General features: G+C 40.2%; 2 protein-coding genes across 2 annotated transcripts; both read right to left on the reverse strand.

The window, feature by feature from the left end:
• Positions 1-20,404: 20,404 nt before the first annotated feature.
• COX7A2 (cytochrome c oxidase subunit 7A2) lies at positions 20,405-26,317 on the reverse strand. Its single transcript, XM_075202639.1, has 4 exons — positions 26,199-26,317; positions 24,126-24,215; positions 21,755-21,839; positions 20,405-20,612 (listed from the first exon to the last, which is right to left on the reverse strand). Exons 1-4 carry the CDS (start codon positions 26,214-26,216, stop codon positions 20,554-20,556), a joined length of 252 nt encoding a protein of 83 aa, XP_075058740.1. The 5' UTR covers positions 26,217-26,317; the 3' UTR covers positions 20,405-20,553.
• A 5,656-nt stretch (positions 26,318-31,973) lies between these two features.
• Positions 31,974-51,291, reverse strand: TMEM30A (transmembrane protein 30A). The gene is made up of 7 exons (XM_075202645.1): positions 50,900-51,291; positions 45,134-45,244; positions 44,168-44,275; positions 41,630-41,717; positions 37,385-37,531; positions 36,187-36,393; positions 31,974-33,626 (listed from the first exon to the last, which is right to left on the reverse strand). The coding sequence occupies exons 1-7, from the start codon at positions 51,128-51,130 to the stop codon at positions 33,433-33,435; spliced, it is 1,086 nt and encodes a 361-aa protein (XP_075058746.1). The 5' UTR covers positions 51,131-51,291; the 3' UTR covers positions 31,974-33,432.
• Between the last annotated feature and the right edge of the window lie 20,798 nt (positions 51,292-72,089).

The raw sequence follows: 72,089 nt of genomic DNA on the forward strand, positions 1-72,089 counted from the left end.
CTGATGGGAGGGGAGGAAGGAATGGCGGGGCTAAGGAGTTTAGGGTTAGGGATTATCTGGAATCTGAAAGAGAAAAAGCGAAGGTCTCAAGGAGGACAGACAGAACAAAGAGAAAATGGGACAAGTGATAAGGTGGAATGGAACAGGAGGGATAAAGGGTGATGGTAGGAAAAAGTTAGTACTATTGGTTACCAGCGGTCAGGGAAATGTTGGGACTGAAAGGTAAAAGATGTAGGTAGAAGGCACATGTAGATAATGTCTGGAGTAGGGGAAAGGGAAAGGAAAGGAAAGACCACCTATGGGTGTAACTGTGGGGTATAGTGCTAGATGGAAGTAAGGCAGGAAGCAGTAAGGTACTCAGTGGAAGGCAACATTATTAGGTAGCAAGCTAAAGAGGAGTGAGAAGAAAGCATATTTTTATATATAATAACTGGAGGGTAGATAACTGACTGATATGAAACTGACTTATGTGTAACTGACTGATATCCCTTACTTATCACAGAAGTGGTATATACTGCTGAGCTGCAGAGACATGCAATAGCCGCTGCTTCCCATCCTGAACTACCAGATGCGGCCGCCCATCCTGAGCTGCCAGTCACTGCATCCTATCCAGAACTGCCTGCCATTGCCTACTGTCCTGAGCTGTCAGTTGTTGCCTCTTTGCCCAATGTTCCAGAGTTGACTGTCCAGTCTGATGTCCCAGAAATGCCTGCCCAGTCCAAGATCCCAGAGATGACTGGCCAGACTAAAGTCCCAGAGATGACTGCCGTGATAACAGCTTCCACTCTTCTTGGAAGGCTTTCCACAAGATGTTGGAACGTTTCTGTGGGAATTTGTGCCCATTCATTCTGTAGAGCATTTATGAGGTCAGACACTGATGTTGGGCAAGAAGACCTGGCTCACAATCTTCCTTCCAGTTCTACCCAAAGGTGTTCGATGGGGTTGAGGTCAGGGCTCTATGCGGGCCAGTCAAGTTCTTCTACACCAACCCCATCAAACCATGTCTTTGTAGTCCCTGCTTTGAGCACTGGGGCACAGTCATGTTGGAATGGAAAAGGGCCTTCTCCAAACTGTTGCTACAGAGTTGGAAGCATAGCATTGTCCACTATGACTAGGTATGCTAAAGCATTAAGAATGCCCTTCACTAGAGATAAGGTGCCAAGCCCAAACCATGAAAAACAGCCCCATACCATTATCCCTCCTCCACCAACCCGAGGAGTAATTGTCTAATCCTATCATATAGGGTCAACAACCGTCACAGCTGACATAATGCAGTCAAGCAGGTGATGTAATCCGCCAAACCCAGACTCACCCCCATCTGACTGCCAAACAGAGAAGTGTGATTTGTCACTTCACAGAACACGTTTCCACTGCTCCACAGTCCAGTGTCAGTATGCTTTACACCACTCCATCCAACATCGGCATTGGTCTTAGTGATGTGAGGCTTGCATGCAGCTGCTCGGCCATGGAAACCCATTCCATTACACTTTTTGGTTCTTACATTAATTGCAGTGGAAGTTTGGAACTCTTCATTTTTAAAATCAGCAGAGCATTGAAGACATTTACTTACGTGCAGGGATAGCCGGCTTCAGGAGAGAACAATGGAAAGTACTCTGCATCCTAAGTGACTGAGGAAGCTTTAGCCTGAAGGCGACAGGATTGACCTGTTTGGTGATTAGGAATGGGCCAATAAATCTAGGACCCAGTTTCTTGCAGGGCTGTTTGAGCTTGATGTTGCGGGTCGATAACCAAACTTTTTGCCCCACTTTAAAAGAACAGTCCTTCCGGCGACGGTCAAAAATTTTTTTAGACTGGAACGAGGACCGTACAAGTGCAGTGTGAATCTTTTTCCAAACGGTTTTGACGTATGAAGCTGTGTAACGGATCTCCGGAAGACCAGAATAATTGAGGGATGATAATGAATTGGATCTTGGATGGAAGCCAAAATTACAGAAAAATGGAGAGACTTGGGTGGAAGAGTGAGATGCGTAATTGTACGCAAACTCAGCCCACGGAAGCAATGATGACCAATTGTCTTGAAATTCTGTGATGTAGAAATGTAAATATTGCTCCAACAACTGGTTCACTCTCTCAGTCTGCCCATTAGACTGAGGATGATAGGCCGAAGAGAGACTTATGTTAATTCCCAGAAGACTGCAAAAAGACCTCCAGAAATGGGTGATAAATTGGGAACCCCGGTCGGAAACAATATCAATGGGTAAGCCATGAAGACGGAAAACATGTTGCACAAACAGCACAGCCAGATCCTGAGCACTAGGGAGTTTGGTTAGTGGAACAAAATGGAACATTTTACTAAAACGATCCACTATTACCCAAATTGTGTTGTTTCCTGAAGAACATGGCAGATCCACGATAAAATCCATGGACAGATGTGTCCAGGGTTTCATAGGCGGAGACAGAGGCATAAGTGGACCTGACGGAGAGATTCTGGAAGTTTTGTTTTTTGCGCAATCTTCACAGGTGCGGACAAAGCTCTCCACATCCGAGGACAAGGAAGGCCACCATACAGAACGTTCAAGAATTTCAAGGGTTCTGGAGATACCCGGATGCCCCGCTGATTTGTTCTCATGGGCATCAGCAAGAACCGCTCTGTGAAGATGCACTGGAACAAAAAGACGTCCTGAAGGTGTTTCGGAAGGGGCTATTTTCTGAAACTGACGTATGGTGTTTCCTAGATCCTGAGTCAACCCAGCGTGAATGATAGAAGCCGGAATGATAGGTGATGGTTCACCAGTGGGTAATTGATGAGGTAGAGAGCTCCTGGACAACGCATCCGCCTTGGTATTCTTAGAACTGGGTCTGTAGGTTAGGATAAAGTTGAAGCTGGTAAAGAATAAGGCCCACCGAGCTTGTCTAGAGTTTAACTGTTTGGCAGATTCAATGTACAATAGGTTTTTGTGATCAGTGAGGACTGAAATTGTATGAACTGACCCTCAAGCCAGTGGCGCCATTCCTCGAACGCCCACTTGATTGCCAGAAGTTCCCGATTAACCACATCATAGTTGACTTCAGCAGACGAAAACTTGCGTGAGAAGCACATGGATGCACCTTACGATCACCGGTGTCCCTCTGGGATAAGAGAACACCAGCGCCTACTTCCGAGGCATCCACTTCCAAAATACATGGCAACTGTGGGTTAGGGTGCTTGAGGACCGGAGCAGTAGTGAACACTGTTTTAAGAGCTTCAAATGATGCGATGGCCTCCGGTGACCAATTACCAGGATCCGCCCCTTTGCGGGTAAGAGCAGTGATGGGTGCCACGAGAACAGAAAAAGTAATTCGCGAAGCCCAAGAATCTTTGGATCGCTTTCAGATTCGTGGGACGTACCCACTCCAGGATAGCCTGGACTTTATTAGGATCAATAGAAAACCCATCGGGAGAAATTATGTAGCCTAGGAATGATACTTTCCTAGCATCAAACTCGCATTTTTCAAGCTTGGCGAAGAGATGATGTTCTTGGAGTTTAAGCAGGACCTGTTTGACATGATCACGGTGTTGAGAAAGAGACTTTGAATAAATCAGGATGTCGTCTAGCTACACCACTACAAACTGACCCAGGAACTCACGGAGTACTTCGTTAATGAGGTCCTGGAAGACTGCAGGCGCATTACACAGGCCGAAGGGCATGACCAAATATTCATAATGGCCAGATTGAGTGTTGAAGGCCGTCTTCCACTCATCGCCCTCCCGGATGCGTATAAGATCATAGGCGCCACGAAGAGCAATCTTGGTGTATATGGTAGCGTCTCTCAATTGGTCAAACAGGACAGAGATGAGCGGAAGCGGGTAAGTGTTTTTGATGGTGATCTTGTTCAGGCCACGATAATCAATGCACGGGCGTAGACTACCATCCTTTATGGAAACTAAAAAATACCCCACTCCTGCAGGAGACTGAAGAACCCTCTTTGCAAGTTTTCCTCCACATAGTCTTGCATAGCCTTAGTCTCAGGGCCAGAAAGAGAGTATAACCTTCCCTTGGGCAACTTGGATCCTGGAAGCAGATCAATGGCACAATCAAAGTCTCTATGTGGAGGTAGAGAATCAGCCGCTTTCTTGGAAAACACATCCTGGAATTCACCATACGCATAAGGCACTTGATCCGGGAGCGGCTGCAGGAGCCGCAGAGACATGGTCAAACTGCTTTGAGAACAGTGAGTACTCCAACGAGTAATTTCTCCAAGATTCCAGTCGATCACGGGATTATGGAGGTGAAGCCATGGATGACCGAGTATTAGCGGAACAGAAGGGCAATCAATGAGGAGAAGAGACAAGGTTTCAGAATGAAGAGACCCAACTGTAAGACATAGGGGCGGAGTCGTGAAGGATATCCTGCCACCCGGTAAGGGACCCCCGTCCAGACCGCAGACAGTAATAGCGGAATCCATTTTGATGAACGGAATTCCAATGGACTTGGCAAAACTTGTATCCATAAATTTGCCTGCGGCCCCGTTATCAATAAAGGCTGAGGTATCAGAAGAGTGTGATCCATAGGAAAGATTAGCGGGAACTATTAATGCATTTTTGGAAGAAATGAACTGCAGACCTAGATGAATCTCTTCCACCTTCTCTAGGCCTGATCTTTTCCAGACTTGTTGGGGCAGGAGCGCAGGAGGTGCAAAGGTGCGTCTCCTAGATCTCTCTTCCTGAGAGAGGCGATAGGCACCTAACTGCATCGGTTCTGCAGCTTCCATATTAGGAGGAGGCACAGAAAGGAACGTCCTGGGAATGGATGCTTCCCTCTCAGTTCTTCTTTCCTTGAGGCGTCTGTAAATTTTGATTGTAAGCTGCATGAGTCCCTCCAGGGAAGTAGGTGAAGGATACTGTACCAGGGAATCCTTTATTTGCTCCGATAACCCCAAACGGAATTGGCTGCGTAAATCTGTGTCATTCCACTCGCTATCAGTGGACCAGCGCCGGAATTCGGCAGCGTATTCCTCTGCAGAACGTCGGACTTGTTTTAGGGATCTGAGGTGGCCCTCAGCGGAAGCTACCCGATTCGGGTCATCATACAGAAGGCCTAGGGCTTCGAAAAAGGATTCCACGGACCTCAGAGAAGGACTGTCGGAAGGCAAGCTGAAGGCCCAGGACTGCGGGTCCCCCTGAAGCAAGGAAATCACAATACCCACTCTGCTGTTCAGAGCCGGAGGAACGGGGTCGGAGACGGAAGTACAATTTACAGCTCTCCTTGAAGTTACGGAAGAGATTCCTGTCCCCAGAAAATCGATCCGGCAAATTCAGCTTGGGTTCCACAGCAGGAACTGATGGGTCTTGCTGGGCTTGGGCTTGTGCGGCTCTGGTGGCCTCTTCCTGAGCAGACAGGCGTTGAACCAGGTTCTGGACCACTTGTGAGACGGACTGGATCTGTACTGCCAGAATTTGGGCTATAGAAAGGTTCGCCTCGTTATCTTCCATTGAAGCAAACTCTCCAATGATTTAGGGCCAGTTATAATGTCAGGAACCCCTCCAACCAATACAACACCACCCGGAGTCTACTCTGATAGTCAGGTGTTCGCTGGAGCCCCTAGTGGTGGGGACAGACTTGGCTGCAGATTACAGAGGGTCGTGTGGCGTGTACCAGCTGCGGGGAACCCAGGAGCAGAGGATAATGGCAGACAGCAATTCCAAAGGACAGGCCGAGGTCAGGGGTCACTTGCTAGGAAGAATCGTCAGGAAACAAGCCAAGGGTCGAGGTCACGGGCAAATCAGCAGAAATGGTGGTACAGGCCAGAAGGTCAAGGGCACAGGCAAAAGGCAAATCCAGTAAACAGGCAGGGGTCATACACGGTAGGCAACAATCCAAAGGTTAACACCAGGAGTACAGGAGTACAGCAGCAGGCAGCAACACAGGAATCTGGAAGCTATAACCGGCAGGGAGGCTAAGCCCTCCCTGCCTTAAATATACAGAGTGACCAATCAGAGCCTAGCTCTGAAACTGCCCCCAGACTGTGCCTACAACATTAATTAGCAAGATTAATTAGCCCACAGGCTATTGCAGAATAGTGCACGCGCCCGGCTGCCCACATTGCCGGGACGCGGCGCTAACTACTTAGTGTCTGGCCGTTGCTATGGCAACGGTCGGCCTGGCCCCGGAAGTGACGTCCCGGTCCCCATAGCAATGGCCGGGAAGGAGGTAGGAGAGTCGCGGCAGCTGGGCACCGCCGCGGCTCGTAACACTGAGCCAAATTCTTTGATTTTTATCATGAAGGGATCTTAGTTCTCAGTTGGAAATATATAGATCGATACTGATGTGGACAAGTCGGACGGAGAGAGTTCAGGTTGTAGTTATATCTACAACCCAAGATAAGTGGAATATCAACTGTATGTGCACATACCAGCCAAAATATTTTAAGACACACATGTGATGATAAAAACCGACGTTTTCTCTTAATTGGATAAGACATTAGGATACTATATATCCCTTTAAGTTTCCTGTTCTCATGTTTCTATTATAAGGACAATAGGACTGTTTTTACAAGTGGATCCGAATATATTAACAGGAATAACTTAAAGACATCAATTGCATCTACATACAGTCTTTTTCTGATTTTTCTTTACCACTGTATATGCTGAAAACTTCCATACACACTTTTTGAAAGGACAGAGCACCTTTTTCTCTTCCTTTTAAAATTTAGCTAAACTCACCTTTAATTATGATACTGAGCTAAATTCTTCAATTTTTTATCATCAAGGGATCTTAAAAAATTCTTAGTTGGAAACTTATAATAAAATATCATCCACAAAAGCGTTACTTTGAACTTTTATGTGGATGCCCCTAAGCGATACCCATTTTTGTAGAACCTGTAACATGGGTCCTAGTAACAAGTTAAATAATAAACAATGAGCACCCTTGATGAGTTCCCCTTGTCTTTTCCAAGAATGGTCCAAAGATATTATTAATTGTCAAGGATCTCAAGGGTTTATGTAAAAATATTTGATTAGGGCTATGAAATCTCCCTTTTGGAATAAAGTAGCCCTAAAGGACAAAGCTACCAAAAGCCATGGGAGCACTGAGGTTTAAACGCATATTGAGGGAGTTCAGTTTTCGAAGGAAGCTACTAATGATGATATTGCTGTTCATATGACTTTGACTGAGTAGTGGCCATGAACATAATCCAAATGATGCTAACATAGTAGTATGGGAAAGCATGGTGGCTAAGTGGTTAGCACTTCTGCCTTTCAGCACTGGGGTCATGAGTTTGATTCCTGACCATGGCCTTATCTGTGTGGAGTTTGTATGTTCTCCCTGTGTTTGCGTGGGTTTCCTCCGAGTGCTCCGGGTTCTTCCCACACTTTAAAAACATACTAATAGGTTAATTGGCTGCTCTCAAAATTGACCATAGTCTGTGTTTCTGTCTGTGTGTGTATATGTTAGTTAATTTACACTGTAAGCTCCAATGGGGCAGGGACTGATGTGAGTTCTCTGTACAGCGCTGCAGAATTAGTGGCACTATATAAATTGATGATGATGGGAAGAATATTTTGGAGTCTTCTCACCATTATCTTAAAAAGTATTTCATAATCTACATTTAGTAGAGTATTGTGTGATATGCAGACAGCAATAATGGCTATTTACCCAGCTTGGGGATTAGGGTAGTATATGCTTGATTAAAATTTGTGTTTTGGTAGCATAATCTATAGTGCGATAGCGTTCAAAAAATATGGCAGAGATTTCACATTTCAATTGTTTAAAGTAATCCCCTGAGTAGCGACCAGGAGATTTGTATAGTTTTGATTACAAAATTGTTTCAGTAGTGTCCTGGGCAGTAATGTCCATGTCAAGTAGTTCTTTTTGTGATGATATTAATCTAAGTAAATCAGGTTCTTGTAGTAGCTTAGCTAAAAGTATTTGATTAAGAGAAATAGCTGTGTATAAATCCTTATAGTAAGTATAGAAAACATCTACAATATCCATTGGTATATTCAAAGGAGAAGGAGAATATTTTTTTAATTGCAATTCTGTGATTTTTTTTTTTCCACTTGTAGGCCTTAGTCATGTTGGCTAGTTTTCCAGTTTTATTCCCCCAAACCCTATTTTTAGTGTGATCTAATTTCAGACTGTGCAAAAAGGAAATCCTCCAGCCTGTTTGTAAGTGAATAAGGAAGTCTCATTTGGGTCTGGGGCATATGCATTGTATTTATCTTGTAGCAATTTAGATAATGCTTGGGGGTATATTTACTAAACTGCGGTGCTGGCGAACTGACTATTTGGTTTGTCAGAACCGCAGTTTAGTAAATATACAACTTGGCATTTTTTATTAGCTTCTTCCTCAATACATAATTATTTGTATGCCCCTTCATTACAACCTAAGAGGTCTCCTTGAATAGAATTGGAACCTCTAAATGTTTTAGATTAGCATCTACAAAATCTATCCAGTTGTGTTTGAGATACTGATGGAGGTGTTCCGAATTGTATAACTATGATGGGAATTTCCTTGAGGTGTAATAGGGAATCCGAATAGAAAGATACACGGGGACATGATCAGATATAAACATTTTCCCTATGTCCAGCTTGATGAACTCTAAGGCTAAGGGATTCAGAGTGAAATGTAAATGATTTGTCCGTGGGATTCAAAAATGTCTATGGGTCAGTCAATCCATGCCTTACTTTGAGTTTGGCTATGTTTTGTGGTGGTGGATGCTTATCAAGCAAAGAGTTATCAACCACATTAAACCCCCCACCTAAAATTAAATTAGGTATGTCCTGAATAGCTATTGTGCGAGATAGGTTGGAAGAAGTATTGTGGGTGAACATTATGGGCATATATGCTCAAAAGTGTGTATTTGATTAATATCACAAATTTGAATATCTAATAAAATATATCAGCAATGAGGGTCAATTATCTTACCTGAATCTGTATAAGGCATTTGATTATTCAACAAAATGATCACTCCCCTAGATACATTTTTGTATGGAGCTGAGATACATTCATTAATCCATGTGTTTCTGGGCACAGAATTCTCCCTTAGTTTACAGTGAGATTTTTGAAAGAAGACGTTGTGCGGTTTGTGTCTTTGAAGATGTATTGTTGGTGTTAGTTTTTTTTTTTTACTCAATATTGGTATTTAAACCTCCAACATTCCAAGATTTCATTTTTGAGGGATGGAGGTTTGTGTGCTGTGTGAAGATGGGGAGGGGGGTTGTCTGCATTTGTGTAAATGGCATGGCTAGTCCAGCCCCCGCCTAGAGGCATGGTACCTACAATGGATGATTTCTTATGACATTCTCTGCAGGCCCAATGAGGAAGGATCATATCCAATACGGAGGGTTTAAAACCCAGTCTCTTCCATTTCTCCATGAATGAAACATGAACTATGACAACAAAAATAAAAACGATACAATACATTTCTATTTTGTCAACCATAGAAAAGCTTAAGTAGACCCCAGACTGTATATCAAGAAAGATGCACCGAATAAGTTGAACATTTAGAAAAATTAAGTGAAGTAATAAGCATGTCAAGTTTGAAACTAGAAGCATCTAACAACCTAAGTTTTTAAATATGAAAGAGAGGGAACTTAAAGTGGTGAATATAATTGAAAAAGTTTAACTCTCAGCAATGGGGATAAAAATTGCCTCCAACCGGAGATCCGTGTGAGGGCAACCTGTGAAGAAAATAATGTATAGCCTCAGCAGGGTCATCAAACGTTAATGTCTGACCACTGTCCATTACTCTGAGTTTGGCAGGGAGGAGTAAAACAAATCTTTCACGGTGGCTAAGTGGTTAGCATTTCTGCCTCACAGCGCTTGGCTCATGACTTCAATTCCCAACCATGGCCTTATCTGTGTGGAGTTTGTATGTTCTCCCATTATTTGCGTGGGTTTCCTCCGGGTGCTCCGGTTTCCTCCCACACTCCAAAAACATACTAGTAGGTTAATTGGCTGCTATCAAAATTGACACTAGTCTCTTTCTCTCTCTGTCTGTGTGTGTATGTTAAGGAATTTAGACTGTAAGCTCCAATGGGACAGGGACTGATGTGAATGAGTTCTCTGTACAGCGCTGCGGAATCAGTGGCGCTATATAAAGAGATGATGCTGATGATGATTGTTATATATCAAGTGCTTACAAACTGTTGGAAACTCTTTTCTTTTTTGTGACATTAAGCAAAATAGTTGTGAATAATAAGAACTTTATTACCCTCCATCAGTTGTGAGTTCAGAATAAAAGCAACTGTTTTTGACTGGAAGCAGCTTCTATCCCAACACCTTGTAATGATAAGATTCACAAAGATTCTCTGTTCAGTTCTCAGTTGTAGTTTTATTGTAGACCTCCAGATGGCAGTGCTGTCTCTCAAAAGAAAATACATCAGTATGAATTTCTTGGTGTTGTAGTTGAAACTGCTTTAGCAGTATATATTAAAGTAAAAGGATCTGTATCTCTGTCTCTTCCACAGGATGAGTAGTACAGTCTCATGTATGTATGCAATAAAAGTTGTTGAATTCTTTGTGATCTAATCAAAGGGAATCAATAATTTCTTTGTATTACTCAAAGGTGTAGTGGCAGCAACAAATAGTGTGCTGGAGTTTCAAATGATGTGAAGCAAGTTACATTAATATCCAACTGACCTGTAGTTGAACTACGGGGGATTAATGCTGTGCTTGGTCTTAGTAGTGACAGAATTGTGCTGAGGCTCTCAAAATGCTGGCAATAAAGACCAGGGAGATGTCCGACCACAAGATTCAGTGCCAGTAACCCCAAGAAGGCGCTTCAGCCCAATCTCGTTCCAGGAGATAAATGTATCAGTCTGTGTATTCTGCACGTTGCAGATATTCAGCGACTTTGCAGGACAGATTTTTTTATTTTTATTTTTTAAAAGTTTTATTTTGACATGGTCAAACAACAAAGTACAACCAATATTTAGAGCATGAAAATATAATCATAATAATCATACAGTAACTATGACCAGCGTAGTCACAAGATCACTCAATGCATATGTGACATCAATATTTAAGAAAAAAGGTCGGCCAAGGATTTTATAATAAGGAACAGAAAGATAGAAAGGAGAAAAAAACCTCGGGTTGGGTATGAAATGTTGACAATGAACATTATATATTCATAATGCTGACACCATAATATCGACAGTCAGAGTGTCGACATGTTCTTTAGGTCAACAGAGTTTTAAATGTAGACATTGTGAATGTCAACAGGTTGTAAAGTCAAGTCACAATATCGGCATAAAGTATTACAATTGAACGGGCAATACAGTAAAAAATAAAAATAAATACGGAATTAAATCCCCCCGATTTTACTATTACCAGCAATGGAGTCACTATAGCAGGGAAACCCGCAGCGTTTGATCCCCCTGCTATAATGCCAAACCAACCCCAGGCTGGTCAAAACGGGGCTGGGTTAATAATAAAGATTTAATAGTAAAAACCATTTTGTCCCTAGTCCCAGCATGGCCAGGCTGCCACTTAGTGTCTGGGAATGCTGGCGTTTATAGTACTACAAGCACCAGCATACTAATGGCTGCCAGGCCATGCTGGAACTTGGGGACCCACAATACTCCAAATTTAGGCATTAGACATAAGATTGGATGGGAAAATATATATTCAGTAGACTCCTGCATTGGCCCCGATAAAATCAAAGTGTGTTTCCTGTAGGTCAGCTCAGAAACAAACCATGAAATATAATGCCTACAGGCTCAGTGGAGCTGGCTCCTTATGTTCAAGCCCATATTAAGAGGCAGCCTTGCACCATCTTTCTAGCGGTGTGGGGATTGGGAGACCAGAGTTATAGTTACCTTGATTATTATATAACTGACTCCTTGAGGTTCTCCAGGATGGTGTCTTGTGTGGAATGTGATTTACCCTTAAAAGCTCTAATTGTGTCAATCTGCAGCAGGGTCTCAAGGTATCATTGGGATGAATGCCTGTATTTTTAGGATGCTCGCTCATTGTTGCTTGAAAGAGGGTGGAGAAGATTATTAGAACACACTACCCATTCACCCAATTTGTTTGAGGCTTACAAAAGAAAGGAAAGCAAGATGAAAGAAAAGAGAGCATTGCGGCCAAGAGTTTAGAGCATGGGTTCAAGGGGAGTGTCATTCCACTCTCTAAGCAGAAGCTGGTGATTAGCGAAATAATGAAGAGGGCTGATGTTCTTTCGGGGGCCTGGGGCCTTGGGTTGGTGTCTGAATGGATCACACTATACGCTTGACATATGAAATCCCATTGCAAGAGCATTCAGAGATGGGCCTCAGCAGACACAGAGGATGTTCAACAGCATTTATGAGGCCTCCTCGACTACAGAGATTTTATAGTGTCAGAAAGTCCATATGCTTCATCTATAGTGATGACAAGAAAAAAAGAATGGTGCCAATTGCATATGTGGATTACCACAGCTTAAACAAGAGGACCAACTGACCAGTACACTGTGCCCTATATAGATGAAGCTCTGGCTTGCTTCAAAATATGCAACATTTTCATGTGTAAGTAGACAAAGAAAAATACAACATTCATCTCCCCTCTAGGATTTTATCAATTCAAAAGAACACCTTAAGGTGTAACATGAGCCCAGGCAAATGGTTCATGGATGGAGTGGTTCAGTACTGGAATTTCCGAGAAGTGCTGGTATATCTGGACAATTTGATCACATTTGGGTGCCCTCTAAAAGAACACAACAGGAGATCATTTAAAGTGCTGGATTTGCTGGTGGAGCATGGTCTAAATCTTTCACTGGATAAGTGTCAGTCCTGCAGAAGTCTGTGAAGTTTTTGCATCACATTATCAGTAGAAGAGCGGCCACCAATTCAGCCACAATGGTCCATGATTAATTGGCCTAGAACCACGAAGTTGGAGAGCTACGATCACTCCTGGGGTTCGGTGGGTATGATAGGAAGTTTGCTTCTCACTGTTGTAAGATATTTAAGCCATTTACCAATTTGACTAAAGGGTATTCAGCCTTGTAGGAATGACTCTGTCAAAGAAATGTAGCCAGAAGCTATAAGTGAATGAAATAGTTGGTGAGAAGTGGAATACTAAGTGTGAACAAACATTCCATATTTTCAAGGACTTTTTGACAAGTGCACCAGTACTGGTTTGTGCGGATGCAGCCAAACCCCATGTGGATGCTTCTCTAGAGACATTTCAGAGCACTAGGGTAAACTCCAACCTATCAGCCAAGGACTGACTCCCAATGAGCAGTACTACCCAGTGCATAAGTTAGAATTTCGAGCGTTGAAGTGGGCCGTACTAGACAAACTTCATGTTTATTTCTATGGCGCCCATTTTAAGGTTCACATAGACCACATCCCCTGACTTACATAAAGACCCTTGCAAAGTTGGATGCAATCGGACACAGGTGGCTGGCGGCACTAGCTGTTTATAATTTCACCCAGTGGGGTGGACATCAATGCTGATGCCTTCTCAAGGTTGCTTGGACAACTGTGTGTGGAAGATGAATGTATAGAAGTCCCTACGCTGGATGCAAGAGTAAGGTGCTGGTAGAGTGAAATAGTTACCAGTCCTCAAAAGGGATGTTTTTGTGCTCTGGAAGCCATAGAAGTTGCTATATCATTATGGTACTGCTGGGTGACACATATGATCATGGAATATCTACCTCAACTGATTTGGGAACAGTTGGAAAAAGACCAACAGGAGGATCCCTCCATTGGTTCTGTGTAATTGTCAAACATCAATCCCATTGAGGATGAGGATACTATATTATTAAGGAGATCAAAATGTACTTTGTACATGAAAGTGACTTCATTGCTTTCAAAAATTTGGAAGAGCTAATGTACTTATTCATTCATTTAATGCTACATGACTTGATCAGAATGGTTGAAAAGTAAGACACTCTGAAACTTGGAAATTAGTGTGTGTGTGATAATCTGATGTACTTTAGCATTCTCTTCCAAACATTAATCAATAAGGGAGATAGCCAGTGATCTTGGTTTTACGGAGTTGTATACATGAACCAATTGACTGATGTGCTGCCTCTACTTCCCTTTTTTTCGTAGAGTCCAGAGTGTCTAACATATTGATAATTGTACGATTAAATCTTTATGGATGAAATGGGGTAGTCTGAGATATCCTTATAATACACATTCTGCAAAGTTCTTTGATCAACCAACACTCAAAGGGATATATTTACTGAACTGGGGGGTTGAAAAAGTGGAGATGTTGCCCATAGCAATCAATCCGATTCTAGCTATCATTTATTTAGTACATTCTACAAAAAGACAGCTACAATCTGGTTGGTTGCTATAGGCAACATCTCCACTTTTTCAAACCCGCAGTTTAGTAAATATACCCCAAAGTCTCTCCCTTGATCTGAGCTGATGCAGCCTGGAAATCCATAATGCACAAAAAATGTCTCCAACAGTACTGTGGCATCAGGGATAGCACTATGATCTCTAGTGGTATATAATTACGCATACCGGATGTAATGTTGTCTTACGGATGTAATATTAGTTTACCTTATACATGTTTCTAACAATGCTTTTACACTTCCTTCAACTGGTTCATCGGATAGAAAGTCTATGCATTTAAGAGGGCTGCTACTGTTGATATTGACCAGGATGCTAACTTGGATGGAAAGTCTTTCTTCGTACACAACAGCCATATGACTTGGAGTACTTTTTGATCTCAGTCTCCATATACAGCCAATAGCACCTTCTCTGTGATCAAACCTGTAGTTTTGTCTATTCCTAAATGCCTGTGTTCATCATGGAGGTCAGGTAAGACCAACCCTCTACAGACACTCCCATTCTTCTGCATGGACACTGTGTAATTAAACATGAAGATTGTCTACCATGTAGGGCAGCATGGTGGCTCAGTGGTTAGCACTTCTGCCTTACAGCACTAGGGTCATGAGTTCAATTCCCGACCATGGCATTATCTGTGTGGAGTTTGTATGTTCTCCCTGTGTTTGCGTGGGTTTCCTCCCACACTCCAAAAACATACTAGTAGGTTAATTGGCTGCTACAAATTGACCCTAGTCTGTGTGTGTGTGTTAGGGAATTTAGACTGTAAGCCCCAATGGGGCAGGGACTGATGTGAATCAGTTCTCTGTACAGCGCAGCGGAATTAGTGGCGCTATATAAATAAATGGTATTAATAATACATCCCATTTCTACTATAGAAGCTCCAACGTATGCACTGGGTAATTCTTCTCACTGAGAATCAGTCCGCAGCTGATGTAATAGACAGGCCAGAGTTTAACCTTGCGCTCTTGATACAAAACAGCTCCTAATCTTTATAGAAAATCAATCACATTAAGTAAAGATGATTTATTGAGACTCAACCCTGATAGTGAAAAACAATAGTCATAGTACTGTACTGGCAAGAGTGATATTCATTATAATAGCTGACGTCCAACAGTAACAGTGCTGAACAGGAAAATGCAGACAAATCTGGAGATAGAAAGTGTGTGGCTGAAAATCTCTGGCAGTTGAAAGTCATCTCTGACACTGATTAACAATAGCAAACAGTGTCTGATATAAATGGTATTCACTTAAGGCAGGTTGATGGTAATAAAGTCCAAAAATCACAACAGTTGTGCACTCAGAAAGAACAGCATCACTGAGAATGTACTCTAGTATGTAACTGTAGCAGAGATACCTGTAAGTAGTGTGCTGCAGAAGGAGGTGTCGAAAACAAAGCTGAATAGTCTATGCCAGAAACTACAATAATCCAGAAGCCAGGAACCTGTACCAATGGAAATGCAGAGCCAGGGATCAGGAACCAGAAGTCACCATATAGCAGAGCCAAGGATCACTTCTCCCCCGACCCTTCCTTCCCACTGGTTTCACAACTCCTGGGGGTAAATGTATCAAGCTGAGTGTTTTCCGGCGTGTTTGAAAAGTGGAGATGTTGCCTATAGCAACCAATCAGATTCTAGCTGTCATTTTGTAGAATGTACTAAATAAATGATAGCTAGAATCTCATTGGTTTTTTAAACCCGCCGAAAAACTCTCAGCTTGATACAGTTACCCCCGGATTGTTTATCATAACTATATTGTCATTGCATTATTCGTTTTGTTGTTGCTAGGGCCTGAGAGTACGGTGTTAGAGGATACTGGCCCCACCTGCTAAGATAAGAAATAGCAGGGATGAGGGGTGCAACAACACCCAAGATGCAAGGTGTCACTCCCATTGGATGGGGTGGTGGACATAGGAGCCCACAGGGCTTGCACCAGCCATGGTCTTTGCATTGTATTTTTTGCATTTGGTTGGCGATCATATTTGCCAACTCTTATGTTTCATGTCAACATTTGAAGTCCATTTGTCTAAGTCAGCAAATTGGATAAAGTCATTTCAATTAAAGTCTAGCAAACTTGGTTGTCTTTGTGTGAAAAGATGCGTACGGTACGCTACGGCGTACAAGGGCACGCTACGGCGTGAAAGGGCGTACGCATCCACTACACGTGGCAGCAACAGTAATTGGTCTTTTACCATACATTCGCATAAACACGCATACTTATAAAATAGTACACATTAATGGTAGTTGCAACACATAGTCAGTTATGTCGAAATATAGTAGTATTTATATGTTATATCAGAGTTACATGCATATTAGTGAAATACACAGAACGGGTTGAAGGAATAACATCATGAGTGGTATCATAATGAACCTTGTTACATATCCTACTGTTTGGTTCATTCTGCAAGGGAATCGCAGAGTGCATACACAAGTTATGAAGGATAGGGAATTATGAACTACTTAAGACTAAGGAATCTTGGCGGGAAGAGCAGAGCATACCCCCTGCAGAGAAGACCCCCACCTTTGGATTCCTTAGGTTGAATCAACCTATTACCTGTCTGGCCTGCACCCACCCAACATCTGGACCTATAGAATCAATCTACGTCATCTCTATTGTTCAAGTGTAACACTGTACTGTATATAATCATAGCTGCACACACCCTGGCCCTCAGTCAACTCTGACACAGTATTCTAACAGATATACTGTCCACCGGGTCCCGTGGGTGTGCAGCGTGCGTAAGCGATTGCATTGGTATGTACTTATCTTTTGGTATTGACTGTGCTGTACTTTATTAGAATATAATAATGTATTGAATTGTTGACTATTTACATCTGCTAAAAATAAATAACTTTGTGCTTTGGAAACACATACAATTAATTGGGCAATGCTTATTTTAAAACGATAGAATTACTTTAATACATTGGAAAGTCGGGCTGTAACCTAAGGCTTTGACCTGAAATAAATGAATGTCAGGGGTTTCGCTATAGGGCCAAATCATCTGCAGTACCTAAGAATTACAATACCAGTCTCACGGTCATGGTCCAGTTTTGTATTGGCTCTACATTGACTAGTTTTGACCTAATCCCCCCACACAAACACATAATGCCCCAACATCCCCATCTGGCACCTAATTGTCCGATCTGCCACCCTATCATTCCTAACACCAGCTCAAGGTCAGACCTGGACAAAACAAAGCATGCTTGGGCTTTTAGTTTAATAAAATCTGGAGATCCACCGGTTGTTAATGTCTGCTCTAGACGACCTTCCCAAATCTTACTGAAAATTGCAATATTGTTAAAGCCCAAGCAAAGCCTAGAAACCATTCCAGTGGGTCATCAAAGTCATGAACTTGAACTCGAAAAGGCTAATTGGGATGATGAATGCCAAGTGTTCTTGAGCCTCTGGGTTCAGCGTTACCTGCCACTATACCTTTAATCAAGGCAAGAGTGGAAATATACTTTGTTCATGCAAAGTCACAAATCCTTCCACACTGATCAGTACTTTTCCTCCAAACATTGGCTGCTGCAAAAATAAGAATAATCCTGGATTTTTCCAAATTCAAAGTATTATAAACACTAGTCCTAGACTAGTTGAAGAAAGGAGTTTAGTGATTGATAAGAGAATAAAGTTTCATTGTCGGATGTTGCCCTGATTATTTTTAACATCACTTTACAAGATGCTCTGCAGAAAGTATAAATAATCAGCTCATTCTATACAGCCAATATTTTGCTATAAAAATGTTAAAGCTGCAATTCAAATTTAGCAGCGTGTTTCTTACCAGTTTTCGTTTTCCGCCCTCCGGAGGGACTAACAATACTGGCACCATGAAATTCAAAATCTGATATGACTGCTGAATCATGGGTCTCTCAGTCGGCATGTCACAGAGATAATCTGGACTTAGCCCACTCATCTGCGGGAATGAGACAAGTGTATTCCCCGGTTTATAGATCTCTTGCGCTAGTCCGCGCTCGTCTGATGGTACTGATAAATCAAAAAGGGGTAAGATCTTTATTCCACCGCATCCATAGTGTCTTGAAGCCGCCGATAAAGAGTTTAGTGCCCACGAAATAATAAGATGCAGTCAAAGACCTCTTTTTCCGACGCGTTTCGTGCCTGTTCCTCGGCACTTTCTCAAAGTTATTAGAGGTCTAAATCTATTCCTTTACATGGGGAGCTGATTGAACAGGTGCATTAGATTCATTATGATTTCCTGATCGTTTCTGGTTCATTCATTAACTAGACGTATACCACATGGACATAGCTTTGACCATTAATTTACGGTTTTCCTTCCATTATGAATATATATATTGTAGGATCTATCGAAACCTCATTCTGGATCCAATATTTCAACAGTATACATTGTCCCTGTTAAAATAATTTCTTATATTCAGTATTAGTAGTTTTTATCCCATATACAATTTTCATTCTTTAGAGCAAACAGCCTGGTAAAAACCCCCAAACATAACAGTCAATAAAGACATGGAATTATACCCAGAGATAGAATTGATACATAACATTATAGTCTAATGATAACGCTGGATATTTGAGACATATAACAAAACCCCTCTTATTAATCAGAGACACAAAAGGTAATATTTCACAGTTCAAATAGACAGATAATGGTAATACCAATGTAAATTCACATAGCGACATGGAAAGTATTATATGCGTCAATCAATAAATAATAATAAATAAATAATAATAGATTGTAAAAACAAAATAACAATGATTAGATATATGATTAGATATATAATACACGTTCCTAATTCTAAAATCCAAAGGTAATAGAAATGGATCGTCTAATAAACAGACCAAAATCCCAAGAAAAAGGGGCAAATAATTCTTAATTAAGGCAGTTATGATCTAGGGCTTCATTCAAACCTGCTGGAGTCCAAGTAGAGAGTTTAAAGATCCACTCGGACTCGCACAGGCACAGTTTCATAAATCAATCACCTCTTCTTTCTGTTTTCTTCACTAGTTCGACCCCTACCAAAGTTAAACTTTTGGTATCACCAGCATGATGTTCAGAAAAGTGTCTAGACACACTGTGATTTGAAACTCTATTTAGAATATTTCTTCTATGTTCTCTAAATCTCATCTTCAGTGATCTTGTGGTTCTACCCACATATTGGAATTTGCATTCACATTCAAGTACATAAACGACATTATTATTATTATTATTATTATTATTATTATTATTATCGTTTATTTGTTAGGCGCCACAAGGTTTCCGCAGCGCCGTACATGGTACAAACAGTAGACTATACAGGGTAAAACAGTACAGGACAATAAACACAAAGTACCAGTACTTCAGAAACTCCAAGCAGGCAGATACAGTAGAGACGGAGCAGAAGAACAGGTATGGAGACAAGAGGGAAGAGGGCCCTGCTCATTCGAGCTTACATCCTAAGGGAGGGTAAACAAAGTCAGGCACAAAAGGGAGCCAGTGAAGCAACGGGGAGAGAGAAAGGGGGCAGGGGAGAAGCAGAAGAGGACATATGCACTGTCACAATTGATAAATCCCTTAATGGGAAAAGACATTACCGAATGGTTAGATGTTATATATTTTTTTATTAGTAATAAAGCAAAAAATATAACATCTAACCATAACTTTGGTAGGGGTCGAACTAGTGAAGAAAACAGAAAGAAGAGGTGATAGATACAAGTGTAAGTAAAGCAAGCAAGATGCCACAGACTGATGTTTAGATAGTAGAAGGATCTCCAAATGCACACAGTAGTGATTTGAGGTACCTGACTTAATAATGAAGGAGTGTGAGTGTGTGTGTGTTAAGAAATTTAGACTGTAAGCTCCAATGGGGCAGGGACTGATGTGAATGACTTCTCTGTACAGCGCTGCGGAATTAGTGGCGCTAAATAAATGATGATGATGAAGGGTGGAACTACATGTGTGAGCTGGAGAGACAGTTCATCTTTTCAAGAAGTGCAAATTAGAGGCACTCTTCATCTGCTCAGGACTAATACACTACCGTGACAGTCCCCAATAAGGTACTGTTTTTTACTTGAAGACTGGACACCAAAACAAAAAAGGTCAAATTTATTAAACACTGCTATGTAGTAAATGAGACTATTTTCGATTGCTTGGTAATGCAGACAAATCACATAACCACTTCAAAGTGAAAGATAACTGGATGATTAAAGAAAAACGTCACTAAGGAAAGCAATGTAAAACCGCTTTATTGCTAGCAGTTTATACAGTACATTTTAATAAATATTGTTCCCATCATTTAAACATGTCTTTATGACAAGGACGAAAGAATCCCTGATGTATCACATAGAACTGGACAAGGTTTTTGTTTGAGAGATTAAATCATTTCTGCTTTTGTGGAAATGAAGCCTTGACAATCTCAAATACGGAATACAAGGTCCCTGAAAAATAGAAAATTAAATTAATACATAATACCTTAAACATGTAACTAATCCCACAATAAAACTTCACACAGGCATAAGGCAGATTTCTGACTAAAGGGAAGAGATTTCAGATTTCTGCTCTACACTTATTAAGTCTTTTTACATGTGTGTATAAAACACAAGAGTGAACATATAAAAAATAGCTGTGTTAGGAATTGACTGGAAGAATGACATTGGTCTAGTAAGTCACAGACTAGCGCCACATTCACAAGAGAAGAAGATGCCACCATGCCCCCACTCCACACAAGGTAAGAAACAGGGGAAGGAGGGGGAGGCAGTTTCACGGTTCAGTGATCCATCAAGTCTACCAGACTATTGACGACTATTAGAACCATTATGCAGACCAGCAAATGTGACTATACCATAGCATCTACATCACTGCAAAAATATCAGATTTTCATTGCTAAACTGGAACTACCATGCGAACCACAAAAGCAACACACAGCATTTAGTCTGAACACAGTGTGCAGTGTTTGTGGGGCCATGAACCAAACAAAACCTTGTTCAGTCCAGCTAAAGTAACACATTTTGTTAGAATGTGGTACATTCTTACTGGGCATTTATAAACGGTCTCCAGGTCGGTCCTTTATAACAATCCGATAGTAAGATGGGCTTACAGAATTGATAACATTGTGTTTATTGTAAAAAAATAGCTTTTTGTTCATATTGTTTGCTATATTGTATATAGAGTGCTATATGTCAGCCCCTTTAATAATGTTAAGATTGCTCAATAGCAGGTATATTCAAGCTTCATTAAAATACAATTCAATTATATGTCACCCCATTCATAATAAAATGTTCCCAAATGGTGAAGTACTGTTTAATTTTTACTGTTCTGTAACACAGCAGACAACTATATTTCCCTAAAACAGATAATAAATGAATATACAGTTATATAAACTAATTATGTTACTGTCAGTATCTCTGCATTTGAAGCTCAATAACCTACAGGGGTAATTGAGCAAGAGATCTAAGCGAGTCATAAGCATTGTGCAAAGCTGTTTGCACATATACAGTGAACCTGTATGATACCCAGAAGTCTTAAGTAGTACTTTCATTGTGAAGGGGGCTAAAAACATAGTTAATGTCAGATCACTTACCAAAAAGGGTTAACCCCATGGTCAGTCTGTACAATAAAGCATCACCAAGCCCCGCCTTTAGATGTACTGGAAGGCCATTATCTGCCTGCAAGAAAACAATGATACCGTTAAACACTTAGTCACATTTTCTGGCTGTCTACCATGAAGTTCTCACTGAAATGTAGTTAAATAGGGATATTCACTGATTTATTAATCATAAAATACTTTACATTTACCTCTCCCACCAATACTTTGAATGTATAGCTTTGTTGACTACTGTCCCACTTCAATGCAAATAAGGGCTCATCCACAGAATCGGTGTCTTGACTTGCTTTCAGAGAATCACGACATGCAGTTTCATTGATCTCTATATCACATTACATCTGTAGTCCACAAGGACAGTAGGGACATAAGCATAACGAAAGACAAGAAATCGGAGACAATGTCTTTTTTTGCAGCAACCTCCAAGCTTTGTGTATTATTACTGCTATCTTTGTGAACAGCAGAGGCATAATAGCAAATATATCATCAATGAACCTCTAGGCCACACCATTTCTACTATGGTTTGGAGTGGATGAGCCCTAAACAAGTGTGCCAAGACCCCGCTTTTTATGTTTATGTTTACAGTGGTATTGGAGCCAATAAAGGCAGGCAATAGGAAACCTTGTTAATTCTAAATCACCCACATTTAAAATATTAACTTACTGTGTCTTGACAGACTAAACTTTATTTAAATGACAGCAGAAAGGTAAACAATGTATGTGGTCTACATACGACTACTCTGCTTTATTTCCTCCTGAAGCATGCACCGTTAGGCACAATGTGGTACGAGTGCTGTTAAAAGTTCATGCGCAGATCTGGTGCTTCTCCATGGCAATGCTGATTTTATTCTTTCCCATTATAAAAGTGGCATGTAAAATGCATGCTCCTTTTATGATGTCTTTAGGACAAAATCCCAGTCCTCTCATGGGCAGTTTATATGAGTGAACGCAAGTTTACAGAGAGCTGGGGAAAAGGTTTAGCTGTGCAGCAACACCAATGTTTATGAAGGGGGAGTAACGTACAACACTAAGCAACATAGAAGATAAAATTGCAGATATGTAGAAATACGCAAAGATTACTTATTTCCTTGTGGCCTTATGATTGAAGAAAAAAGCTTCAATTTCTCTTGCCAACCATATATGCTGCATACATGCAGCCTTCCAAAGAGCCCTGCTGCCCCATTCCACTTCCAGGTCGCTGTGGGTAATCAATTTTTTTTCTTTAAAATCACCAATAGGACATTGATCATTTCAAATTGGGTTATATATTGTGAAGATGTCTGCCAAATTTAGAAAAGTACACCACAATGGCCAACCAAATCGCACATATGGCGAGGATAAAGGTTACCAATTTTCAACAGTTCAGAAACAGGTTTTTACATTGTAGAAATAACAGATGTGGCTGTCTGCAAATTGGCACTGCAGCTAACAGGGAACACATGTCAAAGCACTAACTACTATCTTTTTAAACTCACTTAGCTGGATTGTTTGGCAGACAAGAAAATAAGTTAAAAATAACTTTAGTATATATGTTATATTTTCACCAACGTGGATTCATATTTTAACTCCTGAAACCTTGATGCACACCAGGTAGTGCCAGCCAGTTTGGACATTTTAGAAAATCTGTGTGTTATTAAAAAATTATAAAATCCAAACTGATGTTATACAGGCACACAAATCTGATCAGCTGATGAAAAAACAAGAGCGTTTGGGGTCAATGGCCAATCATACTACTCGGAACCCTGTGACCCAAATGGGGGGGGGGGGTGAATTATCAGTTCCATGCAAACTGGCATGTCAGGTGGAAACCATAAGCAGCAGTGTATTGCCAGCATAGTACATAAAATGTATTTAGCCAAGTCTACTTTATATATTGCTAATGCCTATTCACATTACTTTAAATATGTTTCTGAACAAATAAAATAACTAATTTTGAAAAAAAGTAGTAAACAGCTGTATCTAAGCTACTGATGAGACTATTTAAGGTCAAATACCCATTAGCGATTCATATCAATTTTAGTGCTAGTATAAACGCATATGAAGGGCAAATGTGTTTGCTTAGTTTGATATGCATTTTTACTTGTGTTTTCACTAGAAATTGTAGCCTTTTCTATATGTTTAAACATGGAAACTGATAGAAATGGATCATGTAGTCTTCTGAGAAATGCCACAGCAACAAAATGCAATGCAAGAAAAATGCTGATGGATAAGGAAGCACTAGGAAAAAATGGTTTCTGGTGTCAGAACAGTTTTACAAATGTTAAATATGCATGTAAACACATTTAATAGAACATCAGGGAGAACAAGGCCTAACTTGGCTAATCACTGTTAAGATGATATTCTCCAGATACCTGAAAGAGCTTCTGCTTCTCTGCCACCTTGTTTTGCAGCGACCTCCGGGAAGAAGTGCCTAGAGTCCGCTGAGAAACCGGACGGAGGGCCTGCAACACAATACAGTATGCCAGTAAAACACTGTTTTCCATCACCATTAAGGAAGAACCCCAGCCAGAATTTAAATCTAGTGCAATAACCTAGTTTGCACAACTAGCAACCCACTCCACCCGTGTGACAGGTGAGATACTTAACCATCCTGCAACTGATCAATTGTTAATTCTCCACCAGTGGCGTAAGGAGACATTTGAAATTAAAGCTTTCCAACAGCCTAGTGCTTTATGCTGAGAGCCTAGTAGATGGCTGGGTAGCTGTCCAATCAGCACTCTTCATGCAAAAGGTGTCAAAGTGAATGTCAAACTTCTTCTCAGGTAGGATAGTTGTTGTTCAGGTGCTGGATATCAGTATCTCACATAAAGTAGGGGTACTCACAGTTCTGCTAGTTAGATGTGTGTTGTCACACAACTAATTTAGATCTAGCTACAGTTCTTCAAAGTTGGTTTATATGGTCATGGTTTTGTTTTTCATATTTAATAAAAAAAGATCTACAGGGTCATTTTTAAATTGATCAACTCTCTAAAATCATTTCTTAAATACAATCTAGTAGTGGGCAAAAATACTATGTTTTTGCTCTTTCAGAGTGTAGGGATTGTATGAGAATGAACAGACAGCGCTCACCATTCCCCTATATCAGCACAACATTTGTAAATCTGAATTTTCGGGCTATAAAAAGTTTTAAGATAGTTACTTAAATTTGAAGAAATGATCATATGATTTCCTTACATTTAAATATTGAATTAATGCCCACACAAAAAGTATCTGATATTTAACTGTTTCAACAACTACATAAACTACAATATTTCTATTGATAATTCACACAAAACAAGTCTGAGTTCTGAATCCCATCTACTATGAGCTCAACTGGTAAGCATTACAACGGACAATGGCTATGGAAGTTATATATTCGCTCAGGCATTCATCTTTTTTGGCCTGGGATCAAAGTTTTAGCCTGAGTGTATGAAATGTTAGTTTATTTTTTGACTGAATGAGTTTGTTCTTTTAATTACTGTACAACTCTCTTGATTAATGAACAGCACTCTTAAAAGCATGCTCTAGCACAAAAGCAAATTTACTCCCCATCTGTACAATACAAAGAATACATTTGTGCAAAATAATAAAACATCACTTTTTAAAATAGGAAATAACAGAGAATTTTCATTGTAACAGAATTAGCATTGATCACATTGTATACCAACTCAGTGTTTCCAGCTTTAAATGAACATAGCAGCAACCAGGAAACAATAGTCAATATTGTAGAACTAATTTTGTTACCTATATCACCTTCACATCTAAGAATTATGTATTGCAATTGAATATTAAAGTAACTGCTTCCCTGCACTAACAGGCAGATGTACACCATGAGCTATTCAACTATGACACGTTACCACAGTAGGAAACAAAATAGTAGCTCAGTGTTACTAAGAAGAAGAATTGACACCACATTCACTAAATACTTTACAATAACTAAATATATCTTAATTGTCTGTGTATTAGCATATAAATAAAACAGAACATTTGCTTAGTTCACATGCAAAATACGCTGAAAATGATCTTGTACAGAACTGTTCAATAAACATAGTCCAACTGACAGAAGAATGGTGTTTATGACATGTACCGCAGACCAGGACTAAAGCAGGAAGTAACAGTGATCTGCACGTACACACTACACAGGAGTATTATTACAGTATAATATGCACTGCGCAAACATTAGACTTACAGGTCCATTCATATACAGCTATTTATATAACAGACTAGCAAAATCAAGAATAACTGTGCACTGCATCATAATGCATATTATAATCCTGGTTATTGGCTACTGACAGCTGCAGCTACACTACACACATCCACTAGACAGACACGCCGCTGCAGGGTACACATGCACCCAGGGTGTACTCCCTCACCCACGCTGCATAATAATACTATACATGAGCAGGATATCACCCTCACACAGGAAGGTATAAGAGAAAGATTACCAGAAGGTGACGAAACATCTTGCTACTCCTCTCCTTGCTCTCTGTTACAAGTCTCCGCTAAAAGGACAAGGACACCGGATAGCCGGAAGAGGAAATAGACTCCCCGCCGGAAGCACGATGGTAAAACATGACGTCACCGAGGAGGCGTGTCAGCAGCGGCCATGTTGTGTGTGGCATGTGTACACAACTAGTGCCATAGAATTGATCTCTCCTGGTCAGTGGAGTAAATACATGAGAGTGGATGAGGGTCCTTATCACAAGGTGTTGTTTACTATGAAACCACATGACTATGATATGTACACTGTGCCAGTGGTGAGCTGACAGCGTACTAGGCCTTCAGAGCAAGGACATCTAGAGGTCACCTAATTGTAACTGTTGAGAGGTCACCAATGTGCAACCAAATTGTGAGTTACGTTGCCCAAGACAACGAACTTTGAAAACACCAGGCACAAGTTTTAATAATACTCAAGGTTCCTTCACGTTAATTAGCATTTGTTATTTCAATGATAAATTATTTACCATGATTATTAATTATAGTTGGTCAGCCAGGACAGTGAATAAATAGTCTATAGCAGTGGTTCCCAAACTTTTGCAGTTCGCGGCACCCTTAGAGTCTCCATAATTTTTTCAAGGCACCCCTCCAAAAGAATTGCTGAGCAGTCCTGTTTTAAAAGTAGTTGTGTCAAAAAAATGTAATAAGTATTTAGGCCAGGACAGAAATACTTCTTTAGTTGTATGCAAAAATGCCCTCTCTGCATCCAGACACGCTGCCTTCCCTCTCTGCCCTCTCTCACGCTGTCCTCCTGTCACAATGTCCCCCTCCTCTGTCACGCTGTCCCCCCTCCTCTGCCCTCTCTCATGCTCCATCTCACTCTGCCCCGCAACAGCCATAGAAAAAACAACACATAAACTTACCAATCCGCGCGGCGCCAGGACCCAGCATCCTCCTCTCTCACGCAGCAACTTGTCACTGACAAGCCGCGGCACACACTTTGGGAACCGCGGGTCTATAGTAAAGTGATCACAATCATCTAATAATAAATAGGCTCTTTGCTTTAAAATGCTGTAATCCGGGGTTGAAATCGTTTTGAGGGTTAATAAATAGGCTCCCAGTAAACCACTGCTTGTTCACTGCAAACAGCGTGCAGCAGATATTGTTCTGTGGTTGTGGAACACCCTGGTCATTGATGCTGGTGCCTGCACACCAATGCTGTTTAGACTAGGGTTAGTGTAATCCTGATAAAGAGGCGGTACTAGTTAGCTGTGGGCCCCAATGCAGGAGAGGAGGAAACTGGGCCCCATTATCTCCATGGGCCCCAATGCACCACACCTGCCATACTAGTGGTAGTTCTGCCACTGTCCTGATGGTCAGCATCTAATTTTCGAAATGTTTTGCTTTTCATGTTTGCTACTGCTTGTTTTATAATTGAGCTGGGCATCTCACATTGTGGGCTGCTTCCCCAAATCAGGGTTTGCTGTGTAATGGGTATGAGTTTCTGTGCCCTTCTCTTTTACATAGGAGCCAACCATCCAAGTCATCACTAGAGGGGTGGCTCAGATGCTGTCTCATGGGGCTTCCACTTCTTTCCCTAGCTACGCTGCACCAGAGTAAGATAAGAGCAGTCCCTACAGGGTTTACTGCAGGGAATGGTTGCAACTAATGAGGTGGAGTCATTCTCTTCAGTTTGACACTAAAGGCAACCAACCCAGTGCTAAATAACCCAATGGCTGGTAACAGACTTGGAAATGTCTACCATGACTGTATGGGAATTTAGACTGTAAGCTCCAATGGGGTAGGTACTGATGTGAATGAGTTCTCTGTACAGCGCTGCAGAATTAGTGGCGCTATATAAATGGTGATGATACATTTGCCCACCCAGCAGACCACAGTTAAATATAAATTCATAATATATAAATATCAATTCACAAGTAACAATCAATGTAGAATATAATATAAAATATATTTCTATATTTGATAAGTAGTTATGTCAACTTACTTTGGAAATGTTCTTTGATGGGATGTTTTGTGATATTTAGCAAAGCACTCAGCCTGTGACTTCGTGCTTTTATATGGCCACAGATCTCGTTGGTGAGTCAGGGTATATTAATATATATATATATATATATATATATATATATATATATATATATATATATATATATATACATACACATACATACACATATACACACACACGTTAACCCGTGCATGATACTAATGCATTCTAGTCAAATCAAGCTACTTAAGGTGTTAAAAAGGTTCTTGTCATGCATTTGGGCCATAGCCCAGGCCTCCTCAGGGGAAGAGCGTTACTTCCCAACGCAAGCGCCTTTTTTAACGTGGGTTTGTCTACATGTCACCACCTCATCATTCTTCTCCATTACCTCATCCTTCATTTTCATCGCCACATCTATCCAGATGTCTATCCAGACACAGGGATCTCTCTCAGCGGTCCTGAGTATCACACTCCTCTCACTCTGTCACCCCCGGCAACCACCAACCACTCCCCACTGTCACCCCCGGCAACCACCAACCACTCCCAACTGTCACTTCTCCTTCAAGAAATATATATATTTTTTAAATCTTTATAAACACTTTTAACAATTAACAAATTAAAAACATCTTAGTATACCAAATTTCAGTCCTTTCTGAAATTTTTTTTCCACACGCACTAAGAATTTAGTAGGTCAGTGTATAACTCCGCCCAGCAGGTGGCACTGCAGCTTGGTTTTATTTTTTCCACACACAGATAGACTAACACATGCCACTAAGCATTTATATTATAGCTATGGAAGCACTTTCAATACAATAGATCTGTTATATAACAAACTTGGGTCAAGTGTTAGAACATATAAAAGAACACCTGTCCGAAGTTTACATTATAACACAAATGTATTGTACTGTGTACTCACTAAAATAAAATATTGTGTGGTTGGCAAATAATAAGTTGCTTGTTGGTCTCATATGGGAGAGTTTTGTTTTTATATGGAAGTTGTTGCACTTCCTGATGATCAAATAATTAACTGCACTTAATTAGCAAATCCTAGCGCTAAGATATCGTTATATTACTGGGGGTAGCACAATGGTTAGCATATTTGCTTCACATCACTGGGGTCGACAAAGGCCTTATCTGTGTGGAGTTTGTAGATTCTATCCTTGTTTACATGGGTTTCCACTGGGTGTTACGTTTCCTCCCACACTCCAAAACCATACCGAGTTTAATTGCCTGCTTAAAAAAAAAAAAAAAAGCTCAAATGGAACACAAATGGATTTATTGACTGATGTGAACAACAAATATTCTCTGGTGGTACTATATAAATAAAGGATTAGAAACCAATTGATTCAGGCTGTTGCTGGTAAAGGTGTTTCTACAACACATTGCATCATGGGCTTACTTTTCCCACACACGACTTCCTCATGTTGGAATATTTTATTGTTGAATAAAGATTGAAAAAGTAGAATCTGTTAATGCTATTTGTCATGAGATTAGCCAACTCTGCTTTTAAGACATTGTGAGGCCTAGATTGTTAATTATGTCCGGATATGTCAACCACAAATTTGAAAGACATGCTTTATTTTATATTTGCTGTACAACCTAATTTTATTATGTAGTACCTGTATTTTTACAATATAGCGGTGTCAATATTTATTTGTAAATTTATATAACCCCTGTATTGTAAGTATGTGAAGAGTAATCTTAAAAGAGCATGGGGATCTTTATGCCAGAATGCTCTAATGAATTAAGATGGAGAGTTAAGTTAAAGTTCATTTTAATACCCTAAACTTAATTGTCAGTAAAGTATATGTGCTCATGTTATCACTATGGGCCTGTTGAACATAAAAAGGCCCCGTTTGCATATGAGCAAAGATGTATCTAGACACTTGAATTTCCACGCTTGTATTTTGACTTGAATGCATCTTAAGATAGATGAAACCTTAAATCTAGCATAAATGTGTCCAGATCTGTAACAATCCTACTCATGTCTAAAAATTGCACCTAATTTATGTAGGCGCAAAATTTATGCCTCGTAGCTAAACTTATTTCATCTGTGTAACTCAAAATAAGACATTTCTCAAAGGGGCATGCTCAAAATAGACCTCACATGCTTACTCCCCTGATCCATGTCTCCCAGTGCATGAGGCTGCAAGTGTAAGATACGTGCAATTCGAATATAGGAACACAAAGATGTGTCTTTACATGCCGTGGATGCACTTCTGTGCAACTTCAAACAAATCAGGCAATATGTGCACATGAAAGTTGGAACACAACAACCAGATCTGAACTCACTTTTATGGTGCAATTTCAAAAATGAAATCAAATATGTGACTAATTATTATAGGTGACATCACATATGTCAACATAGCTCCAAGTTATTAAATAAGCCTATAGAACTAAAGCAACACATGCACATTATTTTATACAGTTCTGCATAGATGTAATAGGCCAGGAATAGGTGTCATTTGCCATATGACACACTGGGTTGGATTTATATGAATAACAAACTGAAAACAAGTCCAGCTTGTTGGTCTTCATATGAGAACAGCCATAGAGGTGTGGCAGTTATAATATTATAAATTTAGGTCCAAGTAAGCAATTAGCCCATAAGATCAATTTGCTACAGTGATATATTTTCATAATGGTTTTACAAAGATTTTCACTAATGAAAATAAAAAAGGGCATATTCTTTAAGATAATTTATTAACTGAAGAATATACAAGAGTAAACACATATACATGTTGCAAGAAAAACATAAGTATAGTATTTTTCACAATGGTAGCTAAACATGTATCATTTCAGTGGGAGACATTTAAGGTATTTCTGGTAGTTTGAACAGATTTCTCTGAAGATTTGTAAACTCCTCTCTGCATTAGATGATCATATCAACCCAAACCTTTAGGTGCATGATATCTGCTTGCATAAAATGTAATTATCTGTTTTTCTGACTAAAGCCATGTCTCTCTGGAATCTACCTCTTGTTTGCTTATCTGTAAAGCTGGTCGTCCATAACAAACCACAGAGTCCAAAATCATTGTCCAATTTGGCAGAGATCCATCGGTGGTTAGATGACCTCTTTGTGATTGATTTGCTAACATTTCTTGCAATATACAGTGAATCCTAAAGAATATTTAGATTTTTTCTGAAATAAATACGATAACACTAAAATAGACTATCTTAAAGCACACGCTCTGTATCTGAATGCAATGGGTAGATGCAATTTTGCCACAATAGAGGATGGGTTATGGAAAAAAAAAACAAAAAAAAACTTTTAGGGGCATATTCAATTGTGCGCGGGATTGCCGGAAATCCTGCGGTCTGCGCAGGATTACCGTTATTACGGTAATCCTGCGCAGAAAACCCATTAATACGGTAATCCTGCGCGGAAAACCCGTTAATACGGTAATTTTCTCGCTGGATTTCAGCTCGCAGCTCAGGGAGCTGCGAGCTGAATCCAGCGAGAGAGATTATCGTATTAACGGTATTAGTTTTTCCGTGCTCGAACCCGCGGACAATTGTATACCCCCCTTACAGTTGCTCCTGCATTTGACAGGTAATTTTGTTGCAGATTCAAGTTCAGACATAACATACATTGGAAATGGTTACAAGGTAAATGTAACAAACTACAAGAGCTACTTGTGGCTTGTTCCATGGGGAATAATAATATCCAACAAACTAGTTGTAACCAACATAAGATCCAAGGCCTGCAATAATGTAACAGAAATTAATGATGTTAAGTGAAACACGTCTTAAAAAGTACATATAATAATGATTGTACAATTTCAAAGCTGAGACATAAAAACCATTATGTTTATTTTTGGTACAATTAATTTTCCTATTGGCAGGTAACATTAAAAAGCAACACAGTGGCATTAAAGGAATGTTCAAATAACTTAAACACAGCAATAATCAGCATGAATATTTACATCGTTTATCAAACTATTAGAACCTTCACCATGTACACATAATATACAAATAAAGTAAAAATGTAGCAAAAGCACATGTTTCAAGCAAACGAAAACATTTTTTTCCTTCATTGCATGACTCCACTCATGAACAAACTGCTACTTTGTTAATGCCACTCTGCAGAAAATTACTAAACTGTTCTTGGTGAAGCAAAGATTACAGTCCACCTCCTCCTCCCCCAGCAAATTGCAAGATTGTAGAGCAGCAACAAAAATAAATCAAATTAAAACTGGGAGGACAAAAGACAACTTATTACAGCTTATTTGGGGATATTTTGCGAATAAAACTGTATTAAGCACATTGCCACAATACAGCTAGTAATATGTTAGATGCTTTGCATGCTTTCTAAAATACAGCCACTTTGCAAATTCATGTAAAGCTAGTTCTGTAATAGTGAAGTCCTTCTGGTTAGCCAAACCCTCTTAAATCAGTGACGCAGTAAATCTAAAATAAAAAAAAAGAGGACGCAAGTAGTATCATTAAGAGACAATAATACATAAATCCATGGCCCCTTAAACAGCTGTCAAAGCCAAAAGATGTAAATAGATGTTATAGTTATAAAGAGAAAAGAGGATGATTTTGCGATACAGATGGTGAAGCACACTGCGATTATGCACCATGTACTGACAGATAACAATGGAACAGATGTGTTGTGTAACAGCTTTCTTAAAATACTGTTGTGTACAGGAAAAAATAGACAACCTAAAAGAATTTTAAATAAGAAACATCTCTTTCATGATTAACTCAGGTGTGTAAGAGGGAGGAAATACTTTTTACAGTGTATGTGACAGCTCACTTACATTTCAGTTCAGTTAAACTATGCAAGTTATTTTCAGTTTTAAAAGAGTTACGCAGCATAAATGTGGAGTTGGTAGATTTCTCATAGACATGTGTATAATGCCAGAACAAAAGACTTGTTAATACTCGGCTGTACATCAATTTTATTTGATATCTCTGAAGAAGTCTTCCATGTAGGAAGAAAAAAGAAATAATATATTAAAATAGATTAACAAAAACATTTGAAAAACAATTTTTTTTAAAACTTTACATCCACTTGCAACTGTGCTACAGCACTGGGATAAAGTGACCATCAGAAACTGAGCTTCCATTTAATTCTGACTACCATTTGTACTATAACACTCTGGAATTATTCCTGGGAACAATAAATAAAATGGCCTTAATATGCGCCGATGACGTATACTATAGCAGGAAGCTAGCACACAAGCAGTGCAGGTTTTCTTAGATACACATGCAAGACATGATGCAAACCCTTAGTTCGGAATATCAGCACTGTTGTTCCGATTTCCATATTTATGATGTATAATAAGCAGCACAACACCCAAGAAAAAACATATGGAGCCCACAGTGATGTATGCAATTCCTAAAAATGGATTCTTTCCCCCCATCCAGGAGATGGTGCTTAGGATCATCCTCTTTCTTCCATCAAAGCTGAGAACAGGGTAATCTGAGAAATGTATAGGAAAACCAAAGTGAAAAAGGATAGAAAAAAAAAAAAATATATAAAAAAGTGTGACCAGAAAAATGATGGAACCCTTGGACTTCTATGGGTAGAGAAACTGCCCAGAGAAAAGTCCACAGCTTGTATATCCTACAGTGTTGTCAGCACACGCACTCGTGTTTTTTACTTGCGCTTGGGTGCATTGCTGTATTTCAAATCACTCTTGCACCATTAATTGTGTTTCAATTACCTCCCAAACACAAATAAAAAACAAAGCTTCATTGGGTACACAGCCTTAATATCTGAAAATAAGTTATGGTTACTGGAGGATTCAAGTGGAGAAACACTGCTGTATTGCCTCCTATAGACTTTCACACAACAGCTTTTCTTGGGGAACAGGGAGCTACCGAAGAATAAAAATGAACAAGGATAATATTTTTAGGGGAAAAAAAAAAAGTAATGAAGGCCAGGGGAAGCAGCAGAATTTTTTTTTGAAAAGAATTAAAAAAAAAAAAAAAAAAAATTAGGATTACTACAGGTCTATCACTCAGTGATCAGCTAAATGGCGACATGTTTAAATCTGTATCATTAACCTTTTCTGATCATAATATAATTTCCTGGTCAGTCATCCAAAATATACAATGTTTTGGATGTACCAAATTGCAGTGTTAACCTACCTTGTGTGGGGAACTATATGGTATTTTTGTGTAAACATAATCGTACAAAATGTGGAGCAGACATTAAATCATGTCAATGAATATATTTTGGGCCTAGGGACATTATAGTAAAACATTAGACTTTGAAGACTTAACGCTCAAGTAGTCCTGTATAAGACTACAGCAACTTAATGAGCTAAATCAGATGCTTTGTTTAAAGTTATTGTAAATCATCCAAGTACTCTACCAGGATAATTTCAACACTGCTTCATCAGACACTAAGGGGGGTATTCAATTGTTTCTTTTAACGCACTAAAACAAAAAAACGAGCGCTCCAAAAAAACTTCATATTATACGGTAATTTTGCGCGCGTAAACAGTTAATACGGTACTTACTCGCTGCCAGCGGGCTGAATTTCAGCTCGCTGCTCAGGGAGCTGCGAGATGAAATTTAGCAAGTAATTACCGTATTAACGGTAATATTTTTAGAGCGCTCGTTTTTTTGTTTTAGCGCGTTAAAAGAAACAATTGAATACCCCCCTATGGGTGATTCTCCAGGATAGCTCTCACCAACGCTGAAAAGAAATAAGTTATCCATGCACAAATTTTGCCACGTATCTCACTTTTACAGGAGAATAAAGTAAACCCTACTTATTATACTAGGTAACTAAATCCTCTGAATTTAGCTCACCATATAGATCATTCTGTGCAGAGCAGTTGTAGAACTATTTACCATATTTCCAATGTGTATTAAACAAAAAGGATACATACTGAAGCATACAGTAAGCTTGTGGAGCAGAGAGCTGACAATTTTCCATACAGAATCTCAGACATAAAACTACTGTGTTTGTAAAACAGTAATGGGACCTGTAGACTGGATCCAGGCACAAAAACAAAATACTACACTGCTGCATATCTGGTCTGAATGTTCATTTGTAATATTTTAAGATTGTTTTTTTTTATTAATGTTAAGAGACGTATATAAAGTGCCTATGTTTGATTAAGCAAGTGAAACGTTTCTGGTAAAAACAACTCATATCCTTAGACTAAAAATATTGCAGTGTGCTGGAGTGTCTACAATCAAATGGGTAAAAAGGAAATAAAAAATGACAAATAATGGAACGTTACTAGGACGTACTGACTTCTACGCCTCCTCTTTCAGTGACATTTCTGTGGTGTAGCAGAGCAATCATAGGACTGTAGCATCACTCTTCACAGCTCCACCCCCCCCCCCCCTTTCATATCAATGTCCAGGGAAGAGGAAATTAGTCCTTTGTAAACTAATTGTATTTATGCACTTAATACAAGCAACATTTATACATACATTTTCACTGTAACCATTTTAGTCTCCGTTAGTACTAAGCGCCCAAATATGCGATTTTCTGTATACTCTGTGATAAGTGCAACCAAATGCTTCTTGAATGGTCATTGCTATGAAGGGGAGGGGCGGCTGTTCCGAGTATTATTGAGGTCACATGAATGCTCCACTACAGAAAACTTACAAGTATGTATTGAATAACTGCAAGGAGTCCAATAACATCCAACACCATGGAATGGTCATATTTAAATGTTCCACTCATGTCAGGATTAATAATATATAGGGAACAAACAAAGGGGAGAAGATTTTTAGTTTTTAAAAATCTGTATCAGTCATTAGATGCTCACCAAGAATACATATAACTTCATCTTTGGAGGAAGGTTTTGTTTTAATTATTATGCAACAGATACCACCCACCCCCCTTCCAGTGAGCGTGGAGTGAGGCAGTAGAATGGAAATGTGAAATTAATGGCATTAGGAGGTACTATAGGAAACCCACCACATAAAAAAAAAGTGTTCTAAAATGAATCCTGTTTTCCCCCCTCCATTAGGCAATAAACATAGACTTTAGCTGTTATTTTATAAAAGGATACTGTACTCTACATGAAGAGAGTAATTGCCAGGTGCTAAGGCTGCATATGAACCATCATTCTTTTCTATCAGACCGTAAAGCTTCCTGAATGTAGGCAGTGCTGCAGTACGCATCCATACAATAAAATCTTCATTGATGAATCCATTGTTTTCTGGGTCCTTGTCCAATTCAAATACTGGATACTTCCAATTAATTGGCTGTGTGGTGTCTAAGAAACAGAGAAAAGTAAAAGCAAAGACCATCGCTAGCATGAAGCCATTACACTAAGTGAATGAATACTGCTAAAAACAGATCCAGCTAAGTAAAATACTGAATCCCATCATGTGAACACCAGGATCAACAGAACCATTTATACCCAATATTTATAAAATTATTTTCCCATATATAGGGCATTCATGAAACCGTATAAGGGAGATTTGATATTACATAAGGCAAAAGTTAATTACTCATTTGTGCTTTGTGAAATATGTGGGCAGATTATGGGACCTAAAGACAAATAAACAGGAACAAAGGCAAGATCACACATATGGGCAAACCACATTCATAAATATGTATATTTGCTCCATTGAGCAAAGACATCACTATAAAGATTGTAAACAATTTCACATGGAAGGCTTTGGAAAAACGTGGGTGAGGGGGGGGGGGGGGGGGGACTTGGAGGCCATCTTGAGCAGTTGCATCACTAAACAGCTCCTACAGTTTTGAATTGTTTATACAGACGCATCTGGGATGTTCCATCCTTAATAATTGGGGAATTACCCACAAACTCAGATTCAGGGGATGCCTAGGAGCACAAAGAGCCCTTTCCCTATGTTGGAGAACTAACTTTCACCGAGCTCCGAACTTGGGTGTAGTCCAATCAGCAGCTTCAACAAATCGTGATCACCTATTCTCCCCTTGATTATCCTCCTTTGATTTATTAACCTAAATCGCTAAACTATACAGACTTCCGTTGGGGACTACATATTGAGCCGAGCAATTAGCCAACCGCAAATGCAGGTCCTCAGTGCGGACCCCTGGGTGGTCAGCCTCTCGCAACGGTTCATAACCATGCGCAACGTGCCAAAAAAAAAGATAGAGTTTTCAATATGACTTGTAAATGAGTAACAACATAAAGTCACAGAAGCTCCCACAGACCCTCAATAAATAAAAATAATCCAGCTCATCATATCATTTCACCAATTATTGTTAGAAGTTACCTTTAAAAACTTCCGCAAGGTTAGTTGCATTGCTATTAGTTGGATTTCTGAACTTCACATTTTTATCTGTCCACCAAGCAATGCCTTTTTTTGTTAAGGAAATTAATTCTTCCGCTCCATCTTTGACTTGATATAAGCGAAGTGTGTCTTGAATAAAAAGGATATCAAGTTATAATGCAGCTTTTTGCTTCAAACCCTTTTTACCTTATATAATAAAGATACATAAAAAATAACACCTTGTGTACAATTAAGTTAATCATCATATGGGTTACTTACTAGCAAACAGCAAAAGTGTGTATGAGCAGATACCCATTGCAACCACATATTCGCTTCTATTGTCCCAAGTTCCACTAGATCAATGCTAATCACTGATCGGTTGCTATGGGCTACTCTACATTTACCCTTTATTTGGAAATAAACCATAAAAAAAAAAAGTTAATGGTGAGGTAAAAACAACACTACCTACTAATTAAATCTGATTTTAATCTCTCAGTTTGTTAAAAGTCATTGATGGACTGTATGCAAGTCCCAGGTTTCTGACTGGGCTTAAGAGCTGGATCCAGAGTTTCCTGGAGTGAATGGAAAGAACAGGAGGACGGGCCTCCATTCGTTAGATCCATGTCAGGTCTCTGAACTGCCAGACAGCAGACTACTTAAATAGTTGCACCGGCAAGATGTAGTTTAAAAGCCGTTTGTTTGCGCAGTCACTCTCTCATATTACCTGTGGAAAGAGGCTGAAATCCTCCATAGGGTGAAAAACTGCTATTTATTCGTAAGTGAACAAATCTGTTTGTATGCAAGTTAGATATTAGGTCCTTCCATACTTCTACCGTAACATTGGACTGCTGTGACATTTTATGTATACAGGGCACTTTTATATTTAAAGTGCCTTGTGTAACCCAGGAGACTACATCTGTGTCCTGATCTTGTGATTAATTATTATTAGAGATGGTCACTGACCCCCGTGTTTTGGTTTTGGATTCGGTTTTGGATCTGGATTAACGTCGTGTTTTGGTTTTGGTTTTGGTTTTGCAAAACTGCCATTGCGTGTTTTGGTTTTGGTTTTGGTTTTGTTTTGCTATTTTTTTGGAAAATCCATGTTTTTGGGCCTAAATTAACCCAATTTAGTGCTCCAACTGTTTTAGAGACAAGTAATCTAATTGTTGAGGTAATAAATCATCCAAAAAAACAGTTTAATTCTTCGTTGGTAGGCCTATTCTACACACAAAACAGATTGTCTTCCTCTCCATCTATGCATATTGGCAATGCAGCCATCGTCTTTGAATGTATATTACACCCTACACTTATAGTTAAATATGTAAAGAAATGGAAAAAGCCAGTTTGGTTTCTGTCTCTCAAGGCCCCCCTCCACTTGTATAAAATACCAAAAAATTCAGCCATTATAGACTGCACAATATTAATTGACATGGAGAAAGCCAGTTTGGTTTCTGTCTCTCTAGGCCCCCCTCCACTTGTATAAAATACTAAAAAATTCAGCCATTATAGACTGTACAATATTAATTGACATGGAGAAAGACAGTTTGGTTTCTGTCTCTCTAGGCCCCCCTCCACTTGTATAAAATACCAAAAAATCCAGCCGTTATAGACTGTACAATATTAATTGACATGGAGAAAGCCAGTTTGGTTTCCACCTCTCTAGGCCCCCCTCCACTTGTATAAAATACTAACAAATTCAGCCGTTATATACTGTACAATATAAATTGAAATGGACAAAGGCAGTTTGGTATCTGTCTGCATCAGATCCTCTCTCCACTAGGAGTAAAATAGAAAACTATTCAGCCGTTATATAATCTAGAATATAAATAGAAATTGAGAAAGGCAATTTGGTATCTGTCTGCATCATAATCATCAACATCATCATTAGCGCCCTCGTCGCCTACACAAATCTCCCCCTCATCCTCTTCTAATTCCAAAGTGGCATCCTCAATTTCTGTATCACCGGCTACACTCGGGCTATTAAGGCACACATCAGCAGAATGCTCACGATTAGACATCCCACTGTTGGATGGACTCTCCACAGGGATTGTTGTCATTTGTGAATCAGAGCAAATATTCTCCTGTAATGCCTCACTGGTATCTTGCAGCTCAGCTTTGACGCGTAACAGTAGTTGTGCACCAATTGTAGGCTGGGTAACTTTTTGGGATCTGCCACTAATAGCCAAAGGTGAAGGCCTCATTCTCTCTTTGCCACTGCGTGTGTAGAATGGCATGCTTGCAATTTTTTTTTTATCGTCACTTAACTTTTGCTCAGTTACACTTCGTTTTCGCTTCAATACAGTAAATTTTTTTTTGGTTTTTGTTTTTTGCACTAATTTGAAAACACTCTGTTGTTTGACATCGCCTTGGCCAGATGACGTACTGGGAACACTAACATCAGGACTGGTGACAGAACCTGGTTGCTCATTTAGATCATATGTGGACTGCTTTGAATCCATTGCGTAGATACTGCTGACAGATATGACTTTTGACAGCCAGAAATATTAATGCACAATTAGAGAGGACACCCCAAAAACACTGAGGAGTGCTTAAAATTATTGAGTAGATACTGCTGACAGATATGACTTTTGACAGCCAGAAATATTAATGCACAATTAGGGAGGACACCCCAAAAACACAGAGGAGTGCTAAAATTTATTGAGTAGATACTGCTGACAGATATGACTTTTGACAGCCAGAAATATTAATGCACAATTAGAGAGGACACCCCAAAAACACTGAGGAGTGCTTAAAATTATTGAGTAGATACTGCTGACAGATATGACTTTTGACAGCCAGAAATATTAATGCACAATTAGAGAGGACACCCCAAAAACACTGAGGAGTGCTTAAAATTATTGAGTAGATACTGCTGACAGATATGACTTTTGACAGCCAGAAATATTAATGCACAATTAGAGAGGACACCCCAAAAACACTGAGGAGTGCTTAAAATTATTGAGTAGATACTGCTGACAGATATGACTTTTGACAGCCAGAAATATTAATGCACAATTAGGGAGGACACCCCAAAAACACAGAGGAGTGCTAAAATTTATTGAGTAGATACTGCTGACAGATATGACTTTTGACAGCCAGAAATATTAATGCACAATTAGAGAGGACACCCCAAAAACACTGAGGAGTGCTTAAAATTATTGAGTAGATACTGCTGACAGATATGACTTTTGACAGCCAGAAATATTAATGCACAATTAGGGAGGACACCCCAAAAACACAGAGGAGTGCTAAAATTTATTGAGTAGATACTGCTGACAGATATGACTTTTGACAGCCAGAAATATTAATGCACAATTAGAGAGGACACCCCAAAAACACTGAGGAGTGCTTAAAATTATTGAGTAGATACTGCTGACAGATATGACTTTTGACAGCCAGAAATATTAATGCACAATTAGGGAGGACACCCCAAAAACACAGAGGAGTGCTAAAATTTATTGAGTAGATACTGCTGACAGATATGACTTTTGACAGCCAGAAATATTAATGCACAATTAGAGAGGACACCCCAAAAACACTGAGGAGTGCTTAAAATTATTGAGTAGATACTGCTGACAGATATGACTTTTGACAGCCAGAAATATTAATGCACAATTAGAGAGGACACCCCAAAAACACTGAGGAGTGCTAACATTTATTGAGTAGATACTGCTGACAGATATGACTTTTGACAGCCAGAAATATTAATGCACAATTATGGGGGACAACCCAAAAGCGCTGGGGAGTGCCAAATATGAAGAAAAAATAATAAACCTCTATCCTCCTCTCTGCACTAGCGATTTTGGTTAGAGCAATTGCAAGAACAATATTGTATTCTTTCTCTGTCCCTGCTCTAATTAGCCTATGACTACACCCTGCTCTCTCCCTCTGTCAAATGGCGATGGATTGCTGTGGAGGCGTGTATTTATAAAGTTGAAGTATCGCGAGAACCGAGTCCCGAGATCCGACGACGTCACAATGACGTTCGGCCTCGATTTGGATTCGGAATTGGCGGGAGAGTACCGAGCTGCTCAGCTCGGTACTCGGATACCCAAAGTTCGGGTGGGTTCGGTTCTCGGAGAACCGGACCCGCCCATCTCTAATTATTATACACATATGCACAGTATAACACACACACGTTATCACTAAACTCTATGCACCACAAAAGTACAATTGTTTTTTTCAGTTCATGTGTTTTTCCTAATTATCAAACATTTTCTAGAATCAAAAAATGATTAAACAACTTACCATTAAACATACTGTTAGCAATGGCACCACAAGGCGCAATGGGTTTGTTGTTATTGGTGCGATAGGGATCACATTCCTTGCTGGGATTCTAAGGGTGTATAATACATGTATTCAACAGAGTGTAAACATTTCAATGGAATATTTTCAGCCACATGCAGTGATAATTTAAAAACATAACACAGTTAAGCTGCATGAAATGTTAATGATCCAATTTCATTTGCACTGCAGTGTATAGAGTTAACCATGCAATTCATTTACAAAATTTACCAAATTGTCATATAGTTTTGGGCCTAAATTTGAAAATTCACACAGTGCTAAAACACGGATTATCTAGCAACGAATTAGACCTCATACTGTGTACATGAAATACAACCTAAATGTGGAAGTTATAGATCAGTTTGGTTTATACTGTGTAGATCAAAATAAAAAAAGCATCAAGGTCAGTTAAGTATATACTGTATACAGTGTATATATTATATATTTACAACAAACAAAAGCTGGGCTGCTTATTGATCACAAAATTACTGTAACATTTTAAGAACCTGTTTAATTATTTAACATCCTAAAGAAAAACCAGCCCACTGACGATGGGGTACTCTATATAATGGTTTTGTGGTCATATCATCAATGCCTACACTATATACAGATCTAACACGCATTAAATTGTGTTTTAACACTGGGCAATTCTGCTGCCGCTGCATAGGCCATGCAGTATGATTTTTCCAGGTATAATAATAATGATAAACAGCAAACTTTTACCATTACTTACTTGCAAAATCACTGTTAACAGCATTGTTTGCTTTTAAATCCTGGGGTCATCGAGTTTACACTGATTAACAGATGGCCAAAAAAAAATTAAATCCACAATTTTAGCTTCTTAAAATGGCAGCATCTGTTGTCTGAACAGAGGTAATGGTCAGTCCCAAAGAAAATAAAAAACCCACACATGGCTGAATAGCAGAGAACTGCACGTGACTGACTCCTATCTTAGCTCAGACCAAGATACTGTCATTTAAAAAAAAAAATATATAGGTCCCAATCAGTATGCCGATTCATGGGTGCACACTTTACACTGCTTACCTTCAGATCTGTGCTCTTCATCTGTCATAACCATCGGCTGAAAAAACTGTGAAACTCTAAACTCAATGGAGATCCTGGTCGTAAGCGCATACACACTGCAGAAATGGAACATCGTTCCATGGCTGAACGACATTTTTAGTCGTGTTTAAAAATCAAATGAAACAATACGATGTGCTTTGGAACGAAAATCGTTCATCGATGCAGCGTACACACGAAAGCGAAATTGGGCCAAACAGTTGTTGATCGTCTGATTGGCCCACTCTTTGGCTGAAAACACTGTAGTGTGTACACAGCCTAATGGAGTTAATTCCCCAGTCATCCAAAGATTAGACAGGAAGGAAAAGTGTTACCAGATGTTTAGCTCTTAGAAGTGTTTCTTTCCTGTCTAAGCTGCAGGTAGGTAGGTCCCTATGTTGTTAACTAACCCGGATCCCACAGCCCAGAGGGTGGAGTATGGATAAGCCCCAGAGGTTTTCAGAATGGGGAGCAGGCTATTTTGTGCAGCCAACCTTGGGATAATGGTATCAGATCTATGTTGAGCAGCCTGGGCTGGATTCACTATAGCATTAGGACCCCACATTTATTGTCTCTCCGTTCTAAAGGAAAGCAGCCCAGGTAGTTCAACACTGATATGAGGATTAGGTGGAGGGAGCATTCTGATTCGTTAATTATTTTTTTACTACAGAGTACATTTTTTGTGGTCTGAATGGAAGTGTCTGTTAAACACTTGGGGCATATTCAATTAGCTTGGCTGTCCGTGATTATGCGCTGGCAACAGTAATAAGGATTGCATAGGGCTGCAAAGGGAAATCCGTGATATTTTGCAGTACCTTATTACTTTGACTAAAGTGCAGCGGGCGCGTAATCACAGAACACAAAGCTAATTGAATAGTGGAGAACTGCAAGGGGCATATTCAGTCATGTGGTTTTCTTCCGCCAATAACTAACCATTACACCTCTGCTTAGGCCACAGATGCTGCTAATTCAGAAATGTACCTGTAGTAATTTGGTTCACAAAGTACCGTAATATATACAGTATAGACTTTTCACTCATCTGACATCCAGTGGCAGAAAATAGCATTGCAGGGAACATTGCAATTTCTATTTATAAAATAGATAATCTGCTAGACCAGTAGAACCCAAACTCTCTCAGTTTAAGGCACCCTTAAGGTCTGCATAATTTTTTTAAGGCACCCTCAAACCAAAATAATAACCAAATAGTCCCCTGCCTTGCTTATCACCAGCCCTGGCCACAGCACCCCTGTGAGATAGCAGTGACACCCCAGGGAGCCCCGGGCGCACAGTTTGAGAACCACTGTGCTAGACACAAAAATCCAACTTTGCTAAAATCATGGCACAATAAAAGCGGATTCTTTATGCTCAAATTAAGCAAATAGATTATTTTGTTATTTTAAACTTCAGATTAGGAACATTTTTGTCAAACAAAACAAGACTTACTGTAAGTGAGTTTTTGTCTCCATTCAGTTGGCTGTCATCTCTAGACTTTACATATCGACGATGGTTCTGATAAAAGTTGGATAGCCCGTAATACATAAACACAGTGCTCTACAATAAATCAACAGATAGGTAGAACAAAATTAGGTTTTTTAGTATAATCTCTATGAAATCTGTTATCTTTAAGAAACATCTTAGCACAACAGGTAACAAAAAAATCCTCCTTGTGCCTTATATATCGCTTTACATTTCCATGATGCACTGGTTGAATGGAGAATAACTACTTATAACAGTCAACTAGTTCCTAGACACCTTTATAGGCCCAAAGTATGAAATTAGCCCTTATGGTCCAAAGACTTTTGAAAAAGCCCGGAAATAAAACAGGTAGCTTGAGAATAAACAGATTAGTTGTATTTGGCATCCTAAATTTAGGAGAACTAAACTATTAAATGTTGTTGGGATGTTCTAACTGCAGCGGAAAGGTGACAGAGGTGTTTTGTTGCTTTTGCTTATTAACCAATTTTGTCCATTTCTTTTATACAATTCTCAAATTCCAAAATCTATTTGTTCTAAAATGCTATTAAAATAAATTATCTTCTATACCCCCAAATACAAAGTTAGCTTGAACTAGGGTAACAAAAAAAAAAAAAAATACATACATTTTATTCATGGAAAAACACACATTGCAAAGAGCAACAAACTGGCCAAGAATAAAATGTGTATCTGTCAATAAAGAAGGTTAAATAGGGCTTAGTGCATTCTTGCTATGACACCTTTAACTTTGTTACCGCTATCATATCACTGCCAGCAGAAAATTTTGTAAGTACAGAAAAAGCTGATTTTAAGGTATGTTTAACAAGTCGTCTATCAGTTTAAGAACTTATTGTGCATGAAAATCAAGATCCACAATTTTACAAGGCAAACCTAAAATAGCATATTGTAAAAAAAAAATAAAGAAGAATATATTACCTCAAATGCACTTTCCAAAGTGAAATTAATAATACAGTTACAAGATTCATTCCATGAAACATTAGAGCACTTGTAGCAAGCACTACTTGATTCTATCCCCGTGTAGTCAATCTGGAAAAAAAAATACATAGTTAGCGGAATACTTGATTGTTTATGCAACGAATATTTATGTGTATAAATACATACGCACACATAAAAGTACATTTTACACACTTCTGTACATTAAAATAAATATAAAAAAAACCCTGCTTGTGAGCTTAGAATCTAAAGGGTAAAAAACGAACAAGGAAGCCAGCTGACATGGAGTCCACCATTATCTCACCATTATGCTATTTTAACGGAGTAGCGCAACAGGTTATATGTAAAACTATGAGGCTTCAGTTCATATGAAAAGACTAAATGGGTCAATCCATATCAGTTCACCCAGTCATGACACCCACCAACTCAGATTTTCATGAAACTTGGTACATTTGATACTACCACATATCTACTAACCCATGTAAAATGTATCTTCTCTAGGCCTCAGTTTTTAAGATATACGGGGTCAAAGTTATGTAAAATTGCTCAGAAATGCCACTCCTGATTCTCCTGACCCAAATGGCACTTTTCTTCTGCAAGTCAATCACTTTCACATGGGATACCTTTCTATTTTGTAGACTACTCAACTGAATTTTAAGTGTAAGCACACTATTTTTTGCACAACATAACGGGGAGAATTTAATGAGCCGCAATGTTCCTCAGAACATCGCGGTTGTGCATTTTATACTATGGTAGAAATATCCACTCATTTTTCCCTCACACCTCTGTAGGGTGCAAGAAAATATGAGTGGAGATTTCTGTCAAACTCTCTGCCGTGAAGTGTCTCCGGATTGGTCACGAAACACTTTGCGGCTAATTGAATCCCCTCCGTCCCCAACGTGTTACGTCTTACTAGTGTTCACTCTGGTCCGTTTGTGAGCAAAATATCACATGCAAGAGATCATGTGATGTACCAATGAACTACGTGGCATGGACATGAATGCTACAAGTTATCAAGACAGGATTTGGACTGCAGCACCACTAACTTCTAAAATGCTTGTCTGGACAAGTCCTAACAAATAATTCAATATTTATTAATAGTACATTTTTGCAAAGTCTCAATTAATCTCTTAACAAAAATAACTTAATTTACATTCACACAGTACAGTAAGAGGGCACTGAATGAATCTTCTGCAGCAGCAAAAAAAGCAAGTAAACAATACGAACTGTAGAGAATCATGTGGAAAAGATAGAATAAATATTTGGGAGTATGGAGATCTAAAATTTACATGATTAGGGGGGGGGGGGGGCATAAAGCTAGAAAATATCAGTTGATTCAATATTAAACATTCACAAAGCTAAGTATATATATATATATTTTTTTAAAAAAAGTTTCCATTCCCTGAAGTGTTTAATTGGCCATAGCCTTGCATGCTAAGCACAAGCTACTGTCCCCATCTAATAACTTTAATGAAGCACATACCAAAATTTCTAATTTCCTAATGCATCGTAAGCTTTTTTTAAAATGCATTTTAATTAGCCTTAGCATCATTTTATATCTTTGCTGTTATTGATAAAGACTACAGCACCGTTCTGGTATTAGTTAGAATTACATTTTCGCAGCTTAACAGCGCTCAGTCTACTTGAAGCAGATAAAACTGTTACAGGATCTCTGCAACACTTTCCTTCACAGAATTCACACAAGATTCAAAGTCCTTTATTATTAGCACAGCAGCCACCATGTCCTTGTATTCACTGCTAACCTGCATTTGTGTGTATTGGAAAAGTGATCCCTATTTTGAGGTGTGTTTTTGCTATCCCTGCTATGAAAAGCATCCAGACTACTTTGGTTTAGTTTCCCTTTAAGAAACTTATTTTATTTCCTTACCTTGTTTACTTTAGGCCTACAAGTTTCAAATGTTATTATTGCCAAATCTCTACCTAAACAAATATTTCCTGATCTAAAATAAAATCTTCTTATCCTTTTGAACTGTTGGTCTCATGTGTTTATATATGTAGAAAAACAAGAAGGAAGCGGTCAAGAGGAGGGAAAGATTTGCACACAGCACACAATACCACAGCCTACTTCCACACAGTATAACTGCCATAGCTCACTTTTACTTATATCACCTATACCAGGGTTTCCCAAACCCAGTCCTCAGGGCTCCCCAACAGTGCAGGTTTTCCATATCTCCTTGCTGGAGCACAGGTGTATTCATTACTGACTGACACATTGTAACAGATCCACAGGTGGTCCTAATTATGTCACATGTGATCCAGAAAACCTGCACTGTTGGGGAGCCCTGAGGACTGGGTTTGGGAAACCCTGACCTATACCATCCTCCACACACAGTGCACCCATTACAGCAACTGCATTACCAATACATGTGTTCCTTCACTGACAACTTGCAAAGAATTGTTAAATAAAGTCAATTGTTGACTACATAGTTGATGAGGTTGAAAAAAAAAAAAAAAAAACCGACACCAGTCCATCAATTTTTGAAGCTCCTGCAATCCCTCACTTATATCTGAAAACTGAAGCAACCGCCAATCTGTTTCAATCGGGAAAAATCTCTCCAGACCCAATATCGCAATCCTATTTTTCCCCCTGTATCCATTATTATCCTTCATTTTAATTAACAGTCGTATCCCTGGATACACTTTTCCACTAAAAAATTTGTCTAACCATTTCTTAAATATATCAATTGAATCTGCCATCACAACCTTTCCTGGCAGTGAATTACATATCTTGACTGCCCTTACTGTAAAGAACCCCTTCCTTTGCTGAAACTTCCTCTCCCAAAAAGGCAAGAATCCGGAAAGCACAAAATGTATCAGTAAATTTCACACAACACGTCCATTTCAGCAGATTTTATAACTTAAACAAACAATATTAGCTGTGGTCACAATACGTATGTTTCTGTAGAGTAAAAATTACTCCTCACATTTGTAAAGGGTATTTCTATCTAAAGATAATGGTAAATTAGCTTAGGACTTGCAAAATGTTCGTCAAGTTGTTTTTTTTTTTATAGTCTATTTTACACATATAACCCGTGAGAAAAAACAATCTCCATGAAAATAGAGGTCTATTAGGATTTGGCATTGAAAGTAGTATATATTCAGTATCTCTGCGGTGTTCCAGGAAACACCTTTACACCCTCCTGGTTGAAGGGACTAAAGCTGAAGAGCAGCATGGTGAAGGCTGTACAAATAACCTGTGAAACTCTTCCTAATCTGATGTCTCCTGGACAACTTCCGAGTGTCCAGCACTGAAGCCTGACTCAAACCTCTACCACACACACCTCCCAGTACATATGAAAGCCATCGTCAAAGACACAAAATACTCATTCTTATTATGTGAGAAATAGATTTATACTTTTTGCTCACATCTTTACGCATTTACAAAGGCAGCCTAATTGGAGGTCTCATGTTCTGAAAGGAAGGAAACGTAGGTAGACTATAGTCAGGAATGAGATGCGTGCGACGTCATCGGCATGATTGAACAATAGGATATGGCACGCCAATGTGATTTGCTAATTCTTTTTCTCTGCCAAATGAACAGTTCATGCATATAGTGACATATGAGACTGATCCAAGGAATGCTAAGATGCCCAGTCTGCTAGGCAACAAGGATATCTGTATAGGTGTTAACGTGATCTCTGCTTCCAATGTCCTTATATTCTATAGTACAATACATATTCAAAATGTATCTAATCTGTAGAGATAAAAAAAAAAAAAGCCTCCACTAATTTCACTAGCCCAGTAAATTACCTTCTTGTAGTACTGGATGAGTTCATAGAAACAAAATAACTGGTAAAGGTAATCACTGAACTGAAGCTTGGAGGAAAGGCTATAAACACCTTATACAGATTCAGGGGAAGAATAAAGGACACAGGGGCACATTTATCATTATTCACATAAAGTGAAAAGTAGTTTTCAATCCTTATCGCAATGATAAGGATTGAACTACTTCTCACATTTATGTACAGCCGTGCAGAGAAACAGCAGTTCCGAAAAACTGCTGTTTCAGTGATAAAAAAAAACATACTTACCCCCCTCTTCAGGTCTTCTCCTCACTCTTCAAGTGCGCATGTCCAGTACACAGATCCCCTCTCTGTCTCTGCAACTATCGTTGCAGAGAGAGAGCTGTGAGTGACAGGGAGGGATCATGTGATCCCTCCACAAATGCGCTGTCCAGCTCTGCTCTCCGGAGCAGAGCTGACAGCATTAGATTTCCTCATGTACGCCAGCTTCAGCTGGCGTACATTAACATGACAAGTTCCCGAAAAAAATGTTTTTTCGGGACTTGTTAGATTGCGGCCAGGAGCAGTCACCATTCTGTTGAATGGTGACTGTTAGAAAAAACGAACTGCAGCGAAAATTAGTGGTTTTGAAGATTGAACAGTCGAACGGAGCTGTCATAAATATCAATTGCAGACTTCCTTCACCTATTTTCACGGTAAGTGCACGATAGTGCAATACCGTCATTTGTTAAATGTGCCCCACAGTGTCAGATGAATAACACAGGTTTTCTGGAGCCATTATGAAGCAATTCAGGTTTCTCACCCCCACTCTCCCATCTGGATTACCCTTATTCAGTATTAAATGAGGCTATTACTTGGAAATGAAAAAAGAAACACGAGACATAAATGCTTATCCTTTGTACAACAAACCTCTGTTCTGCAGAATGTTTCTCCCACAAAAGAACAATACTGCAGTATAGTTTGCTTATACTCATGGAAGGTTAACTATTTGTTCCTCTTGTGACCACTTTCTATAGATAATTAATTTTTGTATGCCATCATATTGTCATGGATTCAAATAATACTTAGAGAATTTTATTTTTTATATTTTTTTAGAAAACTGCTAACAAACTAAGCTTGGATCTTTACAGGAGCACATTATGTTGCTCCCAACCTCCTCTACAACTAAGGTTATCAGGGGAGTCATGAACATAAAATATATATTTGATAATAAAGTTATTTATCACATTCATATTGCTTTTCATATGAATATGTGAATATATAGTGAATGGAGATCTACATTCTATACATAGCATTCAATTCTGCTCAGTAATCCTATCTTGCAGTCTCCCATAAATGTAAACATAAGGTGTACATATAATGTAAAAGATAACCCACAACTTACAGGGGGATTGGAAGGCTCTGTTTGGGAGAAGGGGGCACGGTCAGGGTGCTCCAAGCTGTTTGAAAGAGCTTGGATACAATTTTATTGCAAACTGGAATTCTCCATTAACTATTTGCAATTCAGCAATCAACATACATACTGTATATGCATTTTTAAATGGCTGAACAATTCCCATAACAAACAAAGAGTACTTAGTACTGGTGTATTGAAATAATTGCTGACTACTGATGGCATTCGCTACATATCCAAATTCATTAAAGAATTTCCTAAGCTGTAATTAGTAAGGAACATATCCTTTGCTGTCCTGTCACAACATACTTGAGTGACATCAGTGAAATCCAGGATCCACCTTAAGACCACTACAATATGCCCAACTAAAGTGTTATCAAATCAAATTGTATAAGATTTTATGATTTTCACTCCACAACTTCTGATGTGTCACATTACAGGGTGATGATCTACGACGACAACCGGTGCTGTATACTATACAATCACCCCCATCTCTGATCACCTGTACACACACACTGAGTGTCAGCCTGTACCCCGACACACAACACAACACAACACAACACAACACAACACAACACAACCAGGACTCACCTCAAACTCCCGGATGTTGTTAGAAGTGACGAATATGCCGATCCCAATGGGGATAAAGATGATGCCGATCACGAAGAAGGCCGGCAGGACTGTCCCGGCGGTGAGGATGGGCTGCCAAGCCGGAAGCCGCTGCTGCTTAAAGGCCGTGTTATCCGGCTTCTTGCTCTTCGCGGCCACACCAGGGCCGACACCTGAGTGATGCCCATCCTCCTCCTTGTAGTTCATAGCCATAGGGTCTCTATTCTGCCCCCGATATCACCTAGACTCAAAACCCAGCTGCCCCTAACACAACACACCCGCCTTGCCGCTGACTGTCCGCGGCGTCACTACGGGCGTGCCGCAACACGGAAGGAGAGCTACCTGGTGCGCATGCGTCTTGGTGGACTAACACCGACCAAATCTCAGTGAACACTAGAAGGTTAAATATCATGCACTCCATCCTGTTTTATGTCTGTTAATATAGTTCTATGGCGGTAGCCATTTTCCTGAAGAGAGATATTTTTGACGATTGGCTTGGCTGCTGCTAAAGAAGGAAAGTTGACAGGTAGCATACTGGAGTATTTGTTTATAAAAAGAGTGAACAGTAGTAGTTTCCCATCATATTACGCAGTACTTTACAGAGAATACTTTTCTATGGTTAGGATTTATTAAGAACGCCCAACTCATAGAAACATCCACCTCCCAACAAAACTACTATAAAGAAAATTTAGGCACTCAATTGACTAATCTTGATGGGTTTTTTTACCATCAAAATCCCTATCTCTAGAAAAGTGACTAATATAATAAAAATGTGCAGAGAGAGTCTGTTTTATCACCTCCAAAGAGGGTTTTTCATCCAGGTAAATACCCTGTAAACTGCATTTTTAAGAGGATTTACACATTTTAAAGTAACATGAATATTTCTTATTAGACCATCTCTGATCTGCTGTAGTCCCATCATTTTCGATCACAAATGCAGTCACCATAGATTTCTGTGCCATAATCCAAACATCTAAAATGACATAATAAATGGATTACCAGACAAAGGGGCCTATTTATCAATCATCCGCGGGGTAGCAATTTATTAATAGGGCATCACAGTGCTTTCTTTTTGTCATAGAACTCACCGGAACTGAGTTCCGGCACCTTTTTTCAATGGCTTTGCCAAGTTTTAAAAGTAACTTTTGAACATTTGATGTTTGGTCCACGTGGACTTGAATTGTCCTGTTGAGCGTAGCAGGTCAGCGACAAGATCATTAAAACGGTGCATGCGGGCTGCTTGTGTGTCGAGTCTGATGCATGCGTACTTCATTCGCGCTAGTTGTGATGACACTGCTCGGCTTGTGGCGCTGCTCAGCTTGTGATTGGTCGTGTGGTCGCACGCTGAGTGCTTACTGCAGGCGGCGACCATTATGTTTCGTTATACAACTGACTTGTGTGGGTGTGTGTACAGTGATTGACTACATGATGTGAATAGCACTGTTTATTGGCAGTTGTCAGGATGGCATAAACAGTTTCAGGGGTGGTTACAGCAGACATATCTAGTAATTCATCACAATTCTCCAGCAACCCTACATCTGGCTATAGGGTCATTCCACATCAAATCAATACAGGGTTTCAAATTGACCGTTTCAGATTGTAATGAAATTTGGTATAATAAATGCTGTCATGGGTGTAAAGAAAACCTCCAAATCTTAGGCTAATATATACACTGGTTTTGAATTTATATTCCTTTAAAGCTGAACTTTTTTAATGAAAATTTTGCTTTAAACATTTTTTTAAATTGCATTTGTGGCTCACCTGATTGAGCTAGAGAGTTGGATAAGGTCTCATTTTAAAACACTTTTTTATGGGCTTTCATATGATATATAAAACAGCAGTATGTGTCACACATCGCACCAGCTAACCTCTCATTCTGGCTGCTCTGGACTGATGCGCACACCTGGGGCTAGATTTACTAAGCTGCGGGTTTGAAAAAGTGGGGATGTTGCCTATAGCAACCAATCCGATTCTAGCTTTCATTTTGTAGAAAGTACTAAATAAATGAAAGCTAGAATCTGATTGGTTGCTATAGGCAACATCCCCACTTTTTCAAACCTGCAGCTTAGTAAATCTAGCCCCTGGTCTTTTCAAAACTCCCTACATTCACTTGATTGGTTAAGTACCTGTCAGCCGTTCTATTTAATGCACCTGCGTCCTTCCTATGGTTGTCAGATCTTCATGTCTTTTTACTAGGGATGTGCACCGGCGACTTTTGAGGTCTCGTGTTTTGTGTTTTGGATCCGGATTTTCGTTATTTTTGAGGTTCGGATTTGTCTCGCAAAACACTTGACGAAAGGTCTCGGTTCGGATTTAAGGTATTGGATTCGGATTTTTTTTGAAAAAAACATAAAAAGTTTAAAAATCAAGTTTTTGGGCTTATTTTCACTCCTAGCCTATTATTAACCTCAATAACATTCAATAACAAGCATTTCCACTAATTTACAGTGTATTCTGAACACCTCACAATATAGTTATTAGTCCAAAACGTTGCAACAAGGTATCTTTCTGGACTGCGTAGAGAAGTGGGTCACCACAATATATATTAAAAATGCTGAACTTTTATGATTCGCACCAATAATTGTACCTGGACTGCGTAGAGGAGTGGGTCACCACAATATCTTAAAAACCCTGAACTTTTATGATTCGCACCAATAATTGTACCTGGACTGCGTAGAGGAGTGGGTCACCACAATATCTTAAAAACCCTGAACTTTTATGATTCGCACCAATAATTGTACCTGGACTGCGTAGAGGAGTGGGTCACCACAATATCTTAAAAACCCTGAACTTTTATGATTCGCACCAATAATTGTACCTGGACTGCGTAGAGGAGTGGGTCACCACAATATATTAAAAACCCTGAACTTTTATGATTTGCACCAATAATTGTACCTGGACTGCGTAGAGGAGTGGGTCACCACAATATATTAAAAACCCTGAACTTTTATGAATCGCACCAATAAATGTACCTGGACTGCGTAGAGGAGTGGGTCACCACAAGATATATTAAAAACCCTGAACTTTTATGATTCGCACCAATAAATGTACCTGGACTGCGTAGAGGAGTGGGTCACCACAATATATTAAAAACCCTGAACTTTTATGAATCGCACCAATAAATGTACCTGGACTGCGTAGAGGAGTGGGTCACCACAAGATATATTAAAAACCCTGAACTTTTATGATTCGCACCAATAAATGTACCTGGACTGCGTAGAGGAGTGGGTCACCACAATATCTTAAAAACCCTGAACTTTTATGATTCGCACCAATAATTGTACCTGGACTGCGTAGAGGAGTGGGTCACCACAATATCTTAAAAACCCTGAACTTTTATGATTCGCACCAATAATTGTACCTGGACTGCGTAGAGGAGTGGGTCACCACAATATCTTAAAAACCCTGAACTTTTATGATTTGCACCAATAATTGTACCTGGACTGCGTAGAGGAGTGGGTCACCACAATATCTTAAAAACCCTGAACTTTTATGATTCGCACCAATAATTGTACCTGGACTGCGTAGAGGAGTGGGTCACCACAATATATTAAAAACCCTGAACTTTTATGATTTGCACCAATAATTGTACCTGGACTGCGTAGAGGAGTGGGTCACCACAATATATTAAAAACCCTGAACTTTTATGAATCGCACCAATAAATGTACCTGGACTGCGTAGAGGAGTGGGTCACCACAATATATTAAAAACCCTGAACTTTTATGAATCGCACCAATAAATGTACCTGGACTGCGTAGAGGAGTGGGTCACCACAATATATTAAAAACCCTGAACTTTTATGATTCGCACCAATAATTGTACCTGGACTGCGTAGAGGAGTGGGCACTGGGCACCACAATAAAATATATAAAAAACCTTCAACAGATCTGCATTACACTACACATACGGCTGCTCCTCCATCCTCTCCATCATATACATGTTGGAGTTTTAGCGTGTGACAACCTCTTGTTTTTGATAATGTCAGTGCATTTTGAATATTTTTCAATTTGCCCCACACCACTGAATGTACTTTATCTATGATACGCATCTATCTATCTTGACTGCGTAGTGTGGTGGCCCCGGTACACAATTTGGTACCGAGGCCACAATATAATTAAAAAACCCTCCACGTGTCAGAATTCCACCAAACAAGTATCTGGACTGCGTAGTGGGGTGGCCCCGGTACCCAATTTGATACCGGGGCCACAATAAAATAAATACACCCTCCACGTGTCAGAATTCCACCAAACAAGTATCTGGACTGCGTAGTGGGGTGGCCCCGGTACCCAATTTGATACCGGGGCCACAATAAAATAAATATATCCTCCACGTGTCAGAATTCCACCAAACAAGTATCTGGACTGCGTAGTGGGGTGGCCCCGGTACCCAATTTGATACCGGGGCCACAATAAAATAAATACACCCTCCACGTGTCAGAATTCCACCAAACAAGTATCTGGACTGCGTAGTGGGGTGGCCCCGGTACCCAATTTGATACCGGGGCCACAATAAAATAAATACACCCTCCACGTGTCAGAATTCCACCAAACAAGTATCTGGACTGCGTAGTGGGGTGGCCCCGGTACCCAATTTGATACCGGGGCCACAATAAAATAAATACACCCTCCACGTGTCAGAATTCCACCAAACAAGTATCTGGACTGCGTAGTGGGGTGGCCCCGGTACCCAATTTGATACCGGGGCCACAATACCTCCTCCAAACATGCTACAGACAATTCGTCATTGAGATCCCATCAAGTATGTTAAAGACAGACAGGGTCCAAGTGTTATTAGTTGACTTTGTAAACAAAAAAACTGTCCCTGTTGCACATAGTCGTGCAATGAAGACTGACTTTTTCATTTAAAGGCACGATCTTTCAAGTGTAGTGTTTGTAAGTCTAAGTCATATTATACTTTTGGTAAAATTGGTTTTTTTTTTTCCTCTTTATGGTAATTAATTAGTAATAGAATTAAAGTAGGAAATAGAATTAAATAGAATTAAAGTAGGAAATAGAGTGGTATAGAGTTGTAGTGTGGTATAGATAGAGTGGTCCACACAATATAATAATAAAACCCTCAACTGGTCTGAATTCCACCAAACAAGTATCTTGACTGCGTAGTGTGGTGGCCCCGGTACACAATTTGGTACCGAGGCCACAATATAATTTAAAAACCCTCCACGTGTCGGAATTCCACCAAACAAGTATCTGGACTGCATAGTGGGGTGGCCCCGGTACCCAATTTGATACCGGGGCCACAATACCTCCTCCAAACATGCTACAGACAATTCGTCATTGACAGACCCCAGACAGACAGGGTCGTAGTGTTATTGTTTGACTTTGTAAACCCAAAAAAATGTCCCTGTTGCACTTGCACATAGTCGTGCAATGAAGACTGACTTTTTCATTTAAAGGCACGATCTTTAAAGTGTCAGAAAGAGAGAGAAGACACAGGAGAGGAGAGTTGTAGCTGGGGACCTGGGGTGGAAGCTCCCAGGCTCCCCCAGCATTGCCTGGAAGTCTGAGCGTGGTGACTGAGCCAGGGCAAGGAATGTGTGCCCTGGATGAGGGGGAGAACTCCATGCCACTATAGTGAACCCAAGAGAGAGGGGGACACTGCACATGGAAGAGGCCCTGGAGTGAGGGCTGCTACAAGAGGCATGGTAGCTGTAGTGTCAGATCCTGAGGCTGAGAGTACACAGAGTGACGTGTCAGAGCACAGGAGACATTATCCCCGCAGAGGAGGGATGAGCTGCAGTTGAGAGGTCTGTTGTTGAAATAGGACATGCACACTTTAACAAACCAATCATTTCAGCGACAGGGCCTACCAAACAACTTTGACTGAAATTATTGGTTTGTTTGGGCCCCCACACCAAAAAAGCTATTCATCTCTCCCTGTACAGACTAAACAGGCTCTACTGAGGCAAGATGTCGTCCTCATCCTCAACCTCTGATTCCTCTCCCCCTACAGTGTCTACTTCCTCCTCATCACACATTATCAATTCGTCCCCGCTGGACTCCACAACCACAGGTCCCTCTGTAGTATCTGGAGGGCAGTGCTGTACTTCATTGAGGAATTGATTATTCATTTTTATAAACATCATTTTTTCAACGTTGTGAGGAAGCAACCTCCTTCGCCGCTCACTGACCAGGTTCCCCGCTGCACTAAAAACTCTTTCGGAGTACACACTGGAGGGGGGACAACTCAGGTAAAATAGAGCCAGTTTGTACAGGGGCTTCCAAACTGCCTTTTTTTCCTGCCAGTAACAATATGGACTGTCTGACATGTCTACTTGGATGGTGTCAGCAAAGTAATCATCCACAATTTTTTCTATTGTGACAGCATCCAATGCAGCGAGAGTAGACATGTCTGCAATGGTTGGCAGGTCCTTCAGTCCGGACCAGATGTTATCAGCATCCCCGCCAGTGCCTCTTTTGGGAAAACTGAGCTTTTTCCTCGCAGCCATAGATGTGGAAGAAAATGAGGGTGGAGCTGTTGGCATGTCACGGTCCTCTTCAGAGGACAATCTCCTGACCAGCAGGTCTTTGCACCGCTGTAGATTTGTGTCCGCCGGAAACAGAGACACAACATACGCTTTAAACCGAGGATCGAGCACGGTGGCCAGAATGTATTCCTCTGACTTTAAAAGAGTGACCACCCTCGGATCCTGGCAAAGCGTACGAAGGGCTACATCCACAAGAGCTACATGCTTGGTGTAATCGCAATGGCTTACCAGCTCCTCCCTCACTTTCTCCAGCTGCTTCTGCAACAGCCTGATCAGGGGAATGACCTGACTCAAGCTGGCAGTGTCGGAACTGACTTCTCGTGTGGCAAGTTCAAATGGCTGCAGAACCTTGCACAACACGGAAATCAGTCTCCACTGCGCTTGACTCAGGCGCATCCCCACTCCTTTGCCTATGTCGTAGGTGGCTGTGTAGGCCTGAATGGCCTTTTGCTGCTCCTCCATCCTCTGCAGCATATAGACGGTGGAGTTCCAGCGCGTCACAACCTCTTGTTTGAGGTGATGGCAGGGCAGGTTCAAGCTTTTTTGATGTGCCTCTAGTCTGCGGTAGGCACTGGCTGAATGCCGAAAGTGTCCAGCAATTTTGCGGGCCACCGCAAGCATCTCCTGCACACCCCTGTCACTCTTGAGGTAATGCTGCACCACCAAATTAATGGTGTGGGCAAAACATGGGACGTGCTGGAAATTGCCCATATTTAATGCCCGCACAATGTTACTGGCATTGTCTGACACCACAAATCCCCATGAGAGTCTAAGTGGGGTAAGCCACTGGGAGATAATTTCCCTCATTTTCTCTAATATGTTGTCAGCGTTGTGCCTCTTATTAAAGCCTGTAATGCACAATGTTGCCTGCCTTTGCATGAGCAGCCATTTTGTAGATGCTGCTACTGATGCAGCTGTTGCTGTTGCTGCGGAAGGGGATGCATCTACCCAGTGGGCTGTCACAGTCATATAGTCCTTCGTTTGCCCAGAACCACTTGTCCACATGTCCGTGGTTAAGTGGACAGTGGGTACAACCGCATTTTTAAGAGCACTGAGGACACTTGATCGTACTTCTCTGTACATTTTTGGTATCGCCTGCCTAGTGAAGTGGAATCTCGAGGGGATTTGGTACCGGGGACACAATACCTCCATCAACCCTCTAAATCCCACTCCACTGATGGCGGACACCGGGCGCACGTCTAACACCAACATTGCAGTTACAGCCGCAGTTATACGCTTTGCAATAGGGTGACTACTATCGTATTTGGTGGTCATGGCAAACGACTGTTGGACGGTCAATTGTTTGGTGAAAGACTTAGCGGTCTTACGACTTCCCCTCTGGGAAGATGACCGACTAACAGCAGCAACAGCAGCAGTGGCAGTAGTAGGCGTACCGCTGCAGGGTTCCTCGGATGAATCCCGTATTGAGGAGGACTCAGTCTGGCTGCTGACTTGGGCTGCAGGACTGAATCTGATGGAGATTGTGGAGGAAGTTGACGAGGAGGGTGTTGCTGGTGTGTATCCAACTGGACCACGGGATTTAGGTGTCCCTGTACCGATGAGGGTCCTAGCCCCAGTTCCTGAACTAACCACTGAACTATGAAGGTTATTCAGGTGACGTATAAGGGAGGATGTTCCTAGGTGGGCAAGATCCTTACCCCTGCTTATTTGAGCTTTACATAAGCTACATATTGCCATACATTGGTTGTCTGGATTTGGATAAAAATAACTCCAGACCGAAGAGGTGCATTTTTTGGTCTTCTGACCAGGCATGACGATGGGCTTTTTCATCCCATGGACATCAGCTGTTTCCCCCCCTGGTGCCTCATTTACAATAACCACATCACCATCCTCATCATCAAGTTCCTCCACAGCGCCAGCTACATCATCAATAGCCTCCTCCCGAGCCACCTCTTCCCGTACAGTGATGGGAAGGTCAGGCTTGACAACCACCGACACCCTTGGACTCGCCTTGGGGATTTGTGATAATTTCTCTTTAGAAGGCAGAGTTGTTTGCTGTTTTGTTGCTGACAGCATAACTCTCTTCAATTTTTTGTAGGGGGGGGGGAGGAGGAGGAGGGCTAAGATCCGTGGGTGAAGCTGAACCACTAGTCATGAACACGGGCCAGGGCCTAAGCCGTTCCTTGCCACTCCGTGTCGTAAATGGCATATTGGCAACTTTACGTTTCTCCTCAGATGATTTTAAGTTTCTCTTTTTGCTACTTTTTCTTAACTTGGGCTTTTTGGATTTTACATGCCCGGTACTACGAGATTGGGCATCGGGCTTGGAAGACGACGTTGATGGCATTTCATCGTCTATGTCATGACTAGTGGCAGCAGCTTCAGCATTAGGAGGAAGTGGGTCTTGATCTTTCCCTACTTTATCCTCCAAATTTTTGGTCTCCATTATATGTAGCACAAGATACTGCAGAATGTGTGAACTTGGTAATATTGCAGTACCAATGGACTTATACTGCTGGATTGGTTTTGCAAATTTGGTTATAATTATTATATATTTTTTTTTTTTTTAATTTTTTATTTTTTTTTACTTTTTTTTTATTTTTAAAAAACTTGGGAATAGTGGGGAAATAACTATGCCCTTAGAAGCACAGAGCACAGGACACAGCACCACTGGACTGAACAGGACACGGCACAGGACCCAGCAGCACTACGGAACTCAGCAGGACAGAGCACAGGACACAGCACCACTGGACTGATACTGCAGAATGTGTGAACTTGGTAATATTGCAGTACCAATGGACTTATAATGCTGGATTGGTTTTGCAAATTTGGTTATAATTATTATATTTATTTTTTTTTTTTAATTTTTTATTTTTTTTTACTTTTTTTTTATTTTTAAAAAACTTGGGAATAGTGGGGAAATAACTATGCCCTTAGAAGCACAGAGCACAGGACACAGCACCACTGGACTGAACAGGACACGGCACAGGACCCAGCAGCACTACGGAACTCAGCAGGACAGAGCACAGGACACAGCACCACTGGACTGATACTGCAGAATGTGTGAACTTGGTAATATTGCAGTACCAATGGACTTATAATGCTGGATTGGTTTTGCAAATTTGGTTATAATTATTATATATTTTTTTTTTTTAAATTTTTTATTATTTTTTACTTTTTTTTTATTTTTTAAAAACTTGGGAATAATGGGGAAATAACTATGCCCTTAGAAGCACAGAGCACAGGACACAGCACCACTGGACTGAACAGGACACGGCACAGGACCCAGCAGCACTACGGAACTCAGCAGGACAGAGCACAGGACACAGCACCACTGGACTGATACTGCAGAATGTGTAAACTTTGTAATATTGCAGTACCACTGGACTTTTACTGCTGAATGTGTGAACTTGGTAATATTGCAGTACCAATGGGCTTATACTGCAGGATTGGTTGTGAAAATTTTGTGGTAATTAAAAAATATTAAAGTAGTTTTTGGTATTTTTTAAAAAAACTTTTTTTTATTTTTTTAAACACAGGGGAATATTGGGGAAATAACTATGCCCTTAGAAGCACAGAGCACAGGACACAGCACCACTGGACTGAACAGGACACAGCACAGGACCCAGCAGCACCACTGACCTCAGAAGGACAGAGCACAGCACACAGCACCACTGGACTGATACTGCAGAACACAGCACAGCACAGCACAGCACAGCACTAAACAGCACTAAACAGCACAGCACTAAACAGCACTAAACAGCACAGAACTAAACAGCACAGAACTAAACAGCACAGAACTAAACAGCACAGAGGACCACCTAACACACCCTCCCTCTACCCTGATCAATGCCCGAGTGAAGATGGCGGCGACTAGCGGGGAATTTATAGGATCCGAGTATCGCGAGATCCGACAACGGGATTATGAGTCAGAGCCTCAGTTTCACTTTTGAATTTGGCGCCAATACCCGGATCTGTCTCGGATCCGACTCGGATCCGCAACGTTCGGGTGGGCTCGGATTTCAGAAATCCGAGCGCGCTCATCCCTACTTTTTACCTGTTAGGATATCGCCTTCTCTGGCTCCAGTCTATTGCTCTCCTGTGTATACTTGTATCACTTCAGCAGTCAAGATGCTGCCGCAACTCTGCAATCGTTGCGCATCTCCTTTGATCCTACTCCAGGGTTTTGAGTTCATCAGGATCTTAGCGCTTCATTACCCTGCAGTCTATTGCGCTCCTGTGTATACCTGTATTACCTCCGCAGTCAAGACATTGCCGCTACGGTGTAGATTGTTGTGCATCTCCGCTAATCCTGTTCCAGGGATTCTAGCTCACCAGGACCCCGGTGCATCAGCATTCTGCAGACTATTGCTCTCTTCTATAATCCTGAACTTCCAGTTACCGCCTCCAGCACTCTGACATATTCTTACTGCAACCATTATCTCCAGATCCTCCATCTAGTCTCACTCATCGCCCCCTAGAGGACTGCTAAGAGAGAGCTGCTAAGCCCATAGTCCATTGCGGGAATCCCTGGTGAAAACCTCTCTTACCACTAGACTCTGCACCTCTCTGGGGGTAGTATCCACCTGAGCAGACTTCGAGGCCCATCCTGACTCTTATCTTGTGTCAGTATGTTTCAATAAAAATTATAAATGTAAAATTTTCAAAATCAACATTTTGATTTTCTCAAAGTTATGTTTTTAAGTTTTTCAAAGACATCTCAAAATTTGTTCATACTGTTGTTAAGAAGTCCCCAAAGTTTTATTTTGGGATCATCTGCTACAAGAGCTTTTACTTTGGATTGTTTGTTAAAATAATGAAAATGGGAACTATCTAGACCTGTTCATTAAATTAAATTTATCTCCTTACACAATCACTTTGATGTATATTATGTACAATGACACAGTATGTTAATACTGAAATATTTAAAACATTTGTGATGGGTTTAAGTCTTTCACATAATTTAAGAGAGCTTACTACAGATTATTACTATTTGGTTCTGCTGCTCTGGATGGATGGTGGACAGTAGTTTCCCTCACTACCAGCCGGCCACATCGATGTCCAGACCCATAAATACAGTGTTTTTGTCCTCCACCCAAGCACTTCAAACCAATTACACCCATTTGGAATACCTGCGTGTGTATGTGCTGAAAGAGGAACCCAGGGGAAATGAAACCCCCTCTGTACCCTGCTCCTGAAGACTACCTGGGTTTCTACCTATTTCCCTATAAGAGAGGTGTGGCAAATAAGCCACATAGCGAGGCGAACGCCCGATGCGCATTTCGCTGCTCGCTTTGTTAAGGTACTAACGCTAGTGGAGGAGTGGAAAAATACTATAATATTTATAAGAGTGGTTCAGTTGTATAATTTAAATGATAGCTTAGTGAGGTATGTCACTTGTCACTTTTTTTTAAGGTGCCTCTCTTTTGACAAGTTGACTCTGACCACAAATCCCTGAATTGAAGGCAGAAATGTCTATGTAAACAGAACTGTCCTGAGCATTGTGCTTTGGTTCCATACTTACCATATGCCACTTTTTTTGCAAGACAGTCCCAATTTCCACTAACATAAAGGAGCAGACTGCTGATTTTTGGACAAGACTTTTACCAATTGATGGTACAATTGGATATATCAAGGACTGGCCAGAATGGATTGGAGAAATGGCCTAAGGACTCTTGATTTTTCCACTTGGGAGGTAAGCTACAGTGCACAAAAGAGCTGTGTGATGATCGTATCATTTGAGGAAGCTTGCATATATTTTAACTGCTTTTCTTTGTCTCTGTATTTGAAGTGAAATTATTGTGACCCATGAGCAATGTCTTTTCATAAATAGTTCATTTTATTCTGTTATTTCCATGTGCATTGTGGGTAACATGTGACTTTAAATTTCTTATCCAACATCTTCGAGCAGCTGTAAAAAACACATTCAGAGACTGTGGTCCTTTGACTTCATTTTCTAAGAGGGGCCATTTAAAAAAAATATGTAAATAGTAGTACTTATGTATGTATTTATGGAGTTTATCCAACAATTCCCTGGGCATTTCATTTGTGTCTGATTTCTTTTTCTCTTCAAACTGTTTATTTTCCTTCACAGAGAAATGGTACACATTGATCATACTTATATGCAGATATACACATCTTGTTCACCATTGTACATTAGGTTGTGCTGTAAATAGGAAAAAGCAGTATAAACTAACATATAATAGAAAGGCAAAGCACTGGAAAGGGGTAGGGGATGGAACTCCTCTAGGCTTTACCCCAGATCCCGTCTCTGAAGCACTTAGAATCAGAAGGCTAGATGATCTGCATTAAGTGGATCCATTGGGGTGTAAATATTGTGAAACATGCAAAGTACTTCTTTGGGTGTTTTCTAAAGAGTAAACAAAATAGGCTACTGTATGTTGTGAACCAGGGATCCTAAGTCAAATTAAATGTATGGATTTTCTTATTCAGTTTGGCTGTGATCTTCTTCATGCTTGCTACATGCCATATTGTGGGCTGAACTGCTGCCAAAGAGGAAGGATTGGTTTGCTGCCATGCTTATTATTATGCATCTGGCAGTGCTGAAAAAATGGAATACTAGTTTATTTAGATATATATGTAGATCTGGGACGTCCAACCTAGTAAGACAATCCAAGGGTTTTTGGTAGAGATGGGCGGGCTCGGTTCCCCGAGATCCGAATTCATCCAAATTTAGCCCATCCGAGTACCGAGCCGAGCACGCTCGGTACTCTTCCGCCTGTTCGGAATCGAAATCGAGGCAAAACGTCATTGTGACGTATTCGTATTTCTGAGCTCGGTTCTCGCGAGATTTGAAAAGCATAAATACCAGCCTCCACAGCAATCCATCGCCATTTGACAGAGGGAGAAAGCAGGGTTAGGTCACACAGGCTATTTCAGCGTAGGGTCAGAGCAGTAATTGGACACATTATTGTTTCTATTCAATGCCATTCTAATCTTAATACCATTTACAGCAGTAAGAGGAGGATAGAGGAAAGTTTTTGTTCAAGTGCTTTTGGGGTGTTCCCCATTCTTTTGCATTAATTTTTCTGGCTGTCAAAAGTCCTATTTGTCAGCAGTCTAAAAAAAAAAAAATATTTAGCACTCCAAGTGCTTTTGGGGTGTCCCATATTCCCCAGAGTTTTACTGTAATTTTTCTGGCTGTCCAAAGTAATATTTCTCAGCAGTATAAAAAACAATTTGTAGCACTACATGTGCTTTGGCCTCATTATAATGGATTCAAAGCAGTTCACATATGAGCAGAATCAGCAACCAGGTTCTGTCACCAGTCCTGATGGTAGTGTTCCCAGTATGTCATCTGGGAAAGGCGATGTCAAACTACATAGTCTTTTGAAATCAGGCAAAAAACACACACACCCAAAAAAAAATTACTGTGTTGAAGTGAAAAAAAAGTGTAACTGAGGAAAAGTTAACTGCCGATTAAAAAAAAAATTGCCAACATGCCATTCTACACACGCAGTGGCAAAGAAAGAATGAGGCCTTCGCCTTTCTCTATCAGTGGCAGATCTAAAAATGTTACCAAGCCTTCTTCTTCTACGGTCACTCGTGAGCAATTAAGACCAAGTAATTTGGAGTCTAAAAGTGGTGCACTACTACTGTTACGTGTCAAAGCCGAGCTGCAAGAAAACAGTAAGGCATTAGAGGATAATGTATGCTCAGAATCAAAAATGACACCAATCCCTGTGGAGAGTCCATCCACCAGGGATTATGTCTAATCGTGAGCATTCTGATAATGTACCCATAAAGAAGGGTCCTTTCAGCAATTCTGCTGATGTGTGCCTGAACAGCCCGAGTGTAGCCGGTGATACACCAAGTGAGGATGACACTTTGGAATTACAAGAAGATGAGGGGGAGATTTGGGTAGCCGCTGAGGGCACTGATGAGGATGCGGTTGATTGTGTAAGTCCTGCACCAGTGGCAGCAGTTCTGGCACGTGAGGTTCTGGCACCAATTTGCACTTTCCAAACACAAGCAGGGATGACGCAGGTGGCAGACCACAACAGTTTGACATCTGGGCTGGTTTGAAGGATTTGACAAAAAAATGTGTGACCTTGCCCATAACTACAACCAATCCTACTATTAACATGCAAAGGATGATGGAGGGCCTATCAGGGATTAAACTGTATTTTCCCTAATTTGCACTAATACGGTTTGGGTGTAATATACACCCAAAGTCGAGTGCTCAATTGCTAAGAGTCATTGATGAAGAGGAAGACAAGCAGGCTTGTCTGTAGAATTTGCAGGCAAATTCTACTGCGTTCTATAGGTAACACCCAAAGAGAAGAGCTCCATTGCTAATTGTAATTGCTGAAATTTAAATAATAGGGCTGACACTCTGCAGTTACATTTTATTGTACCATAGCTCATTTAGAAACAGGAGAGGTGGCAGGGTTCAGTGCTAATCTTCCTCAAACAATACTAATTCATCCCACCATCATAGAAGTCTGTGTACTATGATGTAATTGCCGATAATGGCCTTCCAAATGGAATTACTAGTTGATTTTAGGGCAGAGCTGTCACGATTTTTGGCCAATTCTTTTACAGCAGAGCAAATATCTAAATGTTGTGCGGAATCATCTGCATCAGCACTGGGTGTCTTGGGAAAGCAATTTTTTGTACAACAAGCAGTTGCCAGAGAAACTGAAGGAGAAGACGTCTAAACAAGATGTCGATAGGTCTTGGATCCTTGCGAAGCAAATTAAGTATTTCATCTACAATTAAAATATAGTTAGCGCATTTACTTTGTTTTATGTCACACGTTAAATTTCTGTAGCTCCTTGTCAAAATGTATTAAGGCAATCACTTGACTCAAGCTAACCGTGTCTGCACTCTCTTCACAGTTGACTACTTCACTGGACTAAAGTACATTCCTCTCAAATGCTAGTCTACTTGCAGCTGCTGCATTCTCCTACATGCTGTTGCAGAAAACTGAAATTGCCCCTACATTTTTACGGACAAAAACAGCATCCCCTGCATGTCATTTTTTTAAAGTTCTGTAACACCAAGTTTATTGTGTGTGCAAAACAGGAAATATGACGGAATTCAACCCCGCTGTAATGCTTGAACAATATTGGGGTCGTCATCAGAAATTACATGTCCTCAGGACAGTCCAAGTAGGATTAGCCATCTTTAAATGACATCCCTTAGTTTTTGAAACAGATTGTCAGCTGTATGCCTTTTAGTGAAGCTGCTGATACACAAAGTAGCCTACTTCTGAAAAATGTGACGTACTTGGGTACACGCTGCTGCTGTCCCTGCTGGTGAAGGCGAATGACCAACCCAGTGGCCTGTCAGTCATATAATCTATACTTTGCCCAGTTCCACTTGCCCACATATCTGTGGTTAAGTGTACAGTGGGTAGAATGTCATTTTGTAGCCCAATGATTACATTTTTAAGAACTTTCAGGTAGAGGTGAGGAATAGCTTTTCGAGTAAAATGGGGTCGTCATGGAATTTGGTAATAGGGAGAGAACACCTCAAGTAACTATCTAAAACCAGCTGCATTAATAATAGACATTGGACGCAGATCTAATACTAGCATAGTCCTTATGGTGTCTGTGATCCGCTTTGCGACTGGGTGACAGATTTCATACTTGCTTCCTCTTGCAAAGGATTGTTTAACTGTAAATTATTGGTTCTGGGGATATTGACGATGAAGGTGTTGGGGGGAGTGGATTGCAGGTGCTGGGATGTAGATGAGAGAAGGGAGGCAGACAGGGCCGGTGCTAGGGTCCACGGCGCCCTAGGCATTTTTAAAAAAGTGGCGCCCCCCGCAAAAATCGCCGCCCTCCTCCCTCCTCTCCTTACCTTGTCTCACCACCGCCGCCTCTCTGCTCCGTCTCCTCCCCTCCACTCACTGACACTAGTAAGTGGAGGGGAGGAGACGGAGCAGAGAGGCGGCGGTGGTGACAAAATAGCCTCTTCCCCCCTCCCCGTGCATCTGAATGCTGTGCGGCGGCCGTGACAGGTATGGTCAGCGGTCGCCACACAGTTTTAAAGTCTTATAATTCTGTGGCGCCCTCCAGAGCCCGGCGCCCTAGGCAAGTGCCTAACCTTGCATAATGGGAGCGCCGGGCCTGGAGGCAGATGATACTGGACTGCTTGTTGTTATTTTTTTTAACCTAAGTTTCTGATTTTCCCAACAGCTTTCCAAGAACTCGCTGAGAAATGAAGTAACATGGATGAGGATCCCAGATGGTTAAGGTCCCTACCTCTACTGAGTGTGGCTTTAAAAACGCTACAAATGGCTAGACAACTGTTGTCAGGATTTGTGTAAAAATAATTCCACACTTAAAAGGTGGATTTTTGGTCTTATGCCCAGGCATGACAATGGCCTTTTTCTGATCATTGGCAAGAACTGCAGCAATTTCTCTTTGAAAGTGTATGAAAATCATATTGTGACCTAGGAGGTGGTCAAAATTGAATGGAAATGACTGGAAATTAGTGTTAGTGAGGTTAATAATAATGTAGGTACAAAATAATACCTAAATTATGTTATTAAAGGTCAAAAAAAATGTAATTTTTTTAACAAATTGCAAAACAAAACCAAAACACTCAATGGCGGTTTGGCAAAACCAAAACACAATGGTAATCCAGATCCAAAACACGGGGGTCAGTGAGCATCTCTAGTTTTTGGGGACGATGATGGCTAGGACATTCTTCAATTCTCCCTCCCAGGGGTTCTTAACAGGAGTTTCACCTAAAGAGGGACCCAAGTGTTCTTACAAGTCGGCTTCTTGTTTAGATTGGGCACAGTTATCCAAATCTAATAGAGAAGTCTAGACTTCTTTGTGTTGGGGGGGAGGGGGGGGGGGGAGAGAGAGGCAGGCCCCCACCTGTGTTGTTCCATTATATATCCACAAGGCAAATTGTTTCCAGTTATGTTCACTGTCACGGAGGGAGTAGTATAAAGTACAAGTAGACCTTTCCTTCCATCCCATATGAGCAGCGTTCTCTCCGTGGACATGGACATACCATCCTATCAAAGATTTTTTTCTGTGTACAATGATAGTACTACAGTGCGGGTGTTTTGTGAGTTAATTGCTTGGATCTATTTTTCACTACATATTAGTAATTATGAATCAGTGGCTGCAGGACCGTGTGAAGTCAACATGCAATATTCTTAGCAAATAGTTTGGTGTGACAATTTAACAATGAGATAGGGTAGTAGTTAAAGCAGTTATTTTAAATATTTCCCTTTCTGTTGGGGCCACCGCTAGTCAGGCTTCTAGATCTTGACGTGTGAACCTCTTGCCATTAAGTTGCTATTAAAAAAGAACACCAAATGTGGGTTAAGTGATTGCTTGAAGGTGTTCTAAGTCCCTGAGAATCTTCCGCTGACATTTCCTTGTTTAAAAACAACAGCGCTCTTTGATTAATTTAGGGATATTAGCTTGAGACTGAAAGTCCTTTGCTAAACTATTGAAATTAGGAGGTGGTGGCTTCTTAATGCATAACTACTCAGATAGGATGCTGACATGAGGAGGGCATGGTACAAATACACTACTATCTTCATATTTGCCTACAAACAAATTGCACGAGAGAAGGCCACCCTACAAAGTGGGCGTGACCATGATGATGCGATTTGCGGCATTGTGCAGTGGAGCAGCAGTGATGCTACTTGCGTTGCAACGCCCCCCCTCCAGCCACACCCTCTCCCTTGTCACTTTGATCTCCCCTCCAGGATCTCCCAGACAGAACATTGATAAAATCAGCAAGAAAACTATACTATGTGTGTGTGTTTCTGTCTATCGATTTTTACCCACATTTATATTTAATATATTGGCAAACAAAAAAATCATGTGCCACTACCTTTAAGGCGGTCAATGAAGATATACATGGGTCATTGTTTTATATTTTATAATAAACTGTAATTACATACTGCAGTCTGTGTATAAGGAGAAATGACAAAAGTAATTTAGCAGGTTATTGTCTACGTTTTTACCATTCTTTCTGCTTTTAACTGGTACTGTGATGATAGAATGTGGCAAGAGATGTGTCATGGATCATTGGGTGAAGATTGTCATTGAGGAAAGCAGCCAACAGCTCCAACAGAAGTTTAATGATCTACAAACGTAATCATTAATAGATGTTGAAAGGAGAGCATCGCATTGCATAAGAGACAGCAGAGGGGGATCGTAGACTGTTAATCTGAGTAGGGCCTGCATTTCTTACATTATTTCACTTTTTGAAATTGCAATTTTTCATATATCTCCCTGATTGTAAAGCCACAGTCTGGCCAAAAGACGTTTGTTCAGTTTTTCAGTATTACAATCTACACTTATCAAAAATATAGGAATCACAGCATGCATATGTAAATTACCAACATTTAATGAATAGCCTATCTAAGTATTATATATTTTATTTTTAATTTTAAATACATTTCTTCATAAATTTTAGCTTTGAAAAGTATGCAAAGTATCGAGATACAGGTACAACAAACAGAACTTATGCAGTTCACTCCATTTAATTATTCCTTTATTTCAAACCAAAGGACAGTGAGACAGCATGTGACAACTCATTGGTAGCAGTTTGATTGGGACAAGAGAGGGGATTGGAGTATAGTTGGAGTCAATGGCAGCAGGAGGAGGTTGCTTAGGATAAGAGGTAAATAGACATTTTCAGCATAAACAGGATGCTAACTCTACAATGCCAACGTCATGATTACTAATTTTTATTAATAACTTCATAATTATCTTATTAGAACAATAATAATATATTCAGTAGATTACCTTATTAATGAGATGTGATGTGTGGACAGGGCCTATACAGGGGCAAGCTGGGCTGGTCCCATAGTGACCAGCCCCCCCGGGATAAAATTTGCCAGCCCTCCCCTGGACCTGTATCCTGAAAAAACAGCCATTGCAAAAGTAAACATACTAGCAATAATTTTACAAAGGCAAAATAGTATATTTTTTAGTTTGGTCATTATATAATTTCTCAAATGGTGACAAATATTAATCACACTATGTTATAGATAATATACTCATAGCATAACAACATTATTTAAAGTTAGACATTACCAAATGTTTAGTGAGTATTCTAAGTGATGTATGCTGTGAGCATAGAACTTTTTAAGTCTGCTTAATATCTTGTTTACATCCTAGATATTAAGTATTTATCAAATTTAAAAATTGTTGAGTTTGATTAGATAAAGCTATTACTAGTTTTTAAATGTTGCTGTAACTGTCCATTAAATAAAAACAGACAAGTGTGAAGTAGCAAAAATGTAGTAAACTTATTAAACATTAGAGGGAGTGTGTGAGCAAACTGTAATGTAACACCTGACCTTTATGCAATAAATGTAGTTATTGTTTTTTGCCTTTGACTGAAAAGGCCAGACAAACACCACTTAGGGTTTTTCTGTAAAAAAAACAAACCTAAAAACCTTGCTCCTATTATGCAGTTTCAGCCTGAATCTCCCAACAAGATTGCTTATTGTGGCTGCGCTTTTTGTACCCACCCCCAGCGATAATGCTGACGCTGCCCTGTTAGGAGCTGTTGGACACTGCTCCGCTGAAAGCCTAAAGGTCTTCAAGCCATCCACCAGCTTGCTTCAGCGCACACAGAGCTTCCTCAGAAGCTCTCTTGTGGCACTGCACTCCTGTAAGTAGCATTGTCACTGAATGGTGTATAGGCCTCTGCTTTGGAATCCTCTCCCTTGGCACTAAGTTATATCTCCTTTGGCACCCTGGCCTCTGGGCTTGTACCCTCTCTCTCTGGCACCCTCTCCTCTTTCCTATGTAATTCATACTTTCATCTTGTGGCAAGTATGATCCGGGAGCCTGCCGGGGAAGATGGGCGTGCAGGGGGTGGGGCTCCGAAAATCGCGTAATTCCCGGTTAATCGCTGCGTTTTAGGAAGTGGGAGATTGCCACATTCTCCCGGGAGTCCGGGAGACTCTCGCGAAATGCGGGAGTCTCCCGGACATTCCGGGAGAGTTGGCAAGTACGATGTAATACTCTCCCTGTTCCTTCCCTTTTTTAAAAATAAAAAACAATATTGTTACAATATTGGAGTGAAATAAAGAAATATTTTCCAGAGTGAGGAAAGTTGGCGGTTGGTCCCTTTTTGATAAGAGCAGTTATGGGAGCAATCAACAATAGCAGTAGTAGTTTCTGACTAAATGGCCATATCAATTAGTGAAACCAAGACATAAGTAGCTTTGAGACCTGTGGCCAGAGGCCAGTTGTGTATCACATAAATCTTGCCTGTATTTATCTGAAGACCAAAGGTGAACACAATACACCCTAAAAAGGAATCTTGGATTGCTTAAAAATCCATTGCTCTAATTTAACATGGAGATTGTTTCTCATAGAAGTGATCATACAATCTTGAGGTAATCTGTAAGAGGACAAATCAGGAAAAATATTATAATGTCATCTAAGTAAATGAAATGATAAAGTCCTGAAAAACTTAATCAACAAAATGTATAAAAAAACTTCTGGAGAATTACAGAGCCCTGAAGACGTACATGAGACCTACTCATAATGCATATACCATGTACTGAAGGCAGTTTTCCATTCATCACCCTCTTTGTCCAGATTAGGTTATAGGCTACACATCAATCAAATTTTTTAAACACTGAAACTTCATAGTTGCTATTAAAAATACTGATTTCAAAGGGAGGGCATAGCAATTTGTAATAGTGATGTTATTGTGGCTTATCTAATCAATACAGGGTA

This window comes from Mixophyes fleayi, chromosome 3 (genome assembly GCF_038048845.1).
Source record: "Mixophyes fleayi isolate aMixFle1 chromosome 3, aMixFle1.hap1, whole genome shotgun sequence".
Taxonomy (NCBI): domain Eukaryota; kingdom Metazoa; phylum Chordata; class Amphibia; order Anura; family Limnodynastidae; genus Mixophyes; species Mixophyes fleayi.

Bases quoted from the DNA above. Each gene is read 5' to 3' on its own strand.
- COX7A2 (XM_075202639.1), bottom strand. The intron at 21,840-24,125 runs GTATCTGGAGAA...GTTTTCTTGCAG, and splicing joins AGAAGCAGAAGCTCTTTCAG to GCAGATAATGGCCTTCCAGT. The intron at 20,613-21,754 runs GTAAGTGATCTG...TCTATTTTTCAG, and splicing joins CATGGGGTTAACCCTTTTTG to GGACCTTGTATTCCGTATTT.
- TMEM30A (XM_075202645.1), bottom strand. From the start codon at position 51,130: ATGGCTATGAACTACAAGGAGGAGGATGGGCATCACTCAGGTGTCGGC. The intron at 41,718-44,167 runs GTAAGTCTTGTT...ATACACCCTTAG, and splicing joins GAGACAAAAACTCACTTACA to AATCCCAGCAAGGAATGTGA. The intron at 36,394-37,384 runs GTAACTTCTAAC...TCTGTTTCTTAG, and splicing joins CCTTGCGGAAGTTTTTAAAG to ACACCACACAGCCAATTAAT.